Below are 60,948 nucleotides of genomic sequence, written 5' to 3'. Positions count from 1 at the left end.
GAGAAACTCCATTCCTCCTAACTTACGGTGCGGAAGCTGTTCTTCCAATAGAACACTACGAGCCGACTCTTCGAGTAATGCTATATGACGAAGAGGCAAACTGGGAAGCCATGCGCCTGGCATTAGACTCACTTCCTGAAAAGAGGGGCAATGCTGTCTTGCGCCATGAGATCTATCGCCTGAGAATGACTAGATCATACAACAAAAAAGTACACAGGCGTCCACTCAAAGTAGGGGACTTTGTACTTAGAAAAATGGAAGCAGTTGGTAGGGCTAATGAGTCTGGCAAACTAACTCCCAACTGGGAAGGACCCTACCGAATCTATGAGGAAGTCAGGGACGGTACCTACCGTCTGGAAACACCAGACGGACAACCGTTGCCTCGAACTTGGAATGTAGATAATCTTAAAAAATATTTCTTTTGAATGATGTAAAGTAAAGAGCTACTTAATAAAAGTTTGCACTTACTATTCAATTTTGTATTACGAGGGGCATGCCGTCTGTACCTTTACAGTCGGCTACTCTCCATTGAGTTTCACTCTATCTTCAGAGGGGCATGCCGTCTGTACCTTTACAGTCGGCTACTCTCCATTGAGTATTTCACTCACAATAGGGGCATGTCGCCTGGGCATATAGTCGGCTACTCTCCATAAGAAGATGGCCGACTGGTTCCAAGCACATAGCCACCCCCCTAATACTTAGCTAAAAAGATTAGGGCCTGGCCGACCCTGTGCCTAACAGGCGGCTACCCTTCTTTTACTTAGCACCTACGTTCACCAAGAACTTACCAAGGCCACAGGCCGAATGATCAGACCAGGCGCCAAGCCAACTGATCAAATCTACAAAACTAATACGACCTGTCCCAACATCATAGCAGGCGTCCGACGGCATCCCTCCGGATGAAATTCGTCGCAGAGAGCAGCTCCCTTTTGGGTGGAACATTGTTCTATAAACTAATTACACGGCACCTATACGACTGTCCCCAAGGGCAACCACGTAGCCGTTTTTGAGACAAGGATAACTCTATCACTAACCAAACCAGTGGTAGCAGTTGACATCTGAGTTAGATGACCGCCTGTATTACTTGGGATAAATGCAGGGGGTACCTATTGAGTTAATAGCCAACAAACATTGGCAAATCAAGGGGATCAGCCGGCCTCCGCCGCCTGGTACCTCTACTACTCAATCTAGATTGTGACGGAGACTAAGTAACTCCTATGTTAACTTAATAGTCACTCAAACTTAGTATGGAGCCTAAAAGGTATGAGTCGTCCGCCTGTTTTTAATAAACAGGGGCTCTCAACCACTACTCTTGCTAGGTTAACAAATTATGAGTTAAAAGCAACAACATTGGCAATAAAGGGAAACAACCGGTACCCGCCGCTTGTTATCTTTACTACTCAATTCCTTGGCGACTAGGTAATACTCTATTTACTTGGTCAGACCACTTTCCTACTTGGTTAAATTTACAAAAAGACAGGCACGCCTGCCTAAAAAGGATCCAAACAAAATAGTTCGAATACCGATTGAATAAATGGCCGACTGATCGTCTATCCTGGAAACAGACAACCAGTCGTCCAGGGGCATAGGCGGCGTACTAACTATCCGTACCTGTCTGCAACGTTCGGCCATGTACAACAGTCGGTCTAGTAAACAATGGGATATTAGATATGGAATACTTGGACAAATTTGAAGCAAACAAAAATTCATTGCAAACAAAAATTCATTAAAAATAAGCCGGTCATTAAAGACCAGCAAAATATTCAAAGCCCCGGCCCCCTGGCCGGGTAAATACAAAGCAAACGACACGCAGGTCGTGGAAAGAATACATTAAGCTTAAGAAGGGGGCAGTTCAGTATTAGCAGCTGCCGCCTGGTCAGCACTCTTCTTGCTGGACTCGGCTTCAGCTGCATCCTTTTTTGATGCCTTACCCCCAAGTGGCACAAGCGCCACAACCGGCTCCTCCTCCTCCTCCAACGCTTCTCCCAACGCCTCTTCTTCAGCAGCCGCCAGGATCTCTTGATTATATGTTTCCGAACACTGGCGGTACGTTCTTTCCCAAGAGGCAAAGTCGGCATTGGGGAACAGGCGGCCCCAGGTCATGCGCTGGATTTAAGCGGAGTCTTCCATCATCTCCCGGACGAGCTCTTTCTTCTCTTGCTCGGCCTTTTCCGAGAGCTCTTGGGTAAGACTCTTCTCTTGGCTCACCAGGCGTTCTTTTACGCTTGCCAAGGATTTCTCCATGGCTTCGTAAGAGTACATTTTTAGGCGAAGAGGTTTCAGCTCGGCCTTAAGATTTGTGATGGTCGCCTCCAGCTCGTCATTCTTCTTCTGGGCCGCCTCTAACTGAGCCCGAACAGCGGCGGTAGCCTGCGCCTGATAATAAAGAATATCAATGGTCAGTACTTCATTTTGGGCAATTTGAAACATTGCCTTATCACAGTCAGAGGCGACCATAGCTTTTGCAGCCTTTACCTCTTTGTTCTTCCGATCAAGCGGCTTGCGAAGGCCGTTAACTCGGAGCAGGGCCTAAGTACAAAAAAAAAAAAAAAAAAAAAACAGGCGTCAGTTTCCAAACAAAAAAGATAACAGGCGTCCTGGAATTCAAATACTCAAAAAGTATACCTCAGCAAGGACCCCTGCAATCCCATCAAGGTCAAGGGTGCCGACACCCCTGACCGCCTCCCTTTCAGATGGAGGAACTACTTTGATCATGGACTTGGCTACCTCTACCAAGTCAGGCCCCTGAGGGCCGGCTGCATCAAGCGTAGAAAAGCAAGTTAGACCTAGTCAAGAAGGAAGCAAGTGTAAAAGTTTTTACAAGTAATTGTCCATACTTCTAGGCGGCCCCGCCGGAGTTTTAGAAGAAGTGGCCGGCTGCTTCTCAGCCGCCACTGTTTTCCTGGAAGACCCAGGAGAGCTTGCAACAGTCGTCCTCCAGGCCTTGGGATCCGGCTGTTGCGAGGAAGAAGCTCTTGGAGTGCCCGACTGAAAAAAAAAAAAAAAAAAGTTAGTATATGCATAAGACAACTCCTAAAAGAGGAAGAGTTTCGAAGCCTACCAAGGGTGCCCCCTTGTTGGGGGAGTCGGTACAAGACTGTTGCATGAGAGAGGCCCGCAACATGGCCGCCGCAGTCTTGGATGCTGTTATTTTACTCATGGCGTCAGCTGCAAAAAATAAACAGCAAAGTTAGTAAAAATCCCAAGTAAACAAGGCGTGAAAAAACAGAGTATTTGTCAGGCCGGCTACCTCTAGAGCACCGACTGCTGAGGCCACAGGCGGCCAAAAAGTACTCGTCATAGAGCCACTTGAAGCTCGGGACGCAGTTTAGGGGTACTTGCTCTCGTACCCCTGAAGTAGAGTTCACCCTAGTCTCTACTTTGAAGAGTCCTTTGTCTAGCATCTCTTTTTTAGCCTTTGGGGGAACAGGCGGCATGCTGCGGCCGCCTGCGAGAAGAGGCGGATCCCTATTCCACTTGTTAAAGCGTTTGTTCAGCTCCGTGTCTGAACCCTCGATGATAAGGAAGGTGTTCCGCCAATCTTTCCATTTGTTCGCCTTACCTCTCGTCATGAGGTAGCCCCTATGGCTTGTTAATTGATACCAGCCGGTACCTCCCGACTTAGGGGTCCGACTGAGATAGTTCATGTGGGCGAAAGCCTCAAAGCTTGGCTCCACCCCGTACATTTCGCACCCGGCCACATAGCCGAGTACGTTTACCCAAGAGTTGGGGGCTAACTGCCATAACCCCAAATCATACCCATCTAAAATCCGCTGAACAGCCGGATGTAATGGGAAGCGCAGTCCAGCTTTGATGGCCGCCACATAGCAGCCAAAGCAGCCGTCATCATAGCTGGTACCAGCCGGCCAGACGACAGTGTCTTCTGGATCCGGCACGAACAGTAAAAATACGGGGCCCATTCTATGGTTAGCTATAAAGCTCTCCACTTTGTCTTGCATGGCTGCGATCCGGCCCCGGGGTACCGTGCAGTAGTAGGGGGTGTTTTCCTCTCTGTAAGAGGCGGACGGCTCCGCCCAATTGCCCCCCTTCTCAACTGCATGAGAAAGCCTCGCCTCTTGTAGGCGGCTGTTTCTTTCTTCTGAGCCTGGAGAAGCGTGGCCAGAAGAGCTAGACTCGGACTCGTCCTCTGACGAGTCCGAAGAGGACGACTCCTCCCCTCTCCCAGAGGGGCCCGCCTCCTCTCCCTTAGAAGGAGCAGGAGGAAAATTAGACATATCAACGGTGAAAAGGGAAGGGACCACCTTGACCCCTCCCTCAGAACTGTCGGCTTGGCAGCCGCCTCGTTTCACTTCTACATCTGGCGCCTGGTCAGATGTTTCACTAATGAGCACCCTTTGGGAGGAGCCGTCCGAGTTTGAGATCATAGCAGTCTTTTTCGTTCTGGCCATCACGTTCTGCATAGACACAGATACAGTCGGACTTTGTATAAAGGGCAAAGATGGGTCCAGAAAAGGGCAGGCGGCACTCCTAGTCCTAGATTCAGCCGTCCCCAGTGACCGGCTGATCACTAACTTAGGTCGTGTCGTGTGCTTCCGTGGTGCCATTTCAAAAAATAAAAAGAAAATTAAGAGTAAGAGAACTGAGTTACCTGAACGAGTGACGGTTGATGAAGTTCTGGAAATCCGGTGCAGTCGGCTTGTCAGAACAGGCGGTAGGCAGAAAAGGTCCGAAATGTCAGAGCAAGTTCAGGGGTCCGAATGTTCTGGGTCCGAATGTTTTATATTCATTACCGCAAACATTGCATCGAGCATATTTTATCGGAGCAAGACCAACCATCTTATCAAAAAAGGTGTAATACCTCCAAACATCTGATGTTCGTCCACGCTTACTACCACTAGTGGTACGTTGAGTAGAATCTTGATTCTGAACAGTAGAATCTTGATTCTTTACAGTAGAATCCTCATCAAAACCAATAAACTCTTGCTCCATTGCTGAAAAAACAAAAACACAACAGTATAAATCAAGTGAAAAAAAAGGCAAATTAAGGGCAAATAAAAAAAATAGGCAAATTAACACAGCAGCTCCGGACCTGCTTGCTTCAAGCAAAGCACACCAGCAACCTAGCCCAACAACAGACAGACAACACAGCCCAGCTAACACAAGACGACAGCAAAACCACAGCTGCAATACCCTAGAAAACCAGCAGCAACCAACCCCAGCACCCAGCCTGCAGTAGAGACATCAACTAGGACAGCACAAACCATGGCCAGAAAGACTCTGCTCTGAACAGGGCAGAAAACACCCAGCAGATCCTACAATCTAGCCTTGTACATCTAGCAGATCTGGCCAGACATTAGAACAGCAGCAGCACAGGACATACCCTAGCTAGTACTACATGCTCTAAGCTGAGGTAGTCCATCTACAATTCAGTCCTAAAATATACTAAACACTATTAGACAACTCCTATCTGAATGCACTTGCACTTTTGCAACAAAACAAAACCCAAACTTAAATCAAAAAATCCTGCTAGCATTCAGCATTAACCCACATAAACAGAAACACTAATGAGAGAACAATGCAGCTGATAGAACAAAGGATAGCATTCAGTATATTTGAAGACTAATAGAGCATTATAGACAAAGCCATACATTTTAAATGCTCAACAAACAGCAAACAGTCACAAAGGCAGACCAGCAACAACACAGCAGCCTGAAAAAAACCAAGCACAATTAATAACACGAAAAGAAACCACGAGCATGAATAAGGTAACCAAATCAACTCAATTGTTGCTCATGGTACTACAACCACAACCCTGATCAGAACTGAGCATAGCCAAAGCTGGTAAGGCCAGAACACCTCACAAATAGATATAACAAAAAATGAACAACAAGAACAATAAAATTAAAAAATCAGAAATTAAATGAACAACAAGAACAATAAAATTAAAAATTACATGAACAACATCAAAAATTCAGAAATTATATGAACAAATCAGAAATTATATGAAATTTGATTAGGGGATTTTTATCCACCAATCACCGTCTGACAAGTGGACCAACCAGGTTCCGCCACGTGTCCTTCACGTAGGCCAATAGGAGCCTGCCACGTGTCAATCACATATACGTCCTCTACGGACCAATTGAGACACGCCACGTGTCCACCCATGCCAAATGGGAAAACCGGCCAACAAGGCCCAATCCTGTTTAGAGGCCCGGTCAGCCCTAGGTTTACCCTAAACCTAGAGAGTGGCACGCTTCTCAAGACTATAAATACTTAATTAATCCTCATTAAGGAAAAACAGAACAGAACAGAAACGTTACGGAACACACTAATAACCGGCTGATCTCGCTAACAAAGCAGATTACCAACATTAAACACTCTCACCTAGAGAGACCTTATTACTTTAATTTCCGTATTAATTACTCCTTAATCAGGTACTAACTTGACCGTTGGAGGCGGAGCTCTCAGGAGTCTCCGTTATTTTGCAGGTACAGGCGTCCGGTTCCAGTCTCGGAATTGTAACTCTCCCGCAGGACATCAGAAAACCCCGAAACAAAATTATATGAACAAATCAGAAGTAAAAATCAAAAAATAAAAGACATGCAAATCCTGCAAACAACGAATCAGCAACATAAAACCGAAATGAAAACAAAAAAATTAACATAAAATTACCTTTGAGCAGTGACGGCTTGAAGGAGAGGAAGATTTGAAGATGGAGAACTGGAGAATGAAAAAAAAACGAGAATGGAGAGATCGAAAAAAAAATCAAAAAAAACGAAACGAAAACAAAAACAATTAACTAAAATTTACCTTTGAGCTATTGAAGGCTAAGAGTTCAGAGCTTGAGAGTTGAGAACTTGAGAGTGAGTGAGGATTCAACGCTTCGATTTGAGGATGAAGAAGAAGAACGGTGAATGCTGTGGAATGAAGAGGATGAATGAAGAGGATGAATGAAGAACCTAATTGCCTTTCAGTCTTTCACAGTTTCACGTTTCACTTTTTTTTTTTTTTTTTTTTTTCTCTTTTGCATAATATATGAACCACATGTTTATTTAATTATTAAAGAATCAAAATATCTAAATTCTAAATCTAAAATGTGTTTTTCCTTTTGGTTTTTGGAGGGAAGTTTCCCACCATATTTTGTTGAAATTGTCAACCAAAAAAATGAAATTAATTTTCCACTTTGTAAAAATCAAAATTTTTAATTTTATTTTAATAACATTAAACAAACTTTTATACAATTAATTAATTACATGACTTAAAAAAAAACTAATTACATTTCTCGGATCCCGATAAAACGATATTCACCTTCATAATATCAGCTTTTATAATTTTTTTTAACACACACATTAAAATATTAAGTTCTTTAAATTATAAAATGTGAATCGGTTAGCGTGTAATTTCTAGGCGTTGCGATTAATAAAAAATCGAAAATTGTTCAATAAATAATGATGTCATATCTTAGAGAGTTAGAAGTACTACGGATTTGTTATATGGTTATATTTATATCAGTTTAGCTGTACCTATAAGCAATACACTTGTAATCGTGTAAACTTATAAATGATATAGTTGACTAGTAGATTAGTACATAAATACAAATTACTTAATTAGATATGAGTTATGTCTACATGAGTGATTGACTAATATGACTATATGAGCAATTGTCAATTTAGCATAGCTGCATAACAGATTAGCAGCGTACTAGACTATCATACTCGGTAATATACTAATACCATTTCAGTAGAGGTGGCCAGTGGGCCGGGTTGGACCCAGCCCACCCTAACTCGCACGGCTGGTGGGTCACGTGGGTCCGACCCGGTTTCAATCCGGCACAGCCCGGCACAGCTCGAATTTAATCCGGGTTGTGTCGTGGGTCCAAAATTTTCGACACAACCCATTTCAACCCAGCTCAGTTTAACCCGTTTGATTCGACCCAAATCGCACAACCCGTTTTGACTCATTTAATTCGACACACCTAGCCCGTGAACCCACCTAACCCGACCCACCTGGCACAACCCAGCCCGCACGGCCCACCCGCACGAATGACCCACCCAACCCGCACGAGCCAACCCACCTAACCCGCACGCATGACCCACCCAACCCGCACGGCCGGCACAACCCGCACGGCCCGCACAACCCGCACGGCCCGCACAGCCCGCACAATTCGCACGACCCGCACGGCCCGCACGGCCTAACATCCATTTTTAAAAAAAAAACGGCTAGTTTTTTGTATCTAACGGCTAGGTTTTTGTATCTAACGGCTAGTTTTTTAAGTGTATGATCATCCATTATATTTTTCCTATAAATACCAATTCCATTTCACTCAAATTTCCACACAAATTCAAGCTTTCTTTCTCTCTTACTTAAAAATTCTTATTGTTCTCAAATTCTCAAGTGTTATATAGAGTTATATTTTTGTTAAAAAAAATCTCCTTAATATTATTATTAGTATTCTTAAGATTCTAAAAAAAAAAAGTTCTTCTCCATATTATAATTAGTAATCATACAAAAAAAAAATGAGCTCAAGAGGAGGAATGGGAAGGAGTCAAAGTGGTGGTCGAAGTGGTAGCCAAAGGAGTGGTGGTGCAAATTTTTCGTATGAAATTAATACGGAAAATTTAAACCAATTTGTCAATGAATATGGAGATTATGGTTTAGGAGATAGGCAAAATATTCAAACGTCTCCACCACAACATTTCTCCCACGAGTCCCACCAATCATCAAGTTCAACTATGCCACCTCCATCGCAACCAACATCTCAACCTTCATCTCAAGGTAATTTCTAATTAAATTTTTATTGTTATGAATATTTAAAAAAACTATTATTAATGATTATAAAGTTAGTTTAGTTTCCAATTTTCTATGATTTACAATTAGTTAATTACCATGAAAAATGCGTTTAAATAAGTATAATTAAAATATTTAAAATTTAAAAGCTTATTTTCATGAATAGCATTTAAAAATTAATTTTAATAATTTGATTTATGAAAGGTGGTGGCGGTGAAAGTAGAGGTCGAGCACATTTTTCTTGGGTGTGGAAACATTTTGAACGAGTTGAGGTCACACCCCCGGGATGGCAACCTGGTCAACCAAAGAGGTTCACGTGTACATGCCTAGTTTGCAAGGCGCTAGGTGCAAATGTCAAGTCATATAATTGGAAAACGGGAGATGGAACCGGAACCTTGAGTCGGCATTTGCAAAATAAACACGACTTGTTCGAAAATGGCCCCCGTCCTTCGGGGGGTGGCGTCCAAACACAATTGGGTGGATACATGAACCAACCCGGCGGAGGTACACCTTTCATTTATAATAAAGATAGAATGATTGATGAAATGAGTACTTTAGTTATTGCTAATGAATACCCTTTTAGTTACGGTGAAAATGCAAACGTTGAGCATTTTAATAAAGTTGCATTACAACCTGCATTTACTCGTGTCCCCCGAAATACCCTAAGACGTTATACACAAACTTCTTATTATAAGTATAGGAGTGGTTTGATTGAATTATTTCGTACTTTTGATGGTCGTGTTAGTTTTACAAGTGATACATGGACTTCTAGTTTTGGCGAACCTTTTCTTTGCATTACTGCTCATTGGGTGGATGATGATTGGTTTATTCAAAAACGTATACTATGTTTTCAAGCTATGGAAGAAAGGCATACCGGTTTTAACATCAAAGTTCGTATTTTGGATTGTTTAAAAGAATTTCACTTGAATAATAAAGTTTTTTCTTTGTCTCTTGATAATGCAACTGCAAACACAAAGTGTATTGACTATTTGAAAAATGACTCCGAGTTGAATTTGTTGTTGGGTGGTAGTCTCTTGCATGTTAGATGTTGTGCTCATATTTTGAATTTGTCTGTTCAAGAGGGTCTCGCTGAGTTGCAACCATTGCTAAACCCAATTAGAACAGTTATAAAATGGATTAGGATTACTCAGTCAGTTAGAAGAAAGTACATAGCTATGTGTAAAGAGAGAGGTCTTAAGAAAAGACAATGGTCTATTGATACCCCTACCCGTTGGAATTCTACTTTCAAGTTGTTGAGTGATGCTATAAAGTATCGTGATATTTTGACCCAACTTTACAATGAGACTCGTGTTGATCCTACTGAGTTAATAACCGAAAGTCATTGGACTAATGCTTCTTTTGTTCGTGATGTTTTAAATGCTTTTGATAGTGCAACTCATATTTTCTCTTATATTTATGAGCCTAACGTTCATTTAGTCATAATTGAGTGTGTTAAAGTTGTTCACACCATCGAAGAGCATATGAAGATTGATGGACTTCGTCCCGTTCTTGATAGCATGAAACGTAAGTGGCATACTTATTTTAGTGAATTTCCAATCATTTATGGAATTGCTGCTATTCTTGACCCCGGTGTCAAAGCTGAAGGTTTGGAAAATCTTTTAGAATTTTATTATACAAGTTTAAGTATCGATTATGATGTTAGTGAATATATTAACAAATGCAAATCTGTTTTGGGAGACCTTTATGATCATTATGCATCTATTTATGGTTTTGATTTGGCAACACCAACTACTACTAGCACTTCCGATTCTAGATTTGGTTTTCTTGATAAAGTTATGAAAAAAAAACACAAAACATCTACATCATTCTCATCATCATCTTCTTCAACACTTGCTATTAATGATTATTTGTCATATCAACATGAGACCAACAACAACTTTCAAATTATAAAATGGTGGCAAGAACATAAAAAAAGTTTTCCTATATTGGCGAGAATTGCAAAAGATATACTTGCAGTTCCCGCTTCATCTGTTGCTTCCGAGTCTGCTTTTAGTGCAGGTAGAAGAGTGTTAGATGAAAAAAGATCTCGCTTAACTTCGGAAAGCATTCAAATTTGTGTTTGTAAGAAAGATTGGGATCAAGCTGAAAGAAGAACTCAAGGTTTAAAGGAAGACGAAGACGATGAAGATGATCCTGTGATGATATTGGAGTCGTCAACGGATGATGCAGCTTCCGGGGATGATGATGCAACAAACATGGGTGGCTAGAAAAGTCTAAATCAGGTACGCTAAGAACTACGTGGGCTTTGATTCTTTCGGGATACGTAGGCAACTTATTTTTCGAAAATTACAATTTAATTGCAAAATTAAATTTTAGTTTTCTAAAGATAGGTCCAAGCCCCCCCCCCCAATTTCAAAAGAAGTACAATATAAGAACTACGCTGGCTTTGATTCCTTATTTTATAATATAAGGATACGTAGGCATCTTAATTAAGAGCAAGCCATCAAATTGTTAATTTTGTAAAAATTAAAACACCACACAACCCACCCGACCCTAACCCACGAACCCACCCGACCCTAACCCACAAACCCACCCGACCCTAACCCACCTAACCCACAAACCCACCCGACCCTAACCCACTAACCCACCCGACCCTAACCCACCTAACCCACAAACCCACCCGACCCTAACCCACCTAACCCACAAACCCACCCGACCCTAACCCACTAACCCACCCTTCGACCCACCCTAACCCACCTTGACCCGTCTAACCCACGAACCTAGCTCGACCCACCCATGACCCGTCTAACCCACAAACCCAGCTCGACCCACCCACGATCCGTCTAACCCACAAACCCAGCTCGACCCACCCACGACTCGTCTAACCCACGAACCTAACCCTGGTGTGTCCAACTTCTCCGACCCAACCCACGACCCGGCCCACCCTACCCTACGTGTGTCGTGCCGTGTGTCATGAAACCCCAACCCGCGACCCACCTAACCCTAACCCAGCTCGCACGACTCGCACGGTGGACACCTCTACATTTCAGTATTTGATCTACTAGACTCAAGTTAAAAGTTACTCTTTCTGATTAACTTGTTAGTCTAATTAAGTAATTACTAATTACTAATTAGTGACTTAAGCCTTAAGGGTAAACCAGTAAAGGATATACAAAAATATAATAATCTTATGTTTCTCATCCCTTTATACTAATAATATCTAACTATGAGAATATGAGATGGTTATATGTTATGTATCTGTATAATCGATTGAAGGAATCAACATTACCTTCTTCTTCATTAATGTTTTCTTTCATCATACAAATCAAACTACTCTGTAATATCTTCATGTATAACTTTATGCAAATATATAATGATAAACGAGTCTTAATTATCAGTCTTGTTGACTAATTAAGTATCGAATACCAAATTGCAAATTTCGATGTCACAACAACTCATCAAATCATGATTATGACACTATTAACTAAATGATCAAATCAGAAGCAGATAATAATCTGATAGTAAAACAATAATACATTAATGCACTAAACTTTTATAATCTACTTCATAATAAACTAGTAAGATCAGTATAGCTAAACTTAAATCATAACATGATATGTATTTATAAAATTAATGAGAATTTGCATATAATATGATGCCTCAATATAAAGTGATGAAGTCTCGGCTTGATATAAAACTTGTTAACTAGCAAAAAGTTAGAAAGTAGTACAAAATTTTTTGAAATCAAAAACAGACTCGAATCGTAATTTAGTAAATCTGAAATAAAACCGATCTAAATAATGTTAAATCGTAGAAGAACCAAACCCGTGAACGAACCGAACCAGTTATAACCGAACTAAAATAAAACTAAACCAAAAAACAACCGAACCGTTTCCAACCTGAAACTGTTTGAACCGGGATAATAACCATTTACACCGAACCGTTAACAAACCGCAACCCGTCTGCACCGAACCGTTTACTACCTGGAATTTTTACAACCCGCACCGTTTACAAACCGAACCGAATTTAAACCGGGTTAAAAACCATTTACACCGAACCGTTAACAAACCGCAACCGTCTGCACCGAACCGTTTACAACCCGAACCAAATTTAAACCGGGTTAAAAACCGTTTACACCGAACCGTTAACAAACCGCAACCCGTTTGCACCGAACCGTTTACTACCCGGACCGTTTACAACCCGGACCGTTTACAACCCGAACCGAATTTAAACCGGGTTAAAAACCGTTTACACCGAACCGTTAACAAACCGCAACCCGTTTGCACCGAATCGTTTACTAACCGAACCGTTTATAACCCGAACCGAATTTAAACCGTTCAAGAATAAACCGAAACCGAACCGAACCGATAATTATTTAAACCGAACCGAAACCGACCCGTAAGACATTTGAACCGATTTCAAACCGACCCGATTTCAAATCGAACCGATTTCAAACCGAACCGAAACCGAACTGTCAAACCGTTTTGACAGTGCTACTCATGAGTAGTGCTGTCAAATTTCAAACCGAAACCGTTTAACTGTCCGAAACCGACCGATCCAAATGAGAATCGAATCCATTAAAAACCGATTTTGTAAAATCGAAAACCGACCCGAACCGTATTTAAGTAAACCCGAAACCGAACCAATCCGAATAATGTCAAACCGTATAAAAACCGAACCCGTTAACAAACCGAACCAGTTCTAAACCGAACTGATATCAAACCGAACCGAAAAAGAACCGAACCGTTTCTAACCCAAAACCGTTTCCAACCCGAAACCGTTTGAACCGAGGTAAAAACCGTTTACATCGAACCGTTAACAAATTGCAACCTGTTTGCACCGAACCGTTTATAAACCGAACCACTTACAAACCGAACCGTCTATAAATCAAACTGTAATTTCGATGTCACAATAACTCATCAAATCATGATTATGACACATCAATTAGATGATGAATAAGAAGCAGCTAATAATGTGATAGTAAAACAATAATAATTCATTAATACACTAAACTTTTATAATCTACGTTACTTCGTAATAAACTAGTAAGATCAGTATGACTAAACTTGAAATAACATGATATATATTTTTGAAATCGATGAGAATTTGTGTATAATATAATGCCTAATGCCTAAATATGAAGTGATGAAATCTCGGCTTGATATAAAACTTGTTAACCAGCAAAAGGTTAGCAAGTAATATGAAATTTCAAACCAAAATCGTTTAACTGTCCGAATCCAAACGACCCGATTAAAAACCGACTTTTTGAAATAAGAAACCGTTTCGAACCATAATTTAATAAACGTGAAATGGAACTGATCCGAATAACGTTAAACCGTTTAAAAGGCAAACCCGTTAACAAACCGAACAAAAATAAAACTGAACCGAAAAAGAACCGAACCGTTTCTAACTCGAAACTGTTTCCAACCCGAAACTGTTTGAACCGGTATAAAAACCGTTTACACCGAACCGTTAACAAACTGCTACCCGGCTGCACCGAACCATTTACTTCCCGAACCGTTTACAACTCAAACCGAATTAAAACCGCTCAAGAATAAACCAAAACCGAATCGAACCGATAACTATTTAAACCGAACTGAAACCGACCCGCGAGACACTTAAACCGATTTCAAACCGACCCGATTTAATATCGAACCGATTTCAAACTGAACCAAACCCGAACTGTCAAACAGTTTTGACAGTGCTACTCATGAGTCATCCGGGGAAAAGGTAGATCTTTGATTTTCGGAGTTGAATGGATCTGGATCCACAATACCAAAATTTATACACATGCACAATGGCGGATTCAGAATTTTCACTCAGGGATAGCGCAATAGTGCATACTCGCATAGTTGTTTAAGAATATTTAGAACTAAATTAAAATCAAACTTTATTTTAGGAATTCAATTCATACTACTTGCTCCGTTTTTTTAATATTGCACCACTTACCTTTTAAGTAAGTATCACAAATATTGCACCATTTCTATTTTAGGAATAGAAATACTTGTGTTCACACTACAAATACCAAATATACCCTTACTTTTCAACACATGCTTATTTAGTTTATGTATACCATCACATGGGCAATTTTGTATTTTTACCTTTCTCTTTCATCCTTTTTTCCAATACCAAAAATATTGTGCCAACCTCCTATGGTGCAATAAAAAAAGAAAGGAGAAAGTATAAAATTCCCCAAAAAACGATTAGCAAAATAACAACTGGGTAATTTTTTTATGCAATGCAATGTGTTAGTACATTGTTATGCTCCTTATTAATTGACGATTTAATTTGACATGCAATTCGTCGTTAAACAAACGATTGTTGTAGGGAACGCAACTCGTTCAATTGACGGAGAACTTATTCAAAAAATAATACAATACTAAGATATATTATAAAATATCAAAATAATTACAATCTAATATATATATAAAGGAGAGTTTTTCCCCGAGTTTTTAGAGAGCCACGTAGGATGTATTTTTCTTAACGCGCCATGTAGAATTATAAATTTAAGTTGTAGCCAATTAAATAATAGATTATTAATTTTTTTTACAATTTAACAATTTAAATGCCACGTAAGCAAAATTAACAAATGAGATTTTAAAGTTTAAATTAATTAAATACAAAATATTATTCATATTGCTCCAAAAACAACACTCATTGTCCCTCAAAATAGCTATATAAATAAGGAAGACACCATCACAAAACATTTCCTAACCACCAAGGACGATGCCTAAAATTATCATCTCCAGAGAAAGAAATCAGCTGTTCGAAAAAGTATGCACATCTACATGACTACATTTCATCTAATATTTTAAAAATAATATAATAACAACTTTTTAAAAATTATTTTTAAAAAATATACTAACAAATCGTGCATCGCACGGGCTTTATAAAGGGGAGTTTTTTCTCGAGTTATTAGAGAGCCACGTAAGATCTAATTTTCTTAGTGCGTCATGTAGGATTATAAATTTAAGTTGTAGCCAAATAAATAAGAGATTATTGATTTCATTTACAATTAAATAATTCAAACGCCACAAAAACAAAATTGACGAATGAAATTTTTAAGTTTAAATTAATTAAATACAAAATATTAATTTTGAGATTAGGAATTATATCTAATATTTTAAAACTAATATAGTAACAATTATAATCACGTATATGAAAAATATTTTGTAAGAAAATACTAACAAACCGTGCATCGCACGGGCTTCATCTAGTAAAAAGTTATATAAGAGTATAAAGTATCAAATTATTTTATTTTATTTTAATTAATACTAGTATTTTGTACTCCAATTCATATCTAAATTATCAATATGGTTAATAAAATACTCCATACTCCGTAAATAATTTGTAAATTCGAAAAAAAAAATTTGTATTATTAAGAGTAATGGAAAAATATCAATTACTTTTAATCATATTAATGCTTTTCTTATACCTTGTAAGTAGTATAAAAATAAAGTGTAGGGGAAAATTTAATTTGGAACAAAGACCAAGGGGTTAAAATACTTAAAAAGAAAAAAAATTGTTGGGATTTGAACCCTTGTGGCCACACAACTCACAACTTCACAATGCCTCTTTTACCACTGAAGCAAAGCCTAACATGTAGATTCTTATGCAGTTTTAATTTTTTTTATCTCAAAATTATGGGGATAGCATGTGCTACCCCTTGTGACTATGTAGATCCGCCATTGCACATGCAATTGACATTATATTGAATATAGTGATTTTTATTTTTAACATAATAACCTTATTTTTAATATAGTGACTTTTATTTAAACTTGTATAACGTTTAATATTATTGTGAATTTGAATACGATGTTATGACCTAATTTTAACATAGTGACCTTTATTATTCATACTGACCCGTATATAAAATATTTCATCAAAAAAATTAACCTCTTATAGCCTATATATTACGAAAATGACTTTTAATTCAACATAGTAACCTTATTTTTATTATAGTGACCTTTTTTATTAATAAAACAACCATAGTTTCTCTATTATTAGTGGTCCACAATAAATTAGTGTGAATCAGGTTCATTTAAGAATTTGTGACATTGGAAATATGACTGTGGTTGTGCTGTGTTAATGCATGAGATATATACTACTTCCGTTTTTTTAGCTGACACCGTTTGACTTTTATACTATTCACACACTACACTTTGACTCACTTTTGTGAGTTATAAGTGCGATAAAATATAGCCAAATGGGAATTTGTTTGAATTGTCTCGATGTATTTTTTATAATATCCCATTTTTATAATTTTACAATCTTGATAATTAGTGATATTAAGCATAAAAACATGCGTTGACAAGTGTGATTATGGAAAGGTGTCAGCTAAAAAAACAGAGGTAGTATAAAAAAAACACCAAAAAAAAATATAGGTCATGTTTGGTAAATGACTTTTTGGTTAGCTTTTGGCTTTTGGTTTTTTTATGAGGTCAAACAGCAAAAAAATGTGTTTGGTAATTGGCTTTTTAGCCAGTGAAAAAGTTGGCTTTTAAGCCAAAATGAAAAAGCTGCTTTGAGTAGCTTTTTTGTTGGCTTTTGGCTTATTGACCCACAAATTATCTAATAAACAGCCAACTACCAACAATTAATTTATCAAATACTTTTATAAACAACCAGCTTTAACCGCCAATTTCAAAAGCCATTATAAACAGCCAAACATACCAGCTGGTCAAACAAGCCAAGTGAACCAGCCAACAGCCACTTGCCAAACAAGGCCATAATAGGTCCCCTTGAAAATGAGAAAATACAAGTTTATAACCAAAAAAAAGAGAAAATAATGGTGTATATGTAAATTATATCTAACTTTTGGGTAACTATTTTTTCTCTTTCCTCCAACATTGTGGTATTTTCTGATTTTCTCTCTTGTCCTTCAACCTTTTTGTTGTTTTCTCTATCCTCATTCATCCTTCAATTTTAATGGTGGAAATCTGAAATCCAAAGTCCCAAACCCATAAACCACTTCTTCCTCCACGGCACCACCACCAAAATGGCATTGCAATTGAAAGGCTTACCCTAAGGGCCTGTTCTGATTTACTGAATTGAACTGAACCAAATTGATTGGAGCTAAATTGAATTGAATTGAAATAAAATGAACTGGACTGATTGGAGATAAATTGAATTGAACTGAACTGAATAGAAATTAAGCTGAAGAAAACAGGCCCCAAGGGGTTGATATCACCCTAATTTACCCTCTAATCTAGTAGGATGTCTTTTTGTTTTGCTGCGAAGTGGCCATTGTTGATGAAGAAGAGGAGGACTACGGGAAGAAGAGGAAGAAGAAGGGACGAAGAGGAAGGCTTTTGTGGGTTTGCTTGGCGGAAGGCGGATAAAGGGTGGTGGCTTTGATGGGTTTCAGATGGTGGTCGGTGTAATGGTAGTGGACCAAATGGTGGCTATGGTGGTGGTGCCGGTGGAAGATTTGAGAAAAAATGGGAGCAAGAAGATGAATAGTAACAAACGATGAGTTACACCGTTAACTCCAAAAATTTGTCCAACTTGTCATGCATAATGGCCCACAAACATAAAAAAAATATATTTTTAATAAAAAAAAAACACAACTTTCAATGCAACTTATTTACGAAAATGTCATTTGATAAACATAATTTGTTTTTCAAGGTTATAAAATAGGGCTAGCTAAAAAAAAAAATAGGAATCAAAAGTTAGTGGAATAGATAGGAAGCAGGCCTCGATTGATAATCTGATATCCTAGATAAACCAGGCTTGTTTATCTAGGGGCGTTGTAGTCATTTACTGTTTAAAAGAAAGGGCAGCTTTGGCAATTGTGGGTCACAACAAAGAATTTTGGCTTTTAACTCTCGCTGAACGTCGTTAGTAGAGAAGGGTTAATCATGGTTACTTTGGATCTTTCAAGTTGTTGTCTTCGAAATCAGTGAACACCTTCATCCAGTAGTCCGGGTGTTAGTCGTCGTCGTTGCTCTGTGGGTTTTTTTTTTTATTTGATCTCTCTCCTCCCATGGCACGTTGAGCTCCAATCGACCACCTATATCGCCGCTTTTTTTGCGATGATAATTCGACCGGCCGAACCTCTAGACACCCTACTAATGAAGTATATGTAAAGTGGGCACACACAAACCCTTTAGGGAAAGGTATTTGCTAACCACCAAGTTTAAAATCGAACAATGGCAGAATTTGTAGAGCTCCTTTTCCTTGCTCAAGTTGAATTAAGCTAACACCCTTTACATCAATGGCAGATTAAGTCAAAGGAGAGAGAAATCACAAGGTTTTTTTTATTACATCCCTTTAACTCAAGTTGAGTTAAGCTAACAACCTTTACATAACATATGTGAAGTGCACGTTTCCTTCATTTTTTGACAAACCAGTACACGTGAGTGGGGACCACATTTTTTTATTAGTATTTTAGAATTACAAAAAATGTTTATCAAGGGTATTAACTTGAATTTTCTCAAAATGATATGTATTGATAGTTTTATTATATTATATTTTATTTTTATTTTATAAAAAAACAAAGGACCAAAGTGGCCCCAAAACCTTAGTAGACTAAGTTTTGATACGAAAATTAATAACTTTATGTTGAGTGGTGGGTGAATTTGTAATTTTTTATTACTTTAAGGGTTGATTATTCTAAATAAACAAAAAAAAAAAAGGTAGTAAAATCAATTTTAGGTGATTTGAGAGGTTATTATTTATATTTATCAAAAAAATAAATGAATACATTAGAATTTTGGAGGATAGTGGTGAAATGTTGTCCTTATGGAGGAGTTTGAATAAAAGTTGTATCATGATCTTAATTCTTAACTAGATAGATTAATCTATGCCAATGTCCTTTGATCAAATTAAATTAGTGTTTAGTGTTCCCTTTTCTTAATATAGTCAAAATTTTGATAGTTTTTTTTTTGTTAATTCTATTATAATGTGTATTTGCATTGTTGATACATAAAGTAACGCTTATTTACACATTGTAAATACTTAGTCTACGACTAAGAGCAACTCCAATAGCAAGCTAATTGTCGCCATGCCACCTAGGATTGCAAAACTATTCTTCCTTCTAGCTAATCTATACCACAATGGTTAAGCTAAATGTCAATCATTAATATTTTATTAGAGAAAATTAATTTCTTTTTTTTAAAAAAGAAGAAAATTAATTTCTAAGCCAAGCTAATTATTTAGGGTTCTTTTGGCATCATTTTCAGTTTTCAGTTTTTTGTTTTTTCAAAACTGAAAACTAGTTTTAGTTTTTAATTCTTTGTTTTTAAAAACTATTTTCATTTCTCAATTTTGAGTTTACAATCAACTCTCATACTACCAAATAATTTATAGCTTTAATCAACTCTTATACTACCTATAGCTGCTTATTTATTTTCACAAAAAGAAATATACATATATTTCAATAATAAATTTATGGAAAATTTGTCAAAAAAAACCTTTTAAAAGGCTCATTTTGCAAGAAAAAACCTTTTAAAGCATTCTTTGTTAAAAAAAAACCACCACAATCATTTTTTTTGTTGAATGAAGCCTGATCTCTCTTTTTCGGCAGTGAAAGAATAGGAGCAGAGAGAGTATTATGTTGGGTCCACTAAGTGTGAGAAATGAATCAAATATTATAAAAGCTTTCAAAAATGAAAATGGAGCAAGTATTGACCAAGACTTTCAGGCATTGACTCCTTTAATTTCCTACTTGTTGCCATTTGTTTTGTTACTTGCACTCCCCTTTTTATTTTATTCCCCTAATTTTCCCTCTAACTTATGTGCTCTGTTTCTCTCTCTCCTCTCTCTCTGTTTCTCTCTCTCTTTGTCTCCTCTCCTCCATGAATGCTCTGCTAAACTATCAAATCAAAATGGGTTTTTCTCTCTCTCACTCTGCTCACCATTAATACAAGAACAATTAAATAAGGTAAGTGTAAAGTAATCTCTTTTAAAGTTGAAATTAGCCCAAAAAAATTGGGGTTTTACTTCGTTGAAGACCAGCAAAGTTGCTCACCTTTTTTTTTTACTGTTTTCAATGGGTAAAGGACAAAGGAAGACGACGCTTGGACGCAATTCAAAGTTTCCCAATTACGTAGTGAAGTACAAACCCAGGTATGTCTTCATTTGCGCAATTTGGATGTCAATTGATAGAGTATATCACCAAAAATCAGCGTAAATTGAACATAATTATCCTAATTTTTGTTGGTTGATTGTTGATTTTGACTTGTGATGGCGTAAATGATACATGCGAACTTGTGTTGATTGCTTAAAATTTGATTAGAATTGTGAAATTGTTGCCCTAGATTATTGAATTTCTGGAATTTTGTTGTTGTTGATGTGTTTGTCAGGTTTAATGGTAGAGTGAATGTGTTTGAACCTCGATTTAAATTCATGGAACCCATTAACATTAGGATGTATTATGGTGGTCATTTTGTGACTAAGAAAATACTACAACTTATGAGAGAAAACCAGATGTAGACCCAACAAAGTGGGGGATAACATTGCGTGTGAATGTGGAGGAGGTTTGTTTTTTGAGTTTGCACACTGGATTAAGTCTGATTTAGGCTTTGATGAGATTGGGGAAATTTGGTATAGGAAAAAGGGATGTTCTTTACACACTGGGAGGGCTAGAATAGAGGGAGATAAGGACATAGCAGAGTTTCTAGAAGCACCTGAGAAAGATGGCTTTTATCACCTCTATGTTGTGCATGCAGAGAAGGTGGATGATGTTAATAGGAATATGAGGTTAATGTATGAGCCAGGTGTAGGTTTTTATTCAGATAGTGAGAGCACAAGTGGAAAAGGCAGTGAGATGGCAAGAAATGGGGTTAGTGAGTCATTAAGTATTGTAGAGGGGGGACCACAAACACAAAAAAAGCATGACTCCCAAACTAAAAACCCTAGATCTGAGTTTCCTGGTACTCAAAGTGGTTTTGACCAAACTGTTTTTGGAAATGTTCTCCACTCCAAAAAAACAAAGCTTCCAATTCTTTCTGCATCCAAAAAACCACCGACCCAAATCATTGACATAAGTACCCCTTCCAATTCTGCCAATAGCTTCCCTGTTCTTCCAGAATTAGGGGTTCTTCCTACACTGTCTACTTTGCCAGAAACCAACCCAGAAATAGGCAACCAACAGTTAGCAGGGATTGAGGAGTTATCACTGGGTGAGGAGTTAGCAGGGGGTGATGATTTTGGAGGGGGTGAGGAGTTACCAGTAGGTGAACAATTAACAGGGGGTGAGGAGTTACCAGTAGGTGAGCAGCTAGCAGGGGGTGAGGATCTTGAGGAAGATGATGCAGACTTAAGTGAAAATGAATATGAGGACAAAGATGATGATGATTTGTTTGATGAGTTTGTAGATCATGACATACAAGAGAGGGTGACTAAGAGTTTAGGGGGTCTATCAAAGGAAGCTTTAGATGATGATGGTGGATATGATGTTGAGGATGGTTTGCAGATTGGGAATGATGAGGACATTGTGGATTCAGATGGTGAAGTTGTCAGTGAGGTAGGTTCAGATGATGAGGGGCTAGTGTATCCTGAGTTCAACCCAGAGGTTGATTTTAAAGGCAAAGTGGTGTTGACTAAGGGCTTGAAGTTCCCAACTAACAAGTGCTTTAGGAGGGCTTTACAGTATCATGCTATTGACCATATTTATGATTATTATTTTCTACATAACAACAACCAAAGGGTGAGTGCATATTGTGCTCATAGATGTGGGTGTCCTTGGAAGAGGGCTAGGATTTTGGAATGTACATGTAAGGCAAACAGAAAGTGTAAGTTTAAGATACATTACAGAAAGTTAAAAGGTGAGGCAACTTGGCAAATTAAGAGTCTAAGGCTTAAGCATATATGTGGGCACCAACATAAGAATTCAAAGATAACTTCACAGTACCTAGCTGAGAGGTACCTTGAAGACTGGAGGGATGACCACTACTAAAATTCGGCGAAATTGCGACCGCCTCAAACGGTCGCTGAAAATAGCAAAAACGGTCGCAAAACATAATTGCGACCGTCAACGGTCGTAACATGGTGGTCGTTATTCTCCTGGTCGCAAAAAAAACAATATTGCGACCGTTTGACGGTCGCAGATTTTTTGCGACCGTTTTTACTATTTTCAACGACCAACCTATAAACGGTCGCAAATACTCAGAATTGCGACTGCCATATGTACCGGTCGCAAATCTTGAATTTAGCGACGGCTTATGGCGGTCGCTAAAAGTTTTAAGAAAACAACAAAAAAAGTCAATCACTGCCAGTACTTCTCAGGCAGCAGCGTCACCACCACTCCCCCCAAACCAACTCCACCACCGTTAGGTCCCACCCAAGCGAAATCCACCCACCACCACCAACTGTCTGCATATTCCACCCAGCCCCCACCAAAAAATCCTACCCAAACGAACCAACTCCACCCGCCACCACCAGGCACCAGCCACCCAAATTTTTACCCACAAAAATAAATATATAACAAAAAAGACCCACAAAACTAAACCGACAAAATTGTAAAATTAAACATAAAACCAAAAATTCATATGAATATCAAATTCAAAATTTAAAATAAACAAAAATTATAAAAAAAAATCAAAATAAGGAAAAAAAAATTAACGAATTTAACAAAAAAAAACGAATGAATCAAAATCACAAAAAATAAACAAATTTATCATGAACATCAAAACCAAAATGAACAAAACTTAATCATTATAAATCAAACAAAAACTAAAGAAAAGCATTCTAAACTACCGATTCAAACAAAAACAAAATAAAAATCATAAAAATGAATGATAACTAAATTTAACGAAAATCAAACAAAACCAAACATGGAAATTCGAAAAAAAACCCAAAATTTCCAGAGAAATCAACATACCTTAACAAATATTTCATCCTCTTTGGGTTTTTATGGTCAAATTCGACCATGAAAACTCCAGATCTGGAATTTTCATGGTCGAATTCGACTATGAACACCAAAATTATTCAGCTGTAAACGAAAATCCGAACACCCAAATTGTTTGTTGCAAAAATTCGAAATCGAAAATAAAGAAAAAATAATGTAGAAAAAGATAGCAAATATGGAGGAAATGGTGATGCAAACGCCGGTTAATGGAGCATAAAGACATAAGAATAAGAAGAAGGAAAAGAGGAAAGAGATCGGGGATAACAAGAAGAGAAGAAGGAGAAGAGGAAACAGATTAGATAAAGGATAAAGGAAAGAGAAGAAGAAGAGAGGAGGAAAGAGAGAGGAGAAAGGCGTGAGGAGAGAGAGGAAAGAGAGAGTGAGCGGCTATCAACTGATTAGGGTTAGGAGTGGACCTTTTTATACCTTTTTTTAAAATAAAATAAAAAAGCATCCTTGCGACCGGTAATAGCGGTCGTAATTTTGCGACCGTTTGAGAAACGGTCGTAATTGGTGCATTTTGCGACCGCTTCTAACGGTCGCAACCAAATTAATTTAATTTTGAATTATTTTTCATATGTATTTTATTTTTAAAATATATTAAAATACCTTTGCGACCGTTTTATAACCCAAAAACGGTCGCAAATATCATTTTTTGCGATCGTTTCCATGACGGTCGTAGAAAAACGGTCGCAAAATGGCCGAATTTTAGTAGTGGAACCCACATGGAAGTTAGGTGCATTCATTAAAAGGGACAGGAGAGAGTGTAGAGTGGAAATAGGGTACTATTTAGCATGGTATGCTAGGCAGAGGGCTTTCAAGATGATTTTTGGGGATGTAGACTTAGAATATGAGCAGGTGTGGGATTATGCTGTTTCCATATTGAAGTATAACCCAGGTAGTACAACAGTGGTGAAGGTAGATGGAGTGCAAAACCCCCAACCTGTTTTCCAAAGGTTGTATGTGTGCTTGCAAGCCTGCAAGCAGGGATTCATGGCAGGATGCAGACCTATCTTGGGAGTGGATGGTGCTCACTTGAAGGGGGCATATCCAGGCATCCTTCTGACAGCAGTAGGGAAAAATGGCAACAACAACATCTTCCCTGTAGCCTGGGCAGTTGTAGAGGTAGAAAATGGAGAGACTTGGACATGGTTTTTGGAGATATTGAGGAAGGACATAGCATCAGTTGCAGACAGTGTCACTTGGGTTCATGAAGCTGATGAACTCACTTACATGAGTGACAGGAAAAAGGTAGTTATTTTGATTACAAGTTAGTCTATTTTTTATATTAAAAGCTGAGGAAGTATGCTTATTGCTTGCTGGAACATTTAAAACAGGGTCTATTGGATTCATTTGCTACAGTGATGCCTGTTGCAGATACTAGGTACTGTTGTAGGCATATTTGGAGCAACTTCAAAAACAAATTCCCTGGGACTGTCTACAAGGAACATTTTTGGAAAGCTGCAAGGTCAACCACAGAGGTAAAAGGCAGAGTGTATTATTGTTTGGTTACATATGCATCATTATTCAAAGAGTGTACTTATGCATTGTTGGTTATGTGGTCCACAACATCATTTCAAGCAGCATATGGAACAGATCAAGAAGATGAGTGCAGATGCATACAACTACTTAAATGCCATTCCACCTGCTCATTGGTCAAGACACAAGTTTAGCTCTCACTCCAAGTCAGGGATGCTATTGAACAATTGTTGTGAGAGCTTCAACAATGTTCTTAGGGAAGCTAGAACAAAGCCTATTCTACAGCTGATGGAGTGGGTAAGAAAATAGGTTATGGGAAGATTTTTTGCATAAAAAAGAAGGGCTCAAGCATTTCACTGGTTTGATAATGCCAACAATTTTGAAGTTTGTGCATAGAGGTTTGCAACAAGTGTCAAACATGAGGGTTACTCAAGCTGACTTGATGGAATTTGAAGTTGATGACTTAGAAGACACTTATGTTGTCAACCTACAAACCAAAGCCTGCAGCTGCAACAGATTGACACTTATGGGTATTCCTTGCTGGCATGCTCTAGCCTGTATTCAATTGAGAAGGCTTGACATAGAGCAATTCATTCACCCAGCTTATCATGTGGAGACATACACCAAGACATATGCTCCAACCTTTAAAGCAATGCCAGGTCATCAAAAATGGGAAGTCACCCCTTATCCAAGACCATTACCTCCTGCTCACAGAAACTTACTTGGAAGGCCTTCAAGTAAAAAGAGAAAGAAAGAAGCAGGAGAAGAGAAGAAAAGAAAATGAAGAATGTGAAGAGGGCAAAGGTGAAAAACAAATGCTCTAACTGTGGTGGGTTGGGGCATTACAAGAATAAGTGCCCTACTCCACCTGTTGAAAAGCCAAAGAGGCCTCCAGGAAAACCAAAGAAAGTTGCAGAAGCAGGGCAACCAAGAGCAGGGCAAGCAGCAGAAGCTAACTCATCTCAAGCTTCACAACAGTCCATCTTACTCTCTGCACCACATGGGACCTAGAATGCTAATGCCATATTGCCATGAAGCTTAACTTTCAATTTTTTTTGTAAAACAATTTGAATTGTGTACTTGGTCATGAAAGTATTTATGTGATCAATGTTGCTAGGCTTTTTTTTTATTATTATTTGTTTAACTAGCTCAACAATATTGCTACTTGAAACTAATTTTTTGTGAACAAACTCATGATGTGGAGATCTGCTTATGATCACATCAACTTGTGATATGTTATGTATGATTCGAAGATTCTTGTAGCTTTAAATATATAGTTTTTGCTTCCTTTTTTTTGGGATAGTTATACCAATATTCATCATAGGATAAAGGAGTAAGTAATGAACATGAACCAAAATATGATTGATACCAAAAGCTTGTTTTTTGATTTCATAAAAGGGGTACAAAATACACCACATTCTTAGCATTTCACTTAACTTAACCCCCCCCCACCAAAATAACAAAGTCTACTTAGCTAAAATCAACAACTTACCAACCTTGCTTTAACCCCTACATACTTACCAAACCAGCAGACCTAGCATTCTAACTACCCAAACATTTTCATCAACACCACACTAACAAACACAGAGACAACAACACAAAAGACAGCTAGCTTATACCCCCCAGCATTTATGGAACAAAGCTTCTTTGCATTCCCCTGTGAAGAATATTGTGATCTTCAAGGCAAGAAAGTCTAGCCTTCACAATAGTCAACTCGGTTGCCCTCCTATGCCTCTCAGCAAGTAATACATTAATCACCTCACGTTGCCACTCTGTTTGCTCCTCATCCAGCCATTTGAAAGTGTTGCAACCTCTTTCTCCAGTGTCGTGGTTGTACTTTTTGCAAGCCTCAAACCTTCTTCCCGGATTATCATGAGTCCAGAAGGTCCTCTTCGCACAGGGAAAGCCACAGCCGCAATTCACCATTTTACCTACAAAATTAAACAAAAAACAGAGGTATTATATTAGATATAAGAGAAGAACGCAATTGGAGATTTGAATACAAAAACTGAGAAAGAAATTGAGGAAGAACCCTATTTTACCAATTAATTGATCTGATTTTAGGGGAAAAGTTTCCCTAAATTGGAATTAATAGAATTTGGGAGGGCTAACCTAGACTATATATAGGAGAGAAATAAGGAAGACAAAAAAAAAGGAGGGAAAAGGTAGTTACTGTAGGCTGCAAGTAGGAAATTTAAATTAAAGACTCAACGCCTGAAATACTTGGTCAATGACGGAAAAGAGGGCTCAGGTTTCATTCAACAAAAAAATGATCGTGGTGGTTTTTTTTAACAAAGAATGCTTTAAAAGGTTTTTTCTCGCAAAATGAGCCTTTTAAAAGGTTTTTTCTGACAAATTTTCCTAAATTTATTGATTGAATAAGGTTATAACAAAATTTATAAGGAACAATTGTAGGGAATATTTCAAGCATTACCCCAAACTTGAACCCCACTGTGATCATACACTAAATTACGGTGGCGTCTAAAGGGAAAGAAGATAGAGCAAAAGAGTCGCCAACAAGTTTTAGGAACTTGTAAACCGTTCACGAGGTGAAGGTTACACCCCTTAACGATCCAGGAGACCGTCAGCTCCAATAGGCCTGGAACCATGACTGGTAGTTCGGGGATGAAGTACAAATCCAACCTAAAATAGATTGAACCTACCCTAATAATAGACCTCTACTTTATTCTGATCGTATTCATGTGCGCTTTCTGACTAACATGCAATCAATAGGTTTACCCTAAACCTGTTTATCTATATATGTTGGTTGAATATTAATGCACAAACAAAAATATTATTGGCGATCACTTGAATTATAATCAAATTAACCCTAACAAGATTATTAATAATTTTATTAAGTGTGATTACAAGTACAAATTCCCTTTAAACATGCATAAAAGGTGTGATCAAGCAATAACAATAATAAATATATATCAAGCAACATAATAATAATCATAAAAATATCATAATCATGACAATAATCATAACAATCATGTTAAAGCATAATAGCAAGATCCTAGACATGATAATAACAAGATTAATAACAACCCCTAGCATGTCACTAACAATAAAGATCAAAGCTTTAACCCTAACATGATACTAACATGAATATTAGGAAAAGAATAGGAAGCATCGCATGAATCACAATTGTCATATTTGATATTAGAAATTATAGTTGTTACCCTAAACATGATACTTAGAAGATCAAAACGCCCTAACATGACACTAGGAACCATAATAACAATCTAGACATGATTTCTATATCATAATATCAATAAATCAATTAAAGTACTTACTTGGACGCCTCGTATCTCTTTCTAATAACAAAATACACGCGTTAGTAACTTCAAGGAAAATAATAATCAAACAATTAAATTAAATAATTGAAAGAGATATTTGGGACCAAACCCTCAGAAATATAAAACCTTTCACGTCTAGGCGAAGGCAACTTCGAACTTGGCTAGGTGTGTCTAGATCTTTTGAATGCGGAATTTTGTATGCAAAAGGCTAGTTTAGAAAAGAGAGAGAAAGAGTAATCAAGAGATTTTTGATGAGAGTTGGTGAAAAGAATTGATAGATGTTGATGATTGAAAACATAATTTTAGGAGGCTATTTATAAAGAAAATCAGCCGGATATGATAAAAAACGAATCAGAGTTTCGAAAAGAATAAAACACGACTGCAGCGCCAAACACGCGCCTGTGCCAAACGCTGGAGTGCAGCGCCAAACGCCAGGTCTGTCGCCAGACGTCAGGTCCATCTCCAGACGCTGGTCTAGTCGCCAGACGCTACAATCAGTTTTCCACGTGTTTTCTTATTTTGATAAAATTTAACCGTACGAGAGGGCAAAATCGTATATTCCTTAAAAACATGTCTTTTATTCTGATTAAAACTCTTAAAAGTCAACTAAAGTCAATTTATCAATGCTAATCAAATTAGGATTTAAAAGAACCTTCTAGAAGAATCTAGAAGACTATAATCAATTCTAATTGCATTAGGAATGATAAATCAATAATAGGCCCTCCTCTAGATCATTGGGCCGCATATAAAGATCCAACCGGGTCCAGTTTAGTAATTTGGCCATAACTTCCTCATTATTCATTAGAATTGAGCTTATAATATATCGTTGGAAAGCTCTTTTCAAACCCCATCCAACTAAACTATTAGTGTACCCTTGCCATGAACCAAACCAAACTGGATTGGTTATTTTCTTAAAATAGGTTTTCAAAAACAGAGAGAAAGACAGAAATAAAAACTAACTGCAACACTAGACTTTCCACACTTTTACTTCATTCGATTATGATTCGATGTGAAAGGTACTCATCACTGGGTTTGGTTTTGGGGAGACACAAATGGGTGTCTACAACAACGAACTACGAAAAAAAAGTAACAATAAAATAGTCAAATGCAATGTAATATTTATTTCTCGTTGATAACTTTCATTGTGAAATTTGTCTTTCCCACAATCGTGTTGCCAAACGATCTTGAAATTGAGTCATTCATTGAAGTTCTTGCTGACTTATAGAAGGAGTCACTAGTCCTCAGATCCATTGTTGTTGATTGCATCTTCTTCTAATTTGACATTTTCATCGGCATATTGTATGAACAAAGGAAGTTTAAGATATATGGAAACAAAGTGTAAGAAGATCTATTAAAAAAAAAAAAGTGTAAGAAGATGGGTCGTGTTATAGGAAGTTTAAGAGATAACTTTTTCCTAATAGTATTGTACAAGCAAAAAGACTTGCGTGAACCTGGTCTACAATATTATTATTGTGGACTCGAGTTTTATACACACATCTGACATTATATTGAACATAGTGATCCTTTTTTAACATAGTGACCCTTATTTTTAACATAGTAACCATTATTAAAATTTGTACAACGATTAATATTATTGTGAACTTAAAGTACGACGTTATGACCCTAATTTTAAAATAGTGACCTTTATTATTCATATTGACCAGTGTATAAAATATTTCATTAAAAAAATAACGCCTATATATTACCAAAATGACAACATAGTGACCTTTTTTTTTTATTATTATTATAGTGACTTTTTTTTATTGATAAAAAACCATAGTTACTCTAATGTTAGTGGTTCACAACAAAATTAGTGTGAATCAGGTCCATTTAAAAATTTGTACTGTACAAGTAGTTTATTTTGTAAGTAATGTTTATTTTGTAAGTAATGTTTTCATTTGCTCAAGGAGGCACTATTTCTAAGTACTAGAGCAGTATATATTCTTGACAGAGCAATAGATCAGAGACATGGGAATCGTCAATTACATACCCAATTTTATCAAATGTCTATGGCCTACACTTAATTAGCAATGGAAGCTATTCGTAGACTGAACTCCAAACCCAACTCACACAACCAGATCACCAGATCGATACTCAAATCGATACTACATAGAATTGATCTGATATTCTGCCCACAAATTCAAGTAATTCAATTTGCAACATGATATAATTATTCAATTTATACTAACAAATAATCAACATAAACTCATATTATTTCAGAAAAAAAGCCCCGATTATAAAAGCCCAAAATAAATTATACACAAATTAGACAAAGAACGATTAAAATTTAGAAAAATAAAGAACAGAGATAACCAATTTTGATGAAAGAAATTGAATACAACCAAATTTAACAACAAAACATCAATAACTTTACAAATTAACAAAGTAGAAAGAAAAATGAGGAGAAATGTGGTGATTATAAATGAATTTTAAAGAAAAGAGATCAAAGAGGAGAACACTCTATACCTATAATTGCTTGCTTCTTCAATCTTGAGAATGATTAAGGTTTGAGGAAGAAAGATGTAATATCGAATTTGAAGGAGAAACCATTGATGAAAAGCGTAGCTTTGATAGGTTTTTTTTTTTTTTTTAATATATATATATATATTTTTTATTATTATTTATTTATTTATTTTTAAAAAACCCCTAAAAACTGTTTTGAGATGTTTTAGGTTTATTGTTGTAGTTTTTACAAAATAGATGTAAAGTTGTTATTTTAAGCTATTTTACCAAACACTGTTTTGTTTTATTTTGGGGTAAAAAACATAAAAAAAAAAAACAAAAACAGCAATGATGCCAAACACACCCTTAATTATCCTTCAATGTTTTGGCTATTAGCTTGAAAATTACAAGCTAGTCCTCTTGGTATAAAAAAAAAAAAAAAAAAAAAAACATCCCACAAATAGCAATCAAAATCCCCTTCGCAAAACCTTAAACCACCTGAAAATCCATTCTTTGGCCCTTGCTAATCAAACTCAACAATGGCTTCCAGTCTCCTAGCAACCACTTCATTCTCTTTCTCTCCCCTTAACAAAAAAACCCATCTAATTCCTTCCTCCATTACACACTACAAACTTCACACCACTAATTCACCTCCTTCATTAATAACCCTCCAAAAGGGCACTTCCCATTTCACAATTAACCCTCAATTTCTCTCTCATCCCTCAAAATTAAGGGCACCTGCAACAAGAAATCCAGAAAATACCCTAACAAACGAATTGGGGGTAACAATTTTTGGGGAAAAACCCTTGAAAGCTGTGTTATGGGTGTTGTTTTGGACATCTGTTTCTCTTACAATTTTTGCATTTTCTAAAGATAGTAAGGCTTCTGCTGCAACTGTCGCTGTAATTGCTAAAGATTCCTCCATTAAAGCTTCGAGCTTTGGGGTTAAAGTTGCTACCTTTTTAAGGGGTTCTGGTTGGCCTGATGAAGCTATTGTATTTGCTCTTGCTACTCTTCCTGTTATTGAGCTTCGTGGGGCTATTCCTGTTGGTTATTGGATGCAACTCAATCCTCTTTTGCTCACCGTTTTATCAATTTTAGGGTGAGTGATTGCATCATTTTATTCTTCATTCTTTATGTTATTGGGTAATTACTGTTTTTCTATTAGAAATGTTTTGTGGGGTTGATTAATTCTGGTGCTTATTGATTGTTATCGAAATTGTTATTGGATTCCCGCTATTGGTAGTGGTACTCAGACAAAATCTCGTATTGTAGTTGCTCGCAAAAGTTCCTTTGCTTGAATCGGTGAAAATGTCCTTGCAATTAATTGAGTTTTAGTACTATGATCATGGTATCAATTTTGGCTGTTTGTGCGTATTCTAATTTCTTGATGCGATTCTTGATTTCGGAGTGTTATGTTGAGATCATTGTGCCTGCAAGTTTATAAATTTAATGCTCTTGTTACACCAAGATAAGTTTCTGAGTGGCATTGAAAGAATTGTAAGTTATTCAAGATTGGCAGTATGTTTAAAGGTGATATTGTGAGACTCGCGATTGAATTCTGTTGTGTCATTTCCCTTTTATCACTCCGTCTGCACAACAAAGATTAAAAAAGAAGCATTAATGACTAAAAGGATATGAAGATCAGTTGCCTCAATTGGGAATGGTTTTGTTAAAGAGTGAAAATTCAAGAAATGAGACATAAAGCTGCATATATGACTAATTGAACCAATTTCGGTATGAAAATATTGCAGCGTTGGTTTGGTTTTAAGTTCATAAGGTGGCACCTAAGAAGAAATTTATCAGCTAAGCTAATGTTAGCATATTTGAAGAGTTGTGCACGACCTGATCATGTGGTAATTTTGGGTTAGTGATCATATGTATGAGGCTATCCAGGCATAGAAAATGTTGCTGCATTGGTTAAGGTTTTAAGTTAAAAAATGGCACCTTAGTGGAACTTTATCTGCTAGCTGCTGTGCTATGTGGCTATCATCTTCAAAGTGTTATGCACGACCTGGCCATGTGGATTTTTGGTCAGTGGTCATATAAATGAGGTTATTGAGCTGTTTTCAAAAATTGGTCTCGCTACGTGTTTGGGGGGAGCTTCTTCTTTGTGATTTTGAAAATTCACTCTGTTCAGTTTACTGTATATAACATGAATTTTTGTATCTTTTCTTGTTATAAAATTAAGTTTGTCCTAGTCACCAATATGAATCATGGGAGAAACATGAATAATGTCAGGGAAAATATAGATATTTGATTGACATTGGGCTGATCTAATTCGGTTATGTATGTAATCACAGGAACATGGTTCCAGTTCCTTTCATTATTCTCTACCTAAAGAAGTTTGCCACTTTTGTTGCTGGGAAGAACCATACAGCATCGAGATTTCTGGACATGCTATTTGAGAGGGCCAAAGAGAAGGCTGGACCGGTGGAAGAGTTCCAATGGCTTGGTTTGATGTTGTTTGTAGCAGTGCCTTTTCCTGGTACTGGAGCATGGACTGCTATCATTGCTTCCGTGCTGGATATGCCCTTCCGGCCTGCTGTAACAGCAAATTTCTTTGGTGTGGTGGGTGCTGGACTTCTTGTCATTCTGCTAGTGAATCTTGGCCTCAAGTATGCTATTATAACAGGCATTCTCCTCTTCATTGTTTCAACGTTTATGTGGAGCGTGCTTCGAAGTCTTAAAAAGTCACTGAAATCAGCAAACTAATTGTACTCGAATTCAATTATTTATTACACTAACCTTCTCTTGTATGGGAACTTGACCATATCAGCACCCTCTCCTACCCTAGTACAAGACAACAGTAGATCAATTCTTTTTTTAGTTTCATACTAGCTTTGTGAATGTATCTTAAATCTTGACATAATGAGAAACAAATCAGTATTACTTTCTCTGTTTTCTTTTACTTGCAACACTTTTCTAAAAAGTACATGTCACAATAAAAGGAAAGTTACTTTAGGGAAAATCTATACTATTTTCCTTATTTAAAGCACATGACCCATTAAATTACACTCCTAATAATCACTCATCCTATTTTAAAGTTTATTATATCATGTAAACCCCACCTTTCTTAATTACCGTGCTAAAGGGTGTGTTGCATCTAAAAGAAAAACAAAGGAAGTATAATTTTGTCATCAATCAAATATCTTCTAGCAGATGAACTTGTAACAAATAGAATACCCGTCTACTTTTGATTTATGGTCTTGGATCTCGTTACAGAATTGGCTTTCTGACCAATCATCTAAATCTGTATTATGAGTTGTTCGAAAACTATATACTCACCTGACATGGTTTCATCAGATCTAGGGGGTTTGAGTTTTTTATTTATTTATTTATTTATTTATTTATTTATTTATTTTTTGACAAGGGGGGTTTGAGTTGAGTTCTAAATAGTTTAAATATCTACAATCTAATAATATATATATATATATATTTTTTTTTTTTTTTTTTTTTTTTTTTGAAACATCTACAATATTTTATATGTACTCAAAAGTTCTATGATTTTTTTGTATCCTAATACAAAGAAAAACAAATTATGAGGCCCACGTTCAGCCTTACTTCTAGTCCAAGTTTCTATGCAGCAAATGTCTAGAAACAGGCAGAGCCAGCAGCAAAAATCCTCCACACCAGCCGCCTAAGCGAGCCAAGCCACTAATGCTGGAAATTGCTGGTATTTGTGGTTTTTTTAATTATTATTATTTTTATTTTTATTTTTATTTTTATTTTTTTTATTTTTTTATCCCTTGGCATGTCAGCTGCCCTTGACAGTGCTGCTAGTTCTGATGCAAAGTCTTGACAGTGCTGATAGTTCTAATGCCAAGTCATACTGTCATACCCTCACATGACTCTTGTTAACCAACCCCAGGCCATCAAGTTAAGTCAATCTGTAGACTGTAGTCCTTCTTCACCCATTGTTAGAAGAAAGTAACACCTTAATTTGAATGCGCAAAAAATAGCTAGTTACAATTTACAACAACAAAATTTAAATTTGTCATATTGTAGCAATTAAATAATAAGAGAGAATATTGGTAAAATATACTTTGTATAGTATATAATTGTTGATCAATTTAATAACCCTGATAGTTTTACAAAGCTCTTATAATAAAGATTACACAATTGGTAGATAATTGCCTAACCGGCCTTAACCCTATTCTTTGACCTAATACGCATAACTAATAATTACGTTTACAAAGAAAAAATACATATCTTCTAATTAAGGCCCTATTTTGTTCACCTTATTTCCATATATTCAGGAAAAATAAGTTCCAAAAGTTGTGTTAAGGATTAATCATAACTACCAAGTTTAATTTATAACAAAAGTAAGTTCTAATAAGGGCTAATAAGTCCAGATAAGTTTTGATAAAATCAGATAAATTCAGATAAGTTTAGATAAGTTCAGATAAGTAAAAATCAGGTGAATAGAACGCACCCTAAGAATATATTTAAGAATTAGGGATGGCAATGGGTCGGGTTGGGTCGGATGTGAATAGTGGTACCTCCATACCCTAGTGGCGGATACAGGAAAAAATTTTAACGGGGTCAAAATACATTTGATCAATTTTAATGGGGTCAAGTGGGTAATTTTATAGGGAAAAAACTCAACTTTATAACAAAAATACTATATCTGTTACATATTATGTGCAACAAAAATATCGACACAGACGCCTAGATAAAATTTGTATGTGAGTGGTAAATAGAGTGAAATATAAAAAATCATGTGATGAGGAGAGAGAAAGAGATAAATGACAACCAATACAAGGAAAGAAAACATTTGTTGCAAATAAAATGTAGCATTTATTTTTAGTAAATGTTGCACATAATATGAAACGTAGGTAGTAATTTATTTTATAAGAAAAAATTTATTTGTTTTGTTCAAGTGGGGTTACTTGACCCCACTTGCTACTACATGCATCCACCTCTGCCATACCTGTAACCGCCTAAAAATTTTATACTCATCCTCGCCTCACCTACCACCCGTGGCGGGTACAATATCCACATCTTTACCTGCCCCATCAGGTACAAGATAGGATGTCCCCGTTCCACCACCCATTAGGATATCTATACCCACCCATATCTGCCCCCAAACCGTCCAAACCCACTACTATGATGTTGTATTGTATCACTTTTATGACAATTATATCAAATTAGATTAAAAAATTAGGGACTCTTATTGTTTAGGCTTATTGGGCTTTGGGGTATTAAGTTTCATAAATTATAAACTCTTTTGAAGGAAATATGGGGTGGGTATAAGGCAGATATGAGGCGAGGCGGGTATAGGGCGGGTCTACTCTAAATTCCATACCCGTCCCATCACCCATAGCGGGTACACATTTTATTCCCATCCCCATCCCATCACCTGTAAAACTTCCCTCCATCTCCCGGGGCGGAGATGGGGTGGGTCTCCTATTTAATTCGATCGATTGTCATCTCTATTGAAAATTGTTGAATCAAATAATCAGGAAGATCAAAGATCTTCTTTAAAGGAATTAAAAAAAAAATTAAAAAAATTAAAAGATCTTCTTTAAAGAGATGAGCACTCCAATAATAACTCCAACCTACATTACGAGCATGTTTTTTTACCTTCAAAAACCCTACTAGTCATGCAGTTTTCAAGATAGATATGGGAACAAGGAAGTGTAGCCAGTCTAGCCACATTATTTGACCTCCCAAACTCCTGTAAACAACTTGAGCAATTATCTTTGTTAAAGTTAGTGCTTCAAAGTTAGTTATTAGATATTTAGTTTTAATATTTAGTCAAACTAGTAAGTTAGTAGTGGGCTAGAATTATGGACATCACATACTTAGGATTTGCATGCTAATTATTGGCTTTTTATTATTTTGTCAGTTAGTTTTGTAGCCTATATAAGGTAACATATTAAACACGCGAGTCTGGCCGCACTCGCAAATTAAGAGAGAGAGAGTCCACTTCACAAGTTCAAAGAGGTTCCATCCCAAAATCATATGGCAATAGGAGGAGTAGCCCCTTAGCCTTATAAAGTGTTTAATTCTCTCTTCTTCAACCAATGTGGGACACTTACATGTAGTGACACTTGATAGGTTTATTCTTCAACATAACAAGACATGACTTGTTATTAGTTTATTAAAATGAGAAAGCATAAGTTTGGTTCACGTCTCTTCTCTAGTTTTTTCTTTCTTATTTCCAGCAATCTTTAACTCTGATTGCACTAGTAGAAAAAGTAAGATTGCCACTGGCTCAAAATCCCTCAATGCCACCGGATTTGAACCGTTGAGCATTTAAGGGGTGACAATTGTGCATTAAAAAGCCACTGGTTCAAAAACGGTGACAAAATACTTATTGCCACCGGTGGGAATAACATAAAAAGCCACCAGTTAACCGGTGGCAATACTCTTCCCCGCCCTTTTTTTTTTGTACTAAAATTAAAAGCCACCGGTTAACCGGTAGCAAAAAGTGTATTTTTTTAGCTGCAATAATAATAATAATAATAATAATAATAATAATAATAATAATAATAATAATAATAATAATAATAATAATATAAAAAATCCTATAAACACTGTAATTTTCTGAATATTGATATTAATTCTGCAATATTATATAATAATATCTAAATTGAAATAAGAACAATATATATATATATATATATATATATATATATATATATATATATATATATATAAAATCCAAAATGCAATACAATAAATAAAAAGTGTCTTATACATATATACAAACAATACTAATTATTTAATAATGTAGTTAAAAAGTTAACAAAATATAAATTCAAATAGAAATGAAATTTACAAATTAAAGGTGATAAAAGATGCTAACATGTCTCGAACTTCATTAAGTTCCTTGCTTGTCAACGGACCTTCCTTTTGTACCTGGCAAAACTTGGAACATATAAAAATTATGTTAGAATTAATTATTTAGGTTAAACATTATGTATGTATGAACTATTTCTTTCTCATAACATGTAAATGCTACTAGTTTTAGGTGTCTAAAGCTTGAAATCACATCAAAAGAGCATTTATAAAATTTTAAGACGCATTTCATCAAAAATGGCCCAAATATGGTCTATATGACTTCTATTTTGCCCATTTCCTACATTTCTTATCAAATGAACTATTTATTTCACATAACATGTCAATGTTACCTAGTTGTAGGTTTCTAAGGCTTGAAATCACATCAAAAGAGCATTTTATTAAGTTTTAAAACACATTTTATAAAAAATGGCCCAAATATGGCCTACATGACTTCTACTTTGTCCATTTTCTACATTTCTTATCAAATGAACTATTTCTCTCTCATAATATGTCAATGCCTAGTTGTAAGTGTCAAAGGCTTGAAATCACATTAAAAGTGCATTTTATTAAGATTTAAGAGACATTTAACCCAAAGTGACCTAAATATGGCTTCTACTTTGCCCATTTTATACATTTCTTATCAAATGACCTATTTCTTTCTCATAAAATGGCACTTTTACCTATTTTCAGGTGTCTAAGGCTTTAAATCACATTAAAAAAGTATTTTATTAAGTTTTAAGACGCATTTTACTCAAAATGACCCAAATATGGCCTATATGACTTCTACTCTACTCATTTTCTACATTTCTTATCAAATGACCTATTTCATTCTAATAACATGACAATTATACCAATATTTAGGTGTCTAAGGCTTGAAATCACATTAAAAGTTTATTTTATTAAGTTTTAAAAGACATTTAACTCAAAATAACCTATATATGGCCTATATGACTTATACTTTGCCAATTTTCTACATTTCTTATCTAATGACCTATTTATTTCTCATAACATGTCAATTTTACAAATTTTTAGGTTTCTAGAAATCACATTAAAAATGCATTTTATTAAGTTTTAAGATGCATTTTACTCAAAATGACCCAAATATGGCCTATATGACTTCTACTTTGCCCATTTTCTACATTTCTTATCAAATGACCTATTTTTTTCTCGTAAAATTTCAATTTTACCTAGATTTAGGTGTCTAATGCTTGAAATCACATTAAAAGTATATTTTATTTAAGTTTAAGACACATTTTATTGAAAATGGCCCAAATATGGCCTATATGATTTATACTTTGTCCATTTTCTACATTTCTTATCAAATGACCTATTTATTTCTCATAAAATATCAATGTTACCTAGTTTTAGGGGCTAAGGCTGAAATTCACATTAAGAGTGCATTTTATTAAGTTTTAAGACGCATTATACTCAAAATGGCCCAAATATAGCCTATATGACTTTTACTTTGCCAAAGTTCTGCATTTCTTATCAAATGACCTATTTCTTTCTCATAACATGTCATTGTTACCTAGTTTTAGGTGTGTAAGGCTTGAAATCACATTTAAGTGCATTTTATTAAGTTTTAAGATGCATTTTACTCAAAATGGCCCAAATATGGTCCATATGACTTCTACTTTGCCCCATTTTCTACATTTCTTATCAAATGACCTATTTATTTCTCATAACATGTCAATGTATCTCATTTTAGGTGTCTAATGCATGAAATCACATTAAAGTGCATTTTATTATGTTTTAAGATGCATTTTACTCAAAATGGCCCAAATATGGCCTGTATGGACTTTAATTTGGTCACTTTTCTACATTTCTTATCAAATTACCTATTTCTTTCTCATAATATGTCAATGTTACTTATTATTAGGTGTATAAGTCTTGAAATCACATCTAAATAGTATTTTATTAAGTTTTAAGACGCATTTTACTCAAAATGGCCCAAATATGGCCTATATGACTTATATGTTGCCCTTTTTCTATATTTTTAACCAAATGAACTATTTCTTTCTCTTAACATGTCAATGTTACCTAGTTGTAGGTGTCTAAGGCTTGAAATCACATCATAAAACACTTTACAAAATTTAAGGACGAACCTCATCAAGTTGTAGACTCTCCGTACAATGAGTCCCTATGTCAAGCATGAATCTCATCATATACATGCCACAATCAACTCCATTATCACATGATTCAAACATTCATTTTGAATTATCAATAATTTACGCAATGTTTATTACGATAATCACAATATCGTGTGGCATTACCATCGGTGATTTCCATGTAGGATCCTAAGGAGCACGACAATGTAGCTTCTTCATAACACTGTAGGAAAGTAAATGCAAATTTGATTGGTCGTCTGACGTCTAAATGAGTTGGGTAATGATAATCACACTAGCTATATTTACTTTTGCAGTATAGCTTCACGAGCAACTTTTTTGTCGATCGAGCTGAATCAAGGTGATAGATTGTGTTATTAGAAAAACAAATTACCATGAGGGTCCAATGCAACCTACATAAATTCATAATACACAAACAAATCAATAATTATGAGTCAACATATATCAAGGGGAAAAGATTGAATTTGACATGGTTAGTTGTACTTATCATAACATGGGGCGAATATGAACTTGTCTCTCGCACGCACCGATTCCTTGATACTCTGGTCAACATAATATATCACGTCAAGTTGGTTGCCTAAGATTCTAGTAGTGGATATCTGCTCGGGGCATAACCACCCAACTTTACAAGGATAATCAGTGTCACTTAAGTGCTCGTGTAGTGCTCAGCGTGCATGAACAATGAAAAATTAATGGAAATATGAAGGATAATCACAACTAATCTGAATAACATAATTTAAGTGGCATTGAAATACCTCATGAATGTTTCAATGAGGGAAATGTTAAGCATTAAACCACGTAGAAATTCCTTCACATTTTCTTTGTTAATCCATGCTACTACATGCTCATCATAATGGAACATTGCCTTAGGAAGTTCAACTTCAATGAGATCGACCAAATGATGACTAACACGATTGTGTAGAAACGTTAAATCCTTAGAGAGCGATTGAAGTACAATGTCTTCAATAAGTGGAGTAGGTTGTATGGGTGAACCTCTCGAAGAGTTATTCTTCGACGCTTGTTCACTCTTGGACCGTTGTTCACTCATCTTCTTTGTAGGTTGATCAATGCTTTTAGGATTCTCCACCAGCCTTCTCTTTGAAGTTTGGCTTTGATTCGAAATCTGATTAAATAATCACAAGTTAGTGATATAAAAAAAAACTACAAAAAAAACAACAACAGGGCATCAGCTGCCAAGGCCACAGAAGAAAGGAAGCACCAGCCCAGGCAGCACCTGTTAAGGCCGCAGCTAAAGGTGGGCATCGTGCCGTGCCGGGTCATCGCGGGCCGTGCCTAGGTGAGGCTCGTGCCGGGCCGTGTCGGCTTTGCAGCGTGTCGTGCTGTACCGTACCAAATTTTGGCACACCCCAGCCCATGGCACGACACGACCCACGTGCTTGGCGGGTTGTGCCATACCAGGCTGCGGGCCAGCCCATATTTTTTTTATAAATATGTACTTCCTCCGTTTCCTTTTAGTTGGCACGTTTCTTTAGTCACGTTTTCCAATGCACTTATTCAATCATTAATATCTTTAATTATCGGTAAACAAAAATTATGAAAAGTTGATATTTTGAAAATATATAACATGACGAATTTAACAACATCCCACATGACTATATTTTTCATTACGTGTAAAGCACAAAACACGGTCAAAGGGAGGTGTGTGAATAGTGCTAAAGTCAAAACATGTCAACTAAATAAAAACGGAGGTAGTATGTATATATATAAAAAATCAATGTATATATATATATATATATATATATATATATATATATATATATATATATATATATATATATGAACAACTTATTTCATTCAGTTTATATAAATTAATTTATGTTTAAACATTATTTACATAAATTGAATGAAATAAGTTAATTTAATATAAGTTAATTTAATAATTTAATTATTTATTAATTAAATAAGTTTATTTAATTAAATAATTATAAATAAATTAATTATAATTGGGCATGGGACGTGCCACGGGCCGTGCCGGTGTGCCGACCCACAAGCCGGCGACCGTGCCACTCGTCGTGCCCGTGCCGAATTTTAATTTTTTGTTCACGGCACAGCCTACGGCCCACAAGTGGGCCGCCGTGCCGTTTCGAAGTCGTGCCGGGCCCGTGCCCATCTTTAGCTGCAGCAGCCAGGCAACAGCTTCCCAGGACCTACCAAGGCTGCAACAGCCAAGGCAGCACTTGCCGAGGCTGTAGCAGCCTTGGCAACTGCTGCCTTGGCCACAGCAGCCCTGGCCAACTGCTGCCGACGCTACAGTAGCCCAAGCCATCTACTGCTAGGGGTGTTCAAATCCGGGTACCCGGGTTTTTGGGTACCCGAAAATCGGGTACCCGGAGTTTCGAGTAGTTAATAATTCATCCCATGTCTCGACCCGAATATATCGGGTACCCGAGTTTCAGGTACTCAAATTATTCGGGTCAGGAAAATCTAATGCAAGACTGCTTCTTCATATCAAGTCTTTTAAAGGCCCAAAATCATCATAATCATGGTCTTAATAGAACAAAAAAGAACTCTAATTATATTAAATTATTAATTAATCAAACAAAGTACCAATTAAGTTTAATAACAATTTTTATTAAAAAATTAAATTAAAAAAAAATTAACTACACTTGCATAGCATACCTAACAAACAAAAAGATTCCAAAAAATATCAATCAAATTTAAACCAAGAAGCAACAACAATCCAACATCGGCTGCCGGAAGAAATCACCAAATTAAAGCTCACGCACATAGAAACAGCAACACCCGCATCGCAACTAAGTTGTTTGTAAGCAATTATCTATCACGAACTCACTGACTCCTCATGAGATGGATAGGTCGTCTATAATCCATATTATACACAAAATAAAGGGAGGAAGATGAAGAAAGCTAGAAATCTAGGAGTGATTAAGGAGTGAATTGAAGCGCAAATAAGGAGAGAGCATGAGGGGGATGACGGCTGTAAAGTTGAGGAGAGAGAATAGAAGTAAAGATAACCCTAAGTCCCTAATACTTTAAAGGAACAAATAAATAAATAAAAAAACTAAACTTACGGGTCAGTGGGACCCGACGCCCTCACAACTTGGCCAATGACCCGACCCAAAGACCAGCTTATTTTCCAAGTCGGGTACCCGGCCTGGAAATATCAGAAAAAAATGAAAAATACCCGATAAAATTAAGCCGGTTCAGCAGATCATCGAGTCGGGTATTTTTGAACAACCCTAGCTGTTGCCGAGGAAGCCGCAGCCTTGGCATCGGAGATGGGGGCCGGGGAGTCGTGAGTGACTAATGTTTGCATTTTTTTTAAAGATAACAAGGCAGTGAGTGCAAATTGGTTATTTAACACAATGAAAAATAAAATAAATACATCTCTTACCTCGTTGATCAACCTTACCCAAGAACGTGGCCATTCCACAAAGCTATCTTGTGCTTGCCAAAGTTTAGTTATCCCAACCTCCTCTATGGGATGTCTTCGAACCCCGTAATCACATAATTGATCCTAACCGAGTAATGTTGTGGCCTAAGCGATCGGATATGGACCATATCACCGGTCATCGTTTGTGCACTACCATACGCTAACAAATGCAAATCTCCACTATTTGATAGCCCCGAGCCTAGAAGTGCACACCGGGTGTCTTCCTACACCAATTACGAAATTCACTTGTAAAAATAGAACTTATCAAAAGAGATTTTTTCCTACACAATTGATAATATAACACAATTCAATACACTAGAACAAAACAATTCACCTGTAAATCGGGAAATTCATGCGGTGTTGAATTTTCAAGCTCCCTCGAGTCCGCATATGTAGGAGTAGCAACCTGCAATAATTCATCAATAATGCCACCTTAGATCTCACGTATGTCAATATTTCAAAACTAATAGATTTGAAACTACCTCATGTATCACATCTTTTCCATGTATCTCATCTTCTCCATGTATCTCATCTTCCCCTAGTCCTTGTGGATGACTACATGAGTCGACCGGTGTAGTCGAGGGGAACGACAAGCTCGGTAAGTTCATCTGCTTAGCCCAAGCATTGAATTCACCTACTATCTCGTTGCGTACTTGTTCCTTAATTGATGCCACCTTGGCATCCAAGTCATCCGGTGAGTTAACACTTACTCGAGATCATCCAGATTTTGTGTATTCCGGACCCATCACCTTTTTCCATCCTAGAAATGTCCCTCCTAAACCTAATACCCGCCCTGGATGGTAGGGCTTTCCCAAAGCTAAGGTGAAAGGGTCTTTCTCTACAATTGGGACCAACTTGCCTTCGACAAGTTCTGCAGTGTACTTAAGCTGTAGCTAAAAGAAAAAGGTAACATGAATACAATTAATGTTTTTCTTTAGTGATACTTATTCAAAAGCTTAATAAAGTTCACAAGTTCATAGTTAGCTTACAAGTTTATTTGCCATTTTTTTGGTTTCCGGACTCTTGATCATCCATTTTCCAGTTTCCTTATCAAACGCATAGAGAGAACAAATGAAATTGCTAGCACGACTCACCAACATAGTGATTGTGGAGTCAGAGGGTGCTTTGGATGACTCTAGAAGAGAAGTGGGGTATACTTCCTCCTTGATCCAAGATCCCCTCCATTCAACAAATGTCTTGGGCCCTATACGATGGGTGTACTCCTTTTGCAATGCATTTTTTGTATTTTGCTCTCGAAGTTCCTACATAAATAGAAATGTTAGTATCATTACTTCAAAAAGAGTTAATATATTATACAATTGTCAATAGATTTACCCAAACTTACAATTGCTTCTGGCTGACTTTTTTGAATAACGAGAGCTTTCCACTGATCCTCCATCACACTTGGCCATTTTTGCCAAGGGAGTTGGTCTTCCTTAACAGCTTTGTCATTTCCACCTTCATTATCCTTTCCCTTGCAAGCTTTCTTCTTCTTTGGTTTCTTCTTCTTATGGATCCATCTATTAGCTAATGAGGTTTTGAAGCCTCTGAATCTTTCCGCTACTAAAGATTCAAACACCCTTTTCTTGGCGTCATCATTAGGAATATTAAATAGCTTCTGCAAGCACAAATAAAAGCTATCATTAGTTTCTCCTTACAAATTACACAAACCCTAAGAGGAAGGTATTTATAATCAGATAAATGCGCCAACAAAACACTTACCCTTGTATCATCCCAAAATGTTTGAATTAAGCCTGGAGGTACTTGGAGTTACTTGAGTGTAATGGGGATTTTGCGCGCACACATGCCAACTTGGTTTCCATATTGCCGACGCCATTTTCCCGTAGGTTAGCCTATGTTGTCATACTCCAAGACTATGGGACCGGTAGGTTTTTAAAACTTGTCGTCAGACCCCTACCCTTTCTCTTAGCTGGTGCCTTTACCCCCCTCTACCACCACCTGTGTTCATTTGATCTTGTCCTTGGCTTTGAGTTTTAGGAGTAGGATTCTCACCAACAATCTCACAAATTAAATTTTCAATATATAGGAGGCGCACGTTTAGCAGAAATTTTAGATTCTTCAAGCCTACGCTCAAACTCATCTTGAGCCTGATCCTCTAGCTAACCCAAATCATTCTCCTTGTTGACATCTGTGGACACCCATTTGTGTCTCCCCAAAACTAAACCCAGTGATGAGTACCTTTCACGTGGAATCATAATAGAATGAAGCGAAAGTGTGGAAAGTCTAGTGTTGCGGATAGTTTTAATTCTTTTCTCTTCTCTGTTTTTGAAAACTTATTTTAAGAAAACAGCGAATCCTGTTTGGTTGGTCCATGATATGGGTCTAATAGTAGTGTCGTTGGATGGGTCTTGCCAAGAGTTTTCCAACCATATATTATAAACCCAATTCCGATGAATATTGAGGAAGTTATGGCCAATTTACTAAACTGAGCCCGGTTTGAGCCTTGTATGCGGCCCAAAGATCTAGAGGAGGGCCTAATATGATTTATCATTCCTAAATCAATTAGGAATGGTTTTAATCTTCTAGATTCTTCTAGAAGGTTCTTTTCATTCCTAATTCAATTAGCATTGATAAGTTGACTTTTGTTGACTTTTCAGAGTTTTAATTAAAGTCAAAGAGCATTTTTAAGGAAAAGATACGATTTTATCCTCCTGTACGGCAAAATTTATCTGATTTTAGAAAACGCGTCAAAAATAGGGTTAGCGCCTAACGCCAGGCATTGGCGCCTGACGCTAAGCTATTGGTGCCTGGCGCTAATGTTGGCGCCTGGCGCCAATGGCGCCAGCTCTATTTTAGGTGCGCCAGGGCTCTGTTTTGATATTTTATCTTTTTGGCTGATTTTCTCTATAAATAACGTATTAAAAACCCCGTTTTCAATCATCAACAACCAGTTTTCAATTATATTCATCAACGACCAGTTTTCAATTATAATCATCTAAAACCAATTTTCACCTACAAGCAGTTTTCATTCGCAATCATCAATTCTCGCATTCTCTAATCCATCTTTCTTTCTCTTTTTCTAAACTAGCTTTTTAAATACAAAATTCCGCATTCACAAGATCTAGAAACACCTAGCCGTATTCGAAGTTGCCTTCGCCCTAGACGTGAAAGGTTTAATTTCTGAGGGTTTGGTCCCAAATCTCTCTTTCAATTATTTAATTTAATTGTTTGTTTATTATTTTCCTTGAAGTTACTAACGTGTGTATTTTGTTATTAGAAAGAGGTACGAGGCATCAAAGTAAGTGCTTTAATGGTTTTAATTGATGTTATGATGTAGAAATCATGTTTAAATTGTTATTTTGATTCCTAGTATCATGTCTAGGGTAATTTTAATATCAAGTATGATTAAAAGTATGATGCTTCCTACGTTCTTCCTAATATTTATGATTGTTAGTATCATGTTAGGGTTAAAGGTTTGATTTTTATGGCTTAGTGACATGCTAGGGTTTGTTATTAATCTTGTTAGTATCATGCTTAGGATCTTGCTATTTTTATTATGCTTTAACATGATTTATGATTATTTTTATAATTGTTTTGATTTATGATTATAATTTTATTATTGCTATAATTATTATTATTATGAACATGATTATTATTATGATTAATATGATTGTTATTATGGTGATTATTGTTATGATTATGATTATAATTATTATTTTGATTATTTTATTTATGATGATTATAATTTTATTATGATGATTATTATTATGTTGCTTGATACATTTATTGTTATTGCTTGATCACGCCTTTTATGCATGTTTAAAGGGAATTGGTATTTGTAATCACGCTTAATAAGATAATTAATAATTTTGTTTAGGGTTAATTTGATTATAATTTCAAGTGATCGCCAATAATAGATTTATTTGTGCATTATATTCAACCAACATATATAAACAGGTTTAGGGTTAATCCTATTGATTGCATGTTAGTCAGAAAGCGCACATGAATACGATCAGAATAAAGTAGAGGCCTATTATTAGGGCAGGTTCAATCTCTTTTAGGTTGGTTTTGTACCTTCATCCCCGAACCCTTATTTGGTTCTAGACCTTATGGAGTTGACGATCTCTTGGATCGTTAAGGGGTGTAACCTTCACCCTATGAACGGTTTACAAGTTCCTAAAACTTGTTGGCGACTCTTTTGCTCTATCTTCTTCCCTTTTGGATGCCACCATAATTAAATGTATGATCACAGTGGGGTTCAAGCTAGGGGTTAACGCTTGAAATTTATTCCCTACAGTTTTTGGCGACTCCACTAGGGAGGATTTCTATTTTAATTCCTGAATTTGTTTCGGCAATGATTTAGAATGAGTGGATGAGACTCGAAACATTCTAAGTATTTCAAGTGCGTAATTTTGATTAACATCATTGTCATATGCATAAACAAGATCTCATTGGAAAGACCATCCGTAATGGATTAAAAACATAGTATTTTACACGTAGGAAATTTGAGAAATATCTTTCATAACTAGGGTCGAAATAACACCGCACGAAACTGGAAAATTTTATCGAGCACAGAAAGCTGCTGAGGCATGTGGGAAGTAGCGCCAGGGGCCAGAGCATTGGCGCCAGACTTTTAGCCGTAGCGCCAGACGCCAGCATTGGTGCCAGGCGCTACAGTTAAAAACTGGCGCCAATCTCTGTTTGCTGGCGCCAATTTCCCCCAATACCGAGCCAGAAATATGCGTTCTAATTTCGACCGGTTTTTCGTATTGTTTGCTCGATCCTACTTCCTGATTGAATTTTTTCTCACTTTTCTGAAACCCATATATGTTCTACATATGGACATAACCCTCTGGGAATTTATGCTCCATCTACCCGATTGAACGTTCTGTGCAACAAAGGGTACATCAGAGAATGTTGAATTCACCAAACCATGGAAGCGAGTTTTTTTCTAAAACTTGCAGTGTCCCATCAACTCGCGCCAACCCTTCACGGTTAGGCTTCCGCGCGGTGCATCCGGACAATTAACCATGGACCCTCTATTGACTAAACCATATCCCGAACTTTAGAGAACTAGAGCCATGGTTAGGTTGAAAACTCATTACGTCATATCGTGCCTACTTGACTAATTGTGCATTATTTGTTGTGCATTTATTCTTTGTTTCTCTTAACCGTTTGTTTGACTTGTGTTGAGATTAAATAAATTAATGACTTAAAGAACTTTGCCTAATTAATTAATTAATTAATTAATTTGAGTCAATAAAGTCTAATATTTTAATCAGAATTGACCTAGTACGACTTTAGGCATACCCCAGTTGACTAATAACACCGAAAACAGTCTCAGATTGAAGCTCCACCATTGGCGCCAAAATCTGAGCTGTAGCGCCACTCTGTGGAGTGTGGCGCCTGGCGACAGCTCTGTTGTCTGGCGCCAAGCTTCACAGTGCGGCGACAGTTCTGTCGTTTGGCCAACAGTTCGGATTATTGGTCGAGTCATCACCTAATGTCTAATTAACCAGTTTGCTAATTAATTCGGTTAATTTTCGCTGACAATAACACCTTGTCAAGTCGTTAATCGAGTTAAGTCACATAGTCTAGCCACATGGTCATGACACGAGTCTTAACATGTCACCTACACTCACTAGTCTTAGCACACACTTTGAGTATATGTCACCATGACCATGTCTTAGGTTCATGCATGAGTCGGTCTTTTCCGTCATTTAAGTTGGGGGGTACATTCTATTCCTAATTCTTCATACCCCTCCATCTCCATTATTTTTCTTCACATTCTTCCATCTTTCTTCACTTCCTCCATCCATTGCCTGTTGAATAAAGCTTGAGTCAAACAATTAACAATAAATATCCCCAAATTCCTTTTCCACAGTACTTGATCGAGGAGAGAAGGACGATTAATCAAGGACAACTTCTTTATTCAAGTCTTACTTTTTGATAAACCGATTCGTCAAAAGAGGAAGGCTAAAAAGATAATGGCAAGTCAAGAAGAAGTCAATGAGCTTAGGAACCAATTGGTTACCGTGACTGAGACACTGAAGCTCCTCACACTTAAGATTGATGATCCCGTGAAGCAACAACAAATGAACCTCATGCAAGAGAGTCTAAGCAAGCTATCTAGCGACTATAAATTTCAGGGCATGAGTTCACAAGGGGTCTCGCTGGACAAGGAACTTCTTCCGCATAAGTTCAACGCCACTGTCATCCCTAAATTCAAGGCAACAGATAACCCTTGTTTCCATTTAAGATCTTTCGAAACCATAATGAACATTAAGGGTATCGATAAGAAGGTTTTCCCCTCTCTGTTCCCACTATCTCTCGAAATTGTTTGTCAACAATGGTTCTTTTCTCTCGAGAAAGAAAAACCTCTTCTTTGGAGTCGATAACGAACGCTTTCATAGATAGATATAAGTGCAACATCCAAGACGAAACAGACCACAGACGACTTGAGATGTTAAAACAAAAAGAAAATGAAGGGTTCACTTCTTTCTTTAATAAATGGAGGGAAACTTTTGCTAAGATGATTGAGGTGCCCACTGAAAAAGAATTTGTGAGGATGTTTATCAAGAATCTCCAAGAGAAGTATTCGAAGCATCTAAAGTATCAACACAATCTGAATACTTTCAAGGCCGTTTATGACATCAGAATTGAAATTGAAGATGACCTCGCAAAGCAAAAAGCTACTAACAATAGTAACCACGGTGGCTGAAAAGGAAAAAAGAACGACAATCCTTCTTCTTCCGAAAACGCCCACTCTAGTAACAATGTTAGTACCTTTGATCTCAGTGAAGTTTTAGCCATAGATAACCAAGGATCTAAGAAGCAACTAAGGAAAAACTTCACCCCTATTGGAATTAGCTATGATAAGGCTTTCGATCGACTCCATGCCAAAGGAATCATTACTCCCATTGGACCTATTCAAGATCCCCCACTTGAGAAGAGATTGCCTATTTGGAATCCAGACGAACACTGCAAGTACAACCAAGGTAGGGGTCATGCTACTGAGAGCTGTTGGAAGCTAAAGGAGGATATCCAACATTTGATTGATAATAACAAGCTTCCCATGCCTCCAGTTTACAAGAAGAGCGAGTGATGAGAAACAACATAAGACAAGAGGCGAGCTTCAACGACAAGATTTCATGACCTCTTTTTCTATTTCGTTTTCATTTTTTCCTTTCCCCAATAAGTCTATCATAGCACCTTTTTTTTTCCCTTAGATTATTTTTGTAGATTCTCTATTTATTTTCTTTTAATAAAATGAGCATTTATTTCCTTATATATGATCATTTCATTATACTGCATTAAAAAATAAAAAATAAAAAAAATCCATATTGAATTAAGCACAAGGTATACCAATGATTTGAGGCACCCCTTGTAGCCACATTATATCTCCTTTCAACTTTCAAATATGCAATCCTTTCTTCATAAACCACTTTGAGCCTCGTCTAACGATAGACCTTTCATTTTTTCAACCTACATCTACCTAACTTTGGGATGGGATGGTGTGTAACTTATGCAATTCTAAAAAGGCTTGAGTGATTCAAAAGATCAAAATAAAAATAAAAGCAAAAAAAATAAAATAGTGTACAAAAGGGCTAGTGTTCCAATGTCTTTGATATGAAAATATCTTTGATATGAACACGTCTCAGATTGCGTCTCTTATCAAGTGCTCGGTACCGTGCCTAAGAAACTTGAATGCCAAGTGAGTGATAGACCGCATGATCGGGATTGCCCACACTTATAAAAATAAAATAGATGCTAAAGCAAAAGATAAAGTGAGCTAAAAAAGAGTAGGAACTCAAGCATAAAAATATAAAGATTCAAAAGTGAGGTTGCACACCTTGGGGGCTTATCTAGGGTTTTGATCCTTTAACCCCTTCTTCTTCATCCTTTATCCTAACCACGTTACAACCCTTAAAAAGACCTTTTTGAGGTATACACACTTGTGCGAGGTTCGGCTAGAGCTACGTTCGGCCTGATTCCTAACGGATACGTAGGCAACCTCACATCGAGGAGCGGCCGTAATAAAAATGAATTCATATTCACATTCACACACTTAAACCATGATCATATCAAGGGATTTCCTATGCTCATCCCTATTCACTTAGAGCTAGACTTGGGGGCTTGATCCCTACATCATTAGCTTACTGTAGGCGTTGTTTGAAGTGCGCCTACGTTAAAGCATGTGTGAATATGCTTGGCACTCATAGGAAGTGGGAATTAACATAATACGATTAGGGACAAGGAAAGTAGGGAGCCGCCAACACGTTTTTAAGGAACTTGTAAACCGTTCACGGATCATTTGAGGCAACCACGAATAAAGGGACAACGATATGCAACAACGATTGACCCGTGAAGGTTACACCCCATTCATAATCCATGAGATTAGTAACTCCATATGGTTCGGAACCACGAAAGGAGGATCGGGGACGATGGTACGAAGTGAGTCATGTAGTCACATTCGCCCTTATTGGCCTCTACTCGATTCTTATATTGAAAAGCATTCCTGTGATCTCAAAGGCATACAAACAAAATATTCAATTTGTTCTAAACTATTATTTAGCTAAATTGGTTGAATATTAATGCACACATTATTCTAAAATATTGGTGATCACTTCAATTAATAACAAGATTAAAGGAACCTAAACCGGTTGTCCAAATTATCTTATTAGGCGTGATTTTCAATTACATATTCCCTTTAAACATGAAATATGGTGATAATAAATAATAATAGAATAAACATTAATATTGGAAGCAATTAAACCATAATTCTAAAAATATAAAATCGTTAGAAAAATAATAGAAGTAAAAGGAATATAATTCTTACTTTGATTCTGTTTGTTTGCAACTACAAAATAATAAACGAGTTAGTAACTTCAAGGAAATAATAATAAAAAATAATTAAATTAAATTAATTAAATTAAAGTTGATTTGGGGCCGAACCCTCAGTTATTTGTACCTTTCACGCCTTGGTTTAAGGACGGAACATCGGGTTAAGTATGGACTCCTTGGAGTGCTTAGGGAAAGAATGAAAGAATAGGGAGGCTAGTGTTTAGGCTAAAGAGGGAGAAGAGAATTATTTTATGATCAATCTTGTTGATGTTTGAAAAAGGGGTGATATGACCTCTATTTATAGGGAAAAAAAGGGGGTCGAAGAATTAAAATCAAGAAAAGATCGAGTTCGAATCGGATTAAAACTCTTGTGATAGACAACACTTTTTGCGGTTTTTGTTTTTATCATATCTTTTGATACAGAAATTGGAATAAGATGAATAAGATATTTTTGGAAAGATCTTGAAGTCTAATTTCTAACTCAATTTGAATCAGATTAAAATATTTTGTAGAATAAAAGATATGGACGAAATAGTGAGACGGTGTCAGTTTTGGATTGAGTTTGACATTTTATTCATATCTTTTCCGTTATAGCTCGAAATTGATATTATAATATATCATTGGAAAGATAATTTCAAGGGATATTCAACCATATAAAATTTGGATAAAAAATATAAGACACGAAAATAATATCAGTCTATCTTTGAACGTCTTTTAATTCGGATATAAATAGGATTTTCAAAATAAGGAGTTTTATTCAATTTCAAACTATTTAATCTTATCTTTTCAAAAAGGATAATTAAGATCTTTTAGAAACTTATAGAAGCTTATAATTAATCTTAATTGGTTTAGGATTGGTATTAAATCATTTGGACCTTCCACATGATCATTGGGTCGTAGGTAAGGTGGGCTTAGGTTCGGTTTGGGCTCAGTTAAATATTTTGGCCATAACTTATTCGTTATAACTCGTATTTGGGCTTATAATATATCGTTGGAAAGCTCTTTTCAAGCCCCATCCAAATATTTAATTATTGGACCCATATTATGGACAAATAAATTGGATCAAACGTTTTTATAAAAAGGACACGAAATGAATGATTTTAAAGGACACGAAATGAATTATTATGAGTTTAAAGGCACGAAAAGAGGAAAATAAGTTATGGTTTGGGGAAATGGGCTAGGAATTGGGTTGGTTTATGAAATGAAAATATGGATTTAAGCACTCCAAAAATTAAATACTCAACCCGACCAATAATGGCGGTGAAAGGTTGTTCATCATCGGGTTTGGTTTTGGGGAGACATTTTTAGGTGTCTACAGAAGCCCCACTTTGACTGAGTTTGTATAAACGTTAGTTTCAAAAACGATAGTCAAAGTATTCAATAGGGACGGATAATGATTTAAGACGTTCTGCGATCCTAAATCATTCTGTATACGCCGATACCTGCAGAAAAATGTTAGTTCTAGAGATAAAAGAGTACAGGGATAGAATGCGTATCTGACACCAGTGTTTGGTGACAAATGAGTTTGGTAGCTTCCTATGCTTGAAGGAATCCACCGGATGACGTATGTTGAAATGCTTTCCATGCTTGAGGAAAGTCGACAGATGAGTTTGAAAGCTTTCTAAGCCTGAAAAAACCTACCGGATGACACTTTCCATGCTTGAGGAAAGTCGACGAATGAATTTGGTGTCATTCTATGCTTCAAGAATTCCACCGATAATGCCTTCCATGCTTGAGGAAAGCCGACTACTTGGCGGTTTTCTATACTTGAAGAAAAATCCACCGATAACGCTTTTCATGCTTGAGGAAAGCCGACTTGGCGGTTTTCTAAACTTGAAGAAAAATCTACCGATAACGCTTTTCATGATGAGATTGCAAGTCTCTGTGTGAATCGAGAACCTTGCGTCATAAAATGATGGTGATTCGATTGTCCCCGAACGTGGGCTGTAGATGGTTCGCTTGTCCCCGGACGTGGGCTGTAGTTGGTTCGCTTGTCCCTGAACGTGGGCTGTAAATGGTCCGCTTGTCCCCGGACGTGGGCCGTAGATGGTCCGCTTTTCACCGGACGTGGGTTGTAGTTGGTTCGCTTGTCCCTGAACGTGGGCTGTAGATGAGACCTGCAAAAATAAATTTGCCAATGGACTCGTATATAGTGTGATTGACTTGACCAAGTTTGGCTTGATGTGACATGACATGTGTATGACTTGTGAGTGTGTGTGTGTGTGTGTATATGTGTGTGTGCAGACACAAGCAAACAAAGATGCAAAATCAAAAATTTTCCGTCAATTTTTGTCATGAGTGGAGGATATCGACTTTCTCCCGAAAAAGAAAGATGTGAAAACTGAACTTTTATTTTCGAACTTCCCTCGATGTGAAAATTTTGTAAAAGTTTTTTTAAACTTCCCCAAAAGAAAAGACGCGAAAAAAAGGAAAGAAGTTTTGAACTTCCTCGTTGAGCAAGACAAAATGAATCACATGGATTGAATTGCTTTTCTTTTTAAAGTAATGTATGCATGATGCATGTCCTTAGGCCAGGAGGCTAAGGACAATTTCATCATGTGACACGATGAATGAACTTAAGTCATGGAGCTAAGCATCATATATGGTGTAAAGAAGCGATCTTGAACGTCACTTAGGTCTGGAAGCTAAGCACGTATATAGATGAAGTGATTATGAACGTTGCTTAGGTCAAGGAGCTAAGAACTATATGCTTTTTATTATTACAATTCCTTGATATAGAAATATTGCTCAGCACATTATGCGATGCATGAAACAAAGAACATTGCTCAGGTCAAGAAGCTAAGCAAGTATACAACGTTTCTTCTGATGAATATTGTCTTGAAAGATGATGAAGCATGCACGATAGGGATACAAGATTTCATGATAAAGGGTTCCTAAGGGAAAGATGATATGGATATGTATGTGTGAAAGAAGTGTGTGAAAGTGATACTAAGGTGAGGCTGCAAAGGTTATGGTGATGGGAATATATGTGTGAAGAGTCAAAGATGATGACTCTTTAGGCTGGGTAAGCTAATGTGATGTGGGTTCAAGCCCCCAAGTCTAGCTCTAAATGGGTAGGGATATAGAGATAAGCATTGGATATTCTTTGACTCGATCATGCATAGATATGAATATGAATGTGGCCGCACCTCAATGTGAGGTTGCCTACGTGTCCGTTAGGAATTTGGCCGAACGTAGTTCTAACTGAACTTTGCACAAGTGTATGTACACCTAAAAGAGGTCTTCCAAGGGATGTAAGGTGGTTAAGTTGATGGTTTAAGGAAGAAAGAGGTAAAAGGCTCAAGACCCGAGAGAAGCCCCCAAGATGTGTAATTGTGAATTTGAAAATTTTGAATTTTGCAAGTTTATTTTCAACACATTTTTTTTTTTGCTTAGAACTTTTTTTTTTCATTCTTTTGAATCAATATAGGCAATCTCAGATCATGTGGTCCATCACTCACTTAGCATTCATGTTTCTCAGGCACGATACCGAGCACTCGGCGAGAGACGCAATTTGAGACGTGTTCATATCAAAGACATTGGAACACTTGCCTTTAGACATTGTTTTATTTTTGCTTTGCTACTTTTTTTTTTTACTTGCTTTTTGAATGTTATACAATTACACATCTTCCAATCCCAGGGTTAAGTGAATGTGGGTTGAAGAAATGAAGGCCAAACGTTAGACGAGGCTCAAAATGGTTGATGAAGAAATGGAATGTGATTGAACGGTTAACAGGGAATGACATGGTTGCAAAGGTACCTCAAGTCATTGGTGTACCTTGGGTTTAGTTCGGTAATTGATTTTTTATTTTTTATTGAGAATGAATGAATGAAAAATTCTATGATTGAGATGTAAAGGAAAATTGCTCATTTTATTAATGGAAAAGGTGAACGAAACACATGAAACATATAAAAAAATTCAAAGTGGAAAACCTATGCTAGACATGAATGGAGGAATGGAGAAGAATGATAAAGAAATAAATCATGAAATCTTGCACGAAGGATCTGTGTGCCTTGTATTCATTACTTCTTGCCGCCTGGAGGGACAGGAAGTTTGTTTGCATCCATCAAGTCTTGAATGACGTCCTTCAATTCCAACATTGCTCCGTAGTGTGGCCCCTTCCTTGATGGTACTTGCAATGGGCATTGGGATTCCATTTGGAGCTCCTTTCCTCAGGTTTTGGCTCTGGAAATGGTCTAGTAGGTGTGATCAAGCCTTGACCGTAAAGGCGATCAAAGGCCGCATCTTAAGTCATTCCTAAATGAGTGTAAGTTCTTTTCTTCTTGGGCAATGGAGCATCAAGAGCTAAAACTTCATTGATATCAACTTGGCTTATATTGTTGGTAATATTTTCGTGCTTAGAAGACGAAGAAGAAGGATGGTCGTTCTTCTTGTTTTTCCAAGTGTTATTATTGTTACTACCAGCAGTCTTTATTAGCTCATCCTCGATATTGATGCCGATGTCGTATACAGCTTCGAAAGTGTTCAGTGGAAGAAATTTGATATGTTCCCTATATTTATGAGTCATATTTTGAATAAAGAGGCGAACCATCTCTCTTTCTTTGGGAGGATCTACCAAGAGTGAAGCTGTTTCCCTCCACCTGTTCAGGTAAGCAGTGAAGCCTTCATTCTCTTTCTGTTTGAGAATGGAGAGTTCAGGTTCAGAAGTTTTAGTTTGAATGTTACACTTGTAACGATTCATGAAACTGTCGGTGACATCTTGCCAAGTCGCAGTATGCTTCGCATCTAAGGAATAAAACCATTGTTGGCAAGCATGTTCTTAGGAGAGAGGGAACACCGTAAGGAAGAGTGTTACGTCCAATCCCTTAAGAGCCATGGTTGCAGAGAACGCCTTCAAATGGAATATTGGATTGTAAGTAGGCTTGAACTTTGGAATATCAACAGTGGAGAACTTTTCAGGGAGTCTGTCTTTCACATCCAAAGGAGTGGGAGGTCGTTCCACATAAGTGAAATACTCAGAAATCTTACTGTAGGGAATAATTTTAAGCTTTAATCCCACTATCTTGAACCCCACTGTGATCATACACTAAAGTACGGTGGCGTCCAAAAGGGAAGAAGATAGAGCAAAAGAGTCGCCAACAAGTTTTTTTAGGAATTTGTAAACCGTTCATAGGATGAAGGTTACACCCCTTAACGATCCAAGAGATCGTCAACTCCATAAGGTCTAGAACCAAATAAGGGTTCGGGGATGAAGGTACAAATCCAACCTAAAAGAGATTGAACCTGCCCTAATAATAGGCCTCTACTTTATTCTGATCGTATTCATGTGCGCTTTCTGATTAACATGCAATCATTAGGATTACCCTAAAACAGTATATCTATGTTGGTTGAATATTAATGCACAAATAAACTATTATTGGCGATCACTTGAATTATAATCACAATTAACCCTAAACAAGATTATTAATTATCTCATTAAGCGTGATGACAAGTACTAAATTCCCTTTAAACATGCATAAAAGGTGATCAAGCTATAAATATAAATCAAGCAACATAATAATCAGAGTATAAAATATAATCATGATCATAAAATTATAATAATGAAATAATCATCATAATAACAATCATATTAACCATAATAATAATCATGTTAATACTAAAGCATAATAATAGCAAGATCCTAGGCATGATACTAACAAGATTAATAACAAACCCTAGCATGTCACTAAGCAATAAAAATCAAGTCTTTAGCCCTAACATGATACTAACAATCATAAATGTTAAGAAGAACATAGGAAGCATCGTAACAATCATATTTAATATTAAAATTACCCTAGACATGATACTAGGAATATCATAATAACAATATAAACATGATTTCTACATCATAATATCAATTAAAACAATTAAAGTACTTACTTTGATGCCTCGTACCTCTTTCTAATAACAAAATACACACGTTAGTAACTTCAAGGAAAATAATAATCAAAACAATTAAATTAAATAATTGAAAGAGAGATTTGGGACCAAACTCTCAGAAATTAAACCTTTCACGTCTAGGGCGAAGGCAACTTCGAATATGGCTAGGTGTTTCTAGATCTTGTGAATGCGGAATTTTGTATAAGAAAACCAAAGTTTAGAGGAAAGATGAATGAGGGAGATGAATGAAAGACTGCTAATTAAAACTAATTGATGAGGAAAACATGTGAATGAGGAGAATTCGTGAATGAATGGTGAATGATAGATGTAGATGATGAATGAAAACGGAGTTTTTAATACGATATTTATAGTGAAAATCAGCTAAAAAAGATAAATTAACAAAACAGAGTCTGACTCTCTGGAAACAGAGCTGGCGCCAACACTGGCTAGCTGGCGTCAGGCACCATCACTAGCGCCAGGCGCCAATGGCTAGCGCCAGGTGCCAAGCCTGGTTCCAGGCGCCAAGGCCTGGGGTTGGACGCCAAGCTTGATTTTAACGCGTTTTTGAAAATCCGTTAAGTTTACCGTACTGGAGGATAAAATAATATAATTTCTTCGAAAATGCTATTTGATCTTGATTAAAACTCTGAAAAGTCAACAAAGTCAACTTTTCAATGCTAATTGAATTAGGAATGAAAAGAACTTTCTAGAAGAATCTAGAAGACTAAAACCATTCCTAATTGTATTAGGAATGATAAATCATATTAGGCCCTCCCCAAGATCATTGGGCTGTACATAAAGCTCAAACCGAGCCCAGTTTAGTAAATTGGCCATAACTTCCTCAATATTCATTGGAATTGGGCTTATAATATATCGTTGGAAAGGTCTATGAAAACCCCATCCAACCACACTACTATTGGACCCATATCATGGACCAACCAAACTGGATTGGCTGTTTTCTTAAAATAAGTTTTCAAAAACAGAGAGAAGAGAAAAGAAATTAAAACTATCCGCAACACTAAACCTTTCCACACTTTCGTTTCATTCGATTATGATTCGACGTGAAAGGTACTCATCACTGGGTTTGGTTTTGGGGAGACACAAATGGGTGTCTACAGAAGCCCCCACTGTGACTGAGTTTGGAGAAACGCAAGTTTCAAAAACTTAAGTCAAAGTATCGATAGGGACGGAGAATGATTCAGAACGTTTTGCGATCCTAAATCAATCTTGTAATGCTGATACCCGCAAAACTAGCATTAGTTAAACAGATAAAAGAGTTAAGAAACGCGTATCTTGCACCATCGAGCACACGTCTCTGAAAGTAACCAATTTTTGCCGCTTCACTGTTGTTTTGATGACCTCCTGCAAGCTAGAGAATGCCATCCCGCTTGAAAAGCGCTACGCCCGTAACTGCTTCCAAATTTGGAAGATTGCTTCGCCTGAAACAATCCTCCTCCGCAATGATAATATTCCACATCCTAGGGAACACCATCGAAGATTATTTCTCTTGAAACAATCCTCATCCGCATTGATAATATTCCACATCCTAGGGAACACCATCAAAGATTATTTATCTTGAAACAATCTCCATCCGCGTTGATAATATTCCACATTCTAGGGAACACTATCGAAGATTATTTCTCTTGAAACAATCTCCAGTTGTTCGTGACAACTCTCCGCAAGCTAGGGAATGCTGTTGAAGACATCTTCTCTTGAAGTCATCCTCATTTGATGCGACAATTTCCTAAAGGAAATTACTGAAGATCCACGCTTGTCGATCTTTAAAAGTTCGCCTGAACTTTGCTCCCGCTATGCGTGTACATCGGCGTTTCCGTTGCTCTGAACCTGTATGTCGCTGCTCTTTGCTTTTGAAACCTATATGTCGGTGCCTTTTGCTCTTGAACCTATATGTCGGTGCCTTTTTTTCTTGAACCTATATGTCGGTGCTTTTTGTACTTTTGAGCCAATGCTTAGGCGCTTTAAGCTAAGTGAGACGATCTCTTATCAGGTCGATCACTTTATGTAATCAAGCTGATTACAAAATCATATCAAATGCTTAGAGGGGCTAGTTGGCGTACCAAGGAACCTAAAACTATGTTGCAGAAGGCTAGCTCAATCTCATCAGATGGCTAGATGCTTTGGCGTCGCTGAAAAACCATCAGCCCCACACAGCTGACCTTAGCGTCAGGCGCTGAAATTGGCGCCAGGCGCCAAGCCTAACTTGTGACGCCAATGCCTAGGGACTGGCGCCATCACGGGAATCTCTTTAAATTCCCATTTCTTCTTCATTTCGCTGCTCTGTTCGTCGCGAAACTGCTCGAGGAAACCGAAAGCTTCAATTACTCATTGCTTGCTCGTTTCTCAACCGAATTCGCTCAAATTTGTTGCAAATCAAAGCTCTTTTCATCTATTTCCCTGATCTATGTAAGTTTTCTTCAAACTCACATCAATTTTTATGAATTCTTGGCATGAATATTCACGAATTTCATGAAAATTTGAAATTTATAATGCTCAATTTGCTTTGTTTGTCAAGTTTTATGCCATGAAAATGCTTGATTATGTTTTTATATTGCCTTGGGAGTAATTTGAGACTTGTTTGACTCAATTTGGTGAAGAAATGAGCAATTTGCCATTGTTGGACCTCTTAGGGTCGTGAAGAACAATGTGACTCGTTCTTAATGTTTTTGCTAGCAATTCTTGTTCAATTTGTCACAATAATCACTATAGTATTGCTATAAATTGTTTGATTGCTTGAAAAATGTTGTTATGCTCAATTTGAATTTGTGCTCTGTTTTAGTACTACGTACTCTGTTTTTGCGAACATAGTATCATGCGGCTAGGAGAACCTTAGATACTATAGAACCTTAATTCATGATGATTCTGCACAATGTAGCATGGCTAGACGACGAGGCTCGGGTTCACGGTCCTGAAACACTAGACGGGAGCATGAGTCTGTAGAGGATGACATCAAGCCTTCCACTTCGCTTGGTCGGCTTCCGGAGTGGGATGAGCGGACCTTGTTTTTTGCCCCTGTCCACCACATTGCTGAGAGGGGGAGACGGGGCACCAAGCCCGGGAGGACGCGGCATCACGACTCTGGCTCTGACGGTTTAGGCGATTTGTATAGGATGCACATCGCCAGGGATCTTGAGACG

The 60,948-nt window shown here is 36.9% G+C and overlaps 2 protein-coding genes and 1 long non-coding RNA gene across 3 annotated transcripts; 2 read left to right on the top strand and 1 right to left on the bottom strand.

Annotated features, from left to right (window-relative positions):
- The first annotated feature begins 24,229 nt into the window (after positions 1 to 24,229).
- LOC110713735 lies at positions 24,230 to 26,050 on the top strand. Its single transcript, XM_021892182.1, has 5 exons — positions 24,230 to 24,811; positions 24,898 to 25,041; positions 25,145 to 25,336; positions 25,425 to 25,796; positions 25,889 to 26,050. The coding sequence occupies exons 1-5, from the start codon at positions 24,230 to 24,232 to the stop codon at positions 26,048 to 26,050; spliced, it is 1,452 nt and encodes a 483-aa protein (XP_021747874.1).
- A 328-nt stretch (positions 26,051 to 26,378) lies between these two features.
- On the bottom strand, positions 26,379 to 31,214 carry LOC110713675. The gene is made up of 3 exons (XR_002510029.1): positions 30,805 to 31,214; positions 28,336 to 28,356; positions 26,379 to 26,970 (listed from the first exon to the last, which is right to left on the bottom strand). It is a non-coding gene; the product is annotated as an uncharacterized LOC110713675 (long non-coding RNA).
- Positions 31,212 to 33,672, top strand: LOC110713673. Its single transcript, XM_021892132.1, has 2 exons — positions 31,212 to 31,882; positions 33,084 to 33,672. The coding sequence occupies exons 1-2, from the start codon at positions 31,320 to 31,322 to the stop codon at positions 33,493 to 33,495; spliced, it is 975 nt and encodes a 324-aa protein (XP_021747824.1). The 5' UTR covers positions 31,212 to 31,319; the 3' UTR covers positions 33,496 to 33,672.
- Positions 33,673 to 60,948: the final 27,276 nt, after the last annotated feature.

This window comes from Chenopodium quinoa, unplaced genomic scaffold, assembly GCF_001683475.1.
Source record: "Chenopodium quinoa cultivar QQ74 unplaced genomic scaffold, ASM168347v1, whole genome shotgun sequence".
Lineage (NCBI taxonomy): Eukaryota > Viridiplantae > Streptophyta > Magnoliopsida > Caryophyllales > Amaranthaceae > Chenopodium > Chenopodium quinoa.
The sequence above is the reverse complement of the archived record's forward strand: the minus strand, read 5'-3'. Positions and strand labels throughout refer to the sequence as shown.

Excerpts from the sequence above, each read along its gene's own strand:
- LOC110713735 (XM_021892182.1), top strand. The coding sequence starts at position 24,230 with ATGACGGTCGTAGAAAAACGGTCGCAAAATGGCCGAATTTTAGTAGTG. Across the intron at positions 25,042-25,144 it reads CTGCAAGGTCAACCACAGAG|CATATGGAACAGATCAAGAA; the intron begins GTAAAAGGCAGA and ends CATTTCAAGCAG. Across the intron at positions 25,337-25,424 it reads TTCTACAGCTGATGGAGTGG|TTTGTGCATAGAGGTTTGCA; the intron begins GTAAGAAAATAG and ends ACAATTTTGAAG.
- LOC110713673 (XM_021892132.1), top strand. The coding sequence starts at position 31,320 with ATGGCTTCCAGTCTCCTAGCAACCACTTCATTCTCTTTCTCTCCCCTT. Across the intron at positions 31,883-33,083 it reads ACCGTTTTATCAATTTTAGG|GAACATGGTTCCAGTTCCTT; the intron begins GTGAGTGATTGC and ends ATGTAATCACAG.